General features: G+C 39.2%; 2 protein-coding genes across 3 annotated transcripts; one reads left to right on the top strand and one right to left on the bottom strand.

Moving 5' to 3' along the window:
• The first annotated feature begins 19,119 nt into the window (after positions 1-19,119).
• Positions 19,120-44,655, top strand: LOC126241467 (uncharacterized). Of its 2 annotated transcripts, none has more exons than XM_049948009.1 (8): positions 19,120-19,649; positions 19,902-20,111; positions 21,110-22,348; positions 29,063-29,286; positions 32,231-32,417; positions 33,318-33,503; positions 41,171-41,356; positions 44,265-44,655. In XM_049948009.1, the coding sequence occupies exons 1-8, from the start codon at positions 19,514-19,516 to the stop codon at positions 44,483-44,485; spliced, it is 2,589 nt and encodes an 862-aa protein (XP_049803966.1). In that variant the 5' UTR covers positions 19,120-19,513; the 3' UTR covers positions 44,486-44,655. The 2 variants fall into 2 exon arrangements, with proteins under 2 accessions (XP_049803966.1, XP_049803964.1); XM_049948007.1 differs by having other exon boundaries at positions 21,107-22,348.
• Positions 44,656-56,854: 12,199 nt separating this feature from the next.
• Positions 56,855-69,932, bottom strand: LOC126243796 (salivary glue protein Sgs-3-like). The gene is made up of 2 exons (XM_049948226.1): positions 69,926-69,932; positions 56,855-57,414 (listed from the first exon to the last, which is right to left on the bottom strand). Exons 1-2 carry the CDS (start codon positions 69,930-69,932, stop codon positions 56,855-56,857), a joined length of 567 nt encoding a protein of 188 aa, XP_049804183.1.
• Between the last annotated feature and the right edge of the window lie 2,157 nt (positions 69,933-72,089).

Below are 72,089 nucleotides of genomic sequence, written 5' to 3'. Positions count from 1 at the left end.
GGATCTGGTCTCTGACGTTAGGAGTTTTGGCTTGAAATTGTAATGATTGTAATTGATACTGAAGAAATTCACATTTGAATTTTGGGGCTGTTGAGGCCTCCTATGCTACTATTCCCAAGCAATTTTGTACACGTGCTTCAGGTATGCTTCAGTGATGAATCTATATTCACTGTGATGGAAGAAAGCAGCCAGTGGTGGTGGTGGTGGTTAGTGTTTAACGTCCCGTCGACAACGAGGTCATTAGAGACGGAGCGCGGGCTCGGGTTAGGGAAGGATTGGGAAGGAAATCGGCCGTGCCCTTTCAAAGGAACCATCCCGGCATTTGCCTGAAACGATTTAGGGAAATCACGGAAAACCTAAATCAGGATGGCCGGAGACGGGATTGAACCGTCGTCCTCCCGAATGCGAGTCCAGTGTGCTAACCACTGCGCCACCTCGCTCGGTAAGAAAGCAGCCAGTGTGTTCGTTGCAGACCTCGAGAATAGTTCAAAGCTGATTATGTGCAGCAATGTGTAAAACATCAGACTTCCATTACGGTCTGCAGTGGGATGTAATTGAAAGGGCCTGGCAAATTGCACGTTTTTGAAGAGACAATCAACCAACAACAACATAAAGAAATCCTTGAAAATGATTTTTTCCCCCAAATAAATGAGTGGTTTCCTAATAAAGATGCCATTTTTATGCATGATGGGGCACCTTGCCACTAAACCAAAAGCGTTTCCAAGTACTTGGAAGAAAAGCAACTGAAAGTTTGAAATGAACCCATTTGAAAATTTATTGGCTACTGTGAAACAGAGGATAAGGGAATTTACAATAACTACCAAACAAGATCTCGTGGAGAAACTAGAGGATATCTGGTGCCATGTCGTATGAAAAGTAAATAAAGACTATGCCAAACAGAATAAAAATGTCGATTAAGAACAAATGCTTGCATACAAACTATTGAATATACAAATATAACAAATATAATCTGTATGTGGATGTAAATGTGTAATAAATGTAAAGTTTTGGAAAAAATGTCTTTAGTCTAATAATTTGAACACGCCTATATTGCCAACAACTGAGACGTCTTGCAAGCACAGTCCAAGAACAACGGCCAGGAAGACTGCGTAAAGTGATGCTAGCCCACGATCACGACCGCCGGCATTCCGCTAGACTGAAAAAAAAAGAAAAAAAAGAAAAGAAAACTATACAGGAGTTGGGCTGGGCTGTCATTCCGCACCCACCTCATTCACATGGTTTTGCACCCTCTGATTTCAGTTCTTCCTTTCTCTGTCGAACAACCTTCAAGGGACTTCCTTTCCGGATGAAAATGCGCTCCAAACTTGGGTCGACGACTTCTTCGCCTCAAAACCGTGTGATTTCTACAGTCGCGGAATAGAAAAGATTACCCAGCGTTGGCAGACTGTTGTACGTAGTGAAGGAGAATACAGGGTGAGTCACCTAACATTATCGCTGGATATATTTCGTAAACCACATCAAATACTGACGAATCGACTCAACAGACCGAACATGAGGAGAGGGGCTAGTGTAATTGTTTAATACAAACCATAAAAAAAATGCACGGAAGTATGTTTTTTAACACAAACCTACTTTTTTTTAATGGAACCCCGTTAGTTTTGTTAGCACATCTGAACATATAAACAAATACGTAATCAGTGCCGTTTGTTGCATTGTAAAATGTTAATTACATCCGGAGATATTGTAACCTAAAGTTGACGCTTGAGTACCACTCCCCCGCTGTTCGATCGAGTGTATCGGAGAGCACCGAATTACGTAGGGATCCAAAGAGAACGGTGATGGACCTTAGGTGCAAAAAATACTGGAACAGCACATTACGTCCACATGCTAACACCTTTTTATTGGTCTTTTTCACTGACGCACATGTAAATTACCATGAGGGGTGAGGTACACGTTCGACGGGCGTTGCATAGGACATGGAGGACGCATAAATTGGCCAGCCCGTTCTCCGTTCTTTCTGTGGGGTACGTTAAAGGAGAATGTGTACCGCGATGTGCCTACAACCCCAGAGGATATGAAACAACGTATTGTGGCAGCCTGCGGCGACATTACACCAGATGTACTGCGGCGTGTACGACATTCATTACGCCAGAGATTGCAATTTTGTGTAGCAAATGATGGCCACCACATTGAACATCTATTGGCCTGACATATCGGGACACACTCTATTCCACTCCGTAATTGAAAACGGAAACCACGTGTGTACGTGTACCTCACCCCTCATCGTAATGTACATGTGCGTCAGTACCGAGCGAGGTGGCGCAGTGGTTAGAAACTGGACTCGCATTCGGGAGAACGACGGTTCAATCCCGCGTCCGGCCATCCTGATTTAGGTTTTCCGTGATTTCCCCAAATCGCTCCAGGCAAATGCCGGGATGGTTCCTTTGAAAGGGCACGGCCGACTTCCTTCTCCATCCTTCCCTAATCCGATGAGACCGATGACCTCGCTGTCTGGTCTCCTTCCCCAAACAACCCAACCATGTGCGTCAGTGAAAAAGTCCAATAAAAAGGTGTTAGCATGTGGACGTAATGTGTTGTTCCAGTCTCTTCTGTACCTAAGGTCCATCACCGTTCCCTTTGGATCCTTACGTAATTCGGTGCTCTCCGATACACTCGATCGAACAGCGGAGGAGTGGTACTCAAGCGTCAACTTTAGGTTACAATATCTTCGGATATAATTAACATTTTACAATGCAACAAACGGCACTGATTACGTATTTGTTTATATGTTCAGATGAATTAACAAAACTAACGGGGTTCCATTTAAAAAGACGTAGGTTTGTGTTAAAAAACATACTTCCGTGCATTTTTTTATGGTTTGTTTTAACCAATTACACTAGCCCCTCTCCTCACGTTCGGTCTGTGGAATCGATTCGTCAGTATTTGATGTGGTTTATGAAATATATCCAGCGGTAACGTTAGGTGACTCCCCCTGTATATTATTGAGGACTAAAGTCTCTGTTACATGTATCTGACATATTTGTTAAACTTACGGAAAAAGTCTGTGATAATATGCACCAATGCAATATACTGTATTGTGATCATTGGACCTTATTATGTACCCACTTCAGGGAGCTAGTTGTTTTTTTTTTTTTCTCTTCCAATATTGTGATGTGGATTATCAGAAATTATATAAACTATATTATAAACAAAAATGGTGACGATAACATCATCACATTTCAAGTTTAAATAGAAGAAGCCTGTTACTAAATAACACGGTTCCCGAACTAAAAACAGAATTTCGGAAACATGCTCACGATTATGACTGAAAAACATGGAATCCGATGGTAATATGTTATGAAAGAAAACACATATTCTTTTTGTTTTCAAAGGCAGGGTTTTGGTTTTTAGACGTTCATCAGAAGGTATTGTAAGATTGGAAATGGGAAGCCAGAAACCAATAAAAGCTAAATTAATATTTATAGGATGAATGATAACTATAATCTTTACAAGTTACCAGTTAATTGGTAAGGCAAAATTCTCTGCCTGAAGTACACGTGAAGCCCCTTACCTTATATTCTGTAATTTGATTGAGGGAAAGCTATTCCGGTCTGCAGTTTGATTTTGTCGTACATTACCAGAATAGGAATCACCGGAGCAGAAGTTTGTAGTTGTATTAGACTGTTCTTAATGAGATCAGATAGGCCGGCCGGTGTGGCAGTGCGGTTCTAGGCGCTACAGTCTGGAACTACATGACCGCTACGGTCGCAGGTTCGAATCCTGCCTCGGGCATTGATGTGTGTGGTCTCCTTAGGTTAGTTAGATTTAAGTAGTTCTAAGTTCTAGGGGACTGATGACCTTAGACGTTAAGTAAGTCTCATAGTGCTCAGAGCCATTTTGAGATCAGATTTTGCTCCAGAGTTTGTCATGTGATGAATGTAACGCGCCGATGTTGTGTATAATTATAATGTTTGTGAAGCAAGAACTGCAGATCTTCACAGATTGCAATGTCGAAGGTTTTTGTCTCTGAAGTTACTTAAAAAGGGTAGCGCCTTCGACTAGTAATAAGAAAAAGGTGGCTCCGTGTCTGCTTGTTATGCAGTGGACCCGTGTTCGACTCCTGTTACTGAAATGGATTTTTCTCTGTGAGACGACTCGTAGGTAGTGCAGTCAGCCTCTTGAGGCGCCAATTGAGGAGCTAATTGAACGAGAAGTGGCGGCTCCAGGTCAAGAAAGCCACCAACGGCTAGGAAAGCGATGTGTTGATCCCATGCCCCTCCACGCCGCACCCAATGCCGCCGTCGTCAGAGGTCGACCCGGAGGTCGGTCGGTTCCGATTGGTTCAGAACGCGGAGCTGATTTTTTTTTAAATGAGTCAAAGCACTATGAGAATGTATTAAACCTAGATATATAGCTATTTCGTACTCACAGCTACCTCCTATAATTTCGTCACACTTGCAAGTGGTCGCTTTTGCTGTATTTATTATCAGGGCTGGCTTCTTCACCTACCTGATAAACTCACAGTGTCTCTACCTACACAGCTGGTTTGGTGATCATCTTGCACATAATAGACAGGAGACTGGTATGTCGACTGTTTCTTGCAGAGCTTTAGTAAATAATTTTGTAGGCTCCTTCTGTAATATCGTTCCTGCATTGTTAATAATTTCTATTGAAACACCATCATCTTCAGGTGTCTTTCGTATCTTCAAAGCTCGAATGGTTTTGTATGCCTCATTTGTCATTACTTCCACAATACTGTTATTTTCTAACTTATATTCGATTCTGATTCAGCTCTTGATTTTTCCTTCGCTTCTGACTGGATTGGAGCGGCCCTCTGCGGTTTTCTCTCGTGCGCCAATCTCCTCATACCAAATTGAACAACCCAATCACTGAAGGTATTTTAGATCCGTCTGTGCAACTACAAGAAAGTGCCTATTTTGCCACCAAACGACTTTCGGTTTATTGCTACAAAATATCGTGAGTGGTCTCTAATTAAAACATATTTATAATTTTAATTTTCAACTTGAAGAAATACAAGTGTTCAGCCAAGATCGCATTTGTGAAACATTTCTTTACGATGACCGGTTTCGGAAACAAAATTACTATCATCTGATCTCAGTACAGATGCCCACAAACGTGGTCCATTTGAGGTATAAATGTACTCCCTATCTTAAGTAGCTGGTCAATTGACGTAGGATGCATTGGCATGTTAAAGCTAAAACAAGTATACACAATAAGTTCAAAGTTTAAACCAGTATTTACAAAATGTTTCGGCAAGTTCTTCCCCCCATTTTACAGATCACAGAGTACATCAATGATACAAAATTGGGCATAATGTATTTTCACGATCTCTATGATTTTAGTTTACACCTAGGTAGGGCAAACCATATTTTATTGTACTATTTTCATTCTTTCGTATTTTCATTATTTTGGTGCATTATTTTTTAATATTGTGCATTTTAGCTGTTGTATGCAACTGTAAATGGATCTTCATCCATTAATTTGTTACTCAAAAATACATTATGTACTATCCTGTACTTACTGTTATTGAACATGCTATATTTATGGCTCCACACCTGTTCTTTGATTTCTGTGGTTGAAGCATTACTTGTGTTTTATTGTTCAGCACATTTTAAAAAAAATTTAAAATCATATTACTTCACTAATATTTAATTATTCACCGGTGCCTCATCTCTGACGTGACATTTCTTTCTGTTCAACCACGTAAGCAACGGCTTCAGTTCTTGTCAACACTCCTGAACTTCTGCATCAGCCAATATTGTTTACTACGTGACACTTGGGACATATGCCAAATGTTGTTACACAGCATGTAACTGTGTGCGGTGCTTATGTTTGCACTAATGACTCGGTGTTCCTTATATTTTTTTCGTGATTTCCCTGTTTTGTAATTTTTAGCACTGAAGATGACTATGTAATAGTTGAAATCTGTATCTTCTGTAAGAAAACGACGGATTTCACGACCTACTGCTGTTCTTTTCTCCATGTCCATCCATATTTATTTATTTATTTATTTTGTGGTAAACTGCGTGGAGGTAATCGGTCTCTAAGCTTACGCACTACTCAATCTAACTTAAACTAACTTACGCTAAGGACAAAAATCAGAAAAATTAAACGTGTTAAGCATGAATATTGTGAAATTGCATAAAAATGCAATAAGGATGCAGAGAAAACAAAACAGATAAATACTTGAATAAGTGGGACAATAAAAATGTGCCTACAATGCTGAACGCTGAAAAGGAACGATAGAGCAAAACTACGATTTTTCCTACATTATTGCATGGAAGTTAACCATTCGTCATACGTAAAACGAAAGTGAGAGAGACAGATAGAGTAAAATTTAGGCAGGAGAAGTGAGATTTCTCACAGTGGTGAAGTATGTAGTAGACATAACAAATTTAGAAATAACAATATTACGATTAAACTGGAATCCACAGAAGCAGAACAAAACTAACATCTTGGGGCATGAAAATTGACCGACGTCTAGTTTCGATTCTACACAATGTGTTTCATAATTATTAGCGAAAGCTTTGTAGCTGTATGAAACGGAATGATCACATAGGTACAGTCGTCGGTAAATGAGGTGATAGACTTCAGTTTATTGGTAGAATACTGGGCAAGTACGGCTAGTCTACAATGGAGATTGCTTACAAATCATTCGTGCGACCCGTTCAGCAATATTGTTCGAGTGTGTGCGACATGTACAACAGGGTATATTGAACGTGTACAGAGACGGACAGACTGGATGGCGACAGGTTTATCTAACGCGTGGAAAAGATTCACAGAAATGATGAAGAAAGTGAACTGGCTGACTCTTGAAGACTGACGTAAACTATCCCGTGAAAACCAACTCATTAAGTTTCATGAACCGATTTTACATGATGATACCAGGAAGATACCACAACCGCCTACTTATCGCTCACATAATTATCATGCCGTCAAGATTAAATTAATTACAGCACACACAAGGGCACTTACACAATCATTCTTCCCGCGCTCGATACGTGAATGGAACGGGAGTATATCCCAACTGTACAATGGGACGTGCCCTCTGCCATGCACCTCATGGTGATTTGTAGAGTATAGTCTGACAGAGCACTGAAACACCTGAGTCGAAACAACATTCAATTAGAACTACTGACAGCCTTGGGAGAGCAACTCCTGACAAAATTCTACCATCTGTTGAGCAAGGTGTATACTACAGGCGAAATACCCTCATACTTGAAGAAGAATATAATAATTCCAATCCCAAAGAAAGCAGGAGTTGACACATGTGAAAACTACCGGACTATCAGCTTAATAAGTCACAACTGCAAAATACCAACGCGAATTCTTTACAGACGAATGGAAAAACCGGTAAAAGCCGACATCGGGGAAGATCAGTTTGGATTCCGTAGAAATATTGGAACACGCGAGGCAATACTGATCCTACGACTTTTCTTAGAAGATAGATTAAGGAAAGGCAAACCTACATTTCTAGCATTTGTAGACTTAGAGAAAGCTTTTGACAATATTGACTGGAATATTCTCTTTCAAATTCTGAAGGTGGCAGGAGTAAAATACAGGGAGCGAAAGGCTATTTACAATTTGTACAGAGACCAGATGGCATTCATAAGAGTCGAGGGACATGAAAGGGAAGCAGTGGCTGGGAAGGGAGTGAGACAGGGTAGTAGCCTCTCCCCGATGTTATTCAATCTGTGTATTGAGCAAGCAGTAAAGGAAACAAAAGAAAAATTCGGAATGGGTATTAAAATCCATGGAGAAGAAATAAAAACTTTGAGGTTCGCCGATGACATTGTAATTCTGTCAGAGACAGCAAAGGACTTGGAAGAGCAGTTGAACGGAATGGACAGTGTCTTGAAAGGAGGATATAAGATGAACATCAACAAAGTAAAACGAGGATAATGGAATGTCGTCGAATTAAGTCGAGTGATGCTGAGGGAATTAGATTAGGGAATGAGAAACTTATGGACTTATGACCACAGCAGTTGAGTCCCATAGTGCTCAGAGCCATTTGAGAAACTTAAAGTAGTAAAGGAGTTTTGCTATTTGGGGAGCAAAATAACTGATGATGGTCGACGTAGTGAGGATATAAAATGTAGACTGGCAATGGCGAGGAAAGCGTTTCTGAAGAAGAGAAATTTGTTAACATCGAGTATAGATTTAAGTGTCAGGAAGTCGTTTCTGAAAGTATTTGTTTCTAGTGTAGCCTTGTATGGAAGTGAAACGTGGACGATAAATAGTTTAGACAAGAAGAGAATAGAAGCTTTCGAAATGTGATGCTACAGAAGAATGCTGAAGATTAGATGGGTAGATCACATAACTAATGAGGAGGTATTGAACAGAATTGGGGAGAAGAGGAGTTTGTGGCACAACTTGACTAGAAGAAGGGACCAGTTGGTAGGACATGTTCTGAGGCATCAAGGGATCACCAATTTAGTATTAGAGGGTAGTTTGGAGGGTAAAAATTGTAGAGGGAGACCAAGAGGTAAATACCGTAAGCAGATTCAGAAGGATGTAGGTTGCAGTAGGTACTAGGAGATGAAGATGCTTGCACAGGATAGAGTGTCATGGAGAGCTGCATCAAACCAGTCTCAGGACTGAAGACCACAACAACAGCAACAACAGTTGTAGAAGAAAGTGTACGATGACAGGAACAAAAGCATTAATTATGAATACATCCTTTGTAATGATCACCATCAGATCTGATTGAGCACTACTGATGATCGGTCAAAATATTTTGGTAAACACTAAGTTTTGAAGATAAATTATATATAATCCAATTTAGCCATCAATGATTTATGTCATTCCACTGACGCTGTTGCGTACTAACAAGTGTTGTGTTTAACAATAGAAGAAATCTGTTTCATCGCATTAAATTTTCTTTTCTAGACTGGACAGAGACTAAAGTGAATCCACGTTATTTTTGAAAATAGCGGACGTACATTCACTGAGGTGCACCCAGGCACTTCCTAATGGCGTCACAAACGATTACCCTTCTTTTGTTTCCAGCTCTCATGAACGTCCCGTTCCAAGGACTTCCGTCTGTCAGGCGAGTTATCTCGGTGTCGGTCTAACTTATGACCAAGGTGACTAATCAGAGGCGGTCGTATGCTAATGGCCGTTTGCTAATTCGGCAAGGCTGTAGGAATAGCAACAGTACTGACAGCTGACTCCATAAAAGAGCAAGCTTATCAAAAATCCGTTTGTTCTTTTTATTTTTCTCCATTGTTGGTGATGAATTAGATTCTGACTGCGCACATCTACTTACCACTACATTGTATTTTACCTACGTCCTATCCGTTTCACTTAAATACTGCGGGAAAACAGCGAGTTAAGATGATGGAGAGTCTTCGAAGACAAAGAAATAATTCTGCGTATGCTCTCGAAAAGCTGTTACTCTTCATGTTGGATTCAAGTGAACTGACGATAATCGCACGAGCATGCTCGCGTTACTAAGGAATTCTCTGTAGTGGCATAAGTGGACGATTGAGCACGAAAACACAGTTCGCGCATTTCTTTCATGACATCAAAACATACGTATTTGCTGAAACGAACACGGACACAGAACGTGATTTTTCACTTCAAGATAAATTATTTACCGGTAGGAACTCGGACTTTTAAAAGTTAACAAATTGTACAAATGAGTTCCCCACGAGTAACAAACAAAATTTGATATATGGCCTGTAAGTGTACTTTTAATATTCTTTACTGGAACAGAATAGCCAACTGGTAAGGAAAAAAAATACACCGTATGTAGACGGTTCATCCGTCCCGGGAATCGAGAATCTCGACGAGTTTTGCCTGTTTTTGATAACCGATACTAAATTGATGACATACTAAGTTCACCCTTTAGTATTTGTTTACTAACAGCCGTTCACACACTTGCAGATAACATGATGTACGCTGAGAAAAAAACGGCAACCGAAAGAAGCACAGTATATACGCCGCAAACAGCTAGCATAATTTGTAAAAACATGCCATAACATACAATTAATAAGGTAGTATGAAAGTATCCATTTGAAAGACTATATTTCAAAAAACGAACAGTAAAAACGTAATAATGTGTTACTGTGTTTGTATAACTATGTTATTTTCTGCATTTTTAGATAAAAAAAAACCACTGATGATGGTGATATTTGTCACCGAAACTAGTTTGGGAAAATAAATAAGCAAACAAATAGCAAGGTATTTACATGAAGGCGGACTCAGTTTCTGATGTTGTTTTGAGGAACACCAAGACTTTAAACTTTTTTACAATTCATTATTGAATAGTGTTTAAGTGAGATAAATCAAAGTTTGAACATCAGTAAGTGGAATTATTTGCGGTCCTATGCGCTCTATCATTTAAGTTTTTAATCTATAAGGATCAAAGTGAGGTAGAGGCACCTCTTCGAGGGACACCACCTTGACGAAGCACTGACCGTGCTGGTGGAGAGGCTTGCGTATCCGCGGGAAGCTGAGGGATATGCCGAAGGTAGAGGACCTACTTCTGGAAAGGCCTCAGCCGATGGATCAGACTAAGAGTGTCCAACAACACTCCATCTTCCCTATCCACTCCTAGTCCTACCCTAATCCCTGACCCAACCCAAGGTATGATGCGATGCGTGCTGAGGGGTGCATGGCACATGGGAAGATGTGTCGCAATCAGAGCCTCAGGGATACCGGGCGACCTCCCTGAGTAATTAGCCTTACACCACCTGGGGTATTCGTGGTATGGACCTTCTAGATCTCCAAAGCTCGTGGGACCTACATGGACACGACTACAGAAAAAGAAAAAGAAACTGAGGGGCAAATTGATACCTCAGATACCCAAACATCGGGGACTGAACCGATGGAAGGCATTTCCACTGCTGAATCAGGCTCTAGACCTGAGCCAAAAGTGGGAACTGTAACTGAGAAGCTAGACCAGATTGAGATCAAAGGCCTGTCTCGAGCCCAAAGGAGGACGCTACTCAGGGAACAGAGGAAAAAGGGAGGAAAAGAATGGCTTCCTAAACACAGGTGGGGGGAGAAAAAGGGACTAGAACCCAAGACACCCAGGAAAAAATTGTCTCAGTTTGAAGGGGACACGCAGACCCCCACAACGTCAAAGACAGGTAGTAAGCGAATAAGGAAGGACTCAAAGACTCCCTCCTCCCTGGATAAGCGAGTCCAGAAAAAACCGAGGCAAGAAACAGGGAAACAGACCTATAGTACTGCAGTCTCGGTTTTTAGGATGGCAGTTATCCAGGAAGGTTATCCACTGGTGGCCATCAACTCGTAGCAGGAGGAACTAGTACAGATGGCCCTCTTTGAAAAGACTGGGGGGGGGGGGGGGGGTGCTGCCCAGATCCCAACTTCAGGAGGGTCTATCTAGATCGTGGTGCACTCATTTTTGTCTGTGATTGGGTGCACACAATAGAATGGCTCAAGGACAAGGTGCCAATGATATCCCCATGGAAAGATGTGAAGTTGCTGGTCAAGACAGCAGCGGAGCTTCTTAATACTGCAAAGATATCATTATGAGTACCCAAGATCCTTAAGGAAGTCTCTCCCAAAACTCTGTTCGGGAAAATAGGGGCCCAGAACCCAAAAGTCCCTACAGAAGACTGGAGAGTGATTAACCAGAAGGTTGCTCTGGAAGGACGAGCCCTGGTGGTGGAGATTGGTGAGAAGTCCCTGAAGGCGATGCGGGAGCAGGACCTGAAACTGTTTTTAGGGTTCTCGCAGGTCACTGTCAGGGTTCTCAAAGATGGTAGTAAGACGGAGCCTGGAGGTGCTGCAGATTAATATGCAACACAGTAAAGGGCCTCTGCTGCCCTAAACTGCTGCCTGGGGAGACAGGAAGTGGACGTGGCCCTGATACAAGAACCCTATTTATACAAAGGGTGTGTATCGGGCCTCGGAGGCACTGGAGGTAAGCTGATCTATGCTAGGAATCTAAAAAACTCCAGAACATGCATCTATGTTAGAAATGGCATTTCTTTCATGCCAATGATGGATTTCTGCTCTAAGGACTTAGTGACCATCAAAACGCAGCAATGTGAGGAAGGTATCACGAGGGAAATTGTTTTGGTCTCAGCATACCTTTCTTATGAAGACAGTTCTGCCTCTCCCTTGGAGGTTAAGATACTCGTAGAGTCTTGCCATCAGCAAGGTGATCAACTGCTGGAGGGGTGCGACGCCAATGCCCACAACTTAGTGTGGGGCAGCAAGGACACCAGCAGTAGAGGTGAGTACTTTCTTGAATTTCTCTTAGCTAACAACTTAGAGGTCCTTAATAGGGGCAATGAACCTACATTCAGGAGCAGCAGAAGGGAAGAAGTAATTGACATAACATTTGGTTTCGTGACGATGGGTAGCTATGTCAAACAATGGCATGTGGTGTTGGATCCATACTCATCGGACCACATGTACATTAAATTCAAGGTTGAAATGGGAATCAGACAGAACATGACTTATAGAAATCCCAGAAAAACAGACTGGGAGACATATAGGAGGGACCTTGACGTAGGGTTATCGGAAATTAAAACCACAATAAGGAAGCCAGTAGAATTTGAGGAAGTAGCAGAGGCTGTTACCTCTGCAATAGTGACCTCATACCAGGACAACTGCACAATCACCAGGAAGAGCACAAATAGGAGTGTTCCTTGGTGGGATAATAAATTTGGAAACGCAAAGGAGACAGGTACGGAGACAGTTTCATATTGTGAGATGTAAAGGACAATGGGCTAAATATCGTGAGGCCCTTGTCAGTTACAATCTTGCAGTAAGACAAGCAAAGGGGGCATCCTGGAATGCATTCTGTGAGGAAGTGGAAGGCACGGCTGCACAAGCCAGACTTCACAAGATTCTCAGTAGAGTACCAACTAATCCAGGAGGTACGTTGAGGAAGGAGGATGGGGAATATACAAAGACAACACATGAGACACTGCAATTGCTCTTCAAAACTCACTTTCCTCAATGTGCTCTGCCGGATAACAAAGACCAGTATGTGACCCCAGAGAGACAATGGTTCTCAGGCACTCGAAGAGAGGACTGGGAATCGGTCAAGGAGTGTGTGAACGTCAACAAAATCCAGTGGGCGGTGGGAACATTCCAACCGTTCAAGTCACCTGACCCAGATTGAATTTTTCCAGCTCTCCTGCAACAGGCAGGGTTAGCTTAGCAGTAGGAATCATTCCCAATGTTTGGAGGGCAGTGAAGGTTATCTTCATTCCAAAGCCAGGGAGAATTGATCATGCCAAGGATATGAGACCAATCAGTCTGTCCTCCTTCATTCTCAAAACAATGGAAAAACTGGTTAATGTATATGTTGGGGAGAGGAGGCTAAGTAGGGTCCCTCTACACCTGAACCAACATGCATACCAACCAAGTAAATCACGTGAGACAGCTCTCCACCAACTCGTTGGGAAGGTGGAAAAAGCACTTCACTCCCAAGAAAAAGCCTTCTGCATATTCCTGGATATCGAGGGGGCCTTTAGTAACACGACCTTCGATTCTATGGTAAGGGCAGCAGAGGTGCATGACCTGGGGACCACTATATGTAAGTGGACCAGAGCCATGCTTAGTCGAAGGAAGGTAGAGGCTACCATGATGAATGAAAAGATGGTAATTAAGACCACTAGAGGCTGCCCACAAGGAGGAGTTTTGTCTCCTCTATTGTGGAATCTAGTGTTGAACGAACTCATTGAAAAAAAATCACCTCCTATAAGGACAATGCACCTGGCCACATAAGTGGCTGGGCAATGGAAAAATTGGGGGATTTTCACTAAGAGGTGCTGGAACAGCCACCCAATTCCCCAGATTTGAGGATTCTCTCAACTTAAGAAACTCATCACTGGTCAACACTTCTTGCCCAATGAAGAAGCCACTGTAGCTGTAAATAGGTTCTTTGCAGCACTTCCGGAGGAACACTACAGAGAGGGTTTAATGGCACTGGAACACTACTGGATGAAATATACTGATATTAGAGGAGATTATGTCGAAAAATAAAACTTCTTCGAATGTATAAAGTGTCGTTTTCACTGACAGGTCGAGATCTTTTCCGGCTGCCCTCGTACAAATACAAGAACTTGCTTCCCTCTTGGCTGCTTGTAGTATGCTGTGTAATCTGCATTGCACGCACATTATCTGATCAAAAGTATCTGGACACCTAAAGGTGGGCATTAATATGAAGTATATCTACCGGTCGAAACACACACTATATTTAAAAAGAAAATCGTGACTGGGAATAGAAAATAGTAGTTTATAAACAAATCCATTGCTTACATTTAGTTCTGTAATCGACTTGCTGGTTAACTAATTGCAGATTAGAGCCTCTAGGATTCAAGCAAAATGTGATTATACCACCACTGGTATACATAACACAGATTTCTTCCATTCCATACTCCATAAAGCTTTCCCCAGACAGTTCTATTGTCTATACAAAGATCGCATTGAAAATCAGATGCTTAACACCCACATGTCACCTTACAGCGTGTGGTTGACAGTACAGCCATCATTTAACCCAAATTACTGTTCCATTTGTGAATGGCACTTGGAGCACAGGCTCAGAATGTTTCAAGGATGGGAAAGGAAATTTGCCATGTGCTTTCAAAGAAACCGTCCCAACATTTGCCTGGAGCGATGTAAGAAAATCACGGAAAACCTGAACCTGGATGGCAAGACGTGTATTTAAAGTGTCATCCTCCTGAATGCGAGTTCAGTGTATTAACCACTGTACCCCTTCAATCAGTTTTCTCGTTGTGGTCATTTCACGAGACTTATTTGGGAGCAAGTAATGTGCTGACCAGCTCTTCCGCAAATGCATTACCTCAGATTATGTTTTTAAACAGTAAACCTCTCCATGATGCACAATGTCTCTCTTGTACCATCTGCCACTGTGCGTTGGATCTGACTTGTGATTAGATTATATTAGATTGGATTAGTTTTTCGTTCCATAGATCCGTGCTGTGGAGATCCTCGTGGATGTGGAACATGTCAATTTTTATTTTTATTTTTTAAGGCTGAAATAACAATACTAATAGTGTCAATATATACAATACATCATTTGTTTCTATTTAAAAAATTCGTCAATGGAGTACTGTATGAATGCTGATGATACCGCTGCTTCTTTATTCAAGCAGCTCCTCGTTTGGTCCCACAAAGGCTGAGTGGACACTGTGCAAGACCTCCCTAACTCAGAAAAAACTTATGAGGAGATACCAGGAATCGAATCCAAAGACAGCAATGCCAACCATTTTGGCTCCAGAGGCAGTCCAGTTTTAACAGTAGTAGTGCGAGTATGTGATCCACATGACTTTTTTTGCTACTGTAGAACAAGTTATGACAGCAGTGCGATACATGTTTAGTACTTGAATTATTATATATTTTGATAAAAAATAAAACAAAACATTTTATTTTCACAGAAGACGGATTTTTTTCATTTGCGATCAGAGATCTGCAATCATACTTCATATTACAATAAGCAACCAACATGTGTTTTGTACACATACTGTTACTCTCACCCCTAATTAGGGGAGAAATTTAGCGGTGTATATGTTTTAAAGTGACACTTTTACTGTAGCTTTACAGCCGTATTGCTTTCTTAAGCAGTAAAGTGATATACTGCAGAACCCTAATCTATTTGCAACATTTTCGACCATAGTGATCCCTAAAAGACTTACTGATTGATTGGCGAAGTACCGTCATTACAAAACACATGCTCTGTGGAGTTCTAGTCACAGATTTGTGTTCTGGAGTCTGTAGCACATTTAAAAAAAAACGTGTACTGTAGAATGCCTTTGCCTTAGAACTGAAGTAAGCAATTCTCCACTTTATTATTATCAGAGCAATACCACCCTGTCACTGATTTCTTTGCCTATAAAAGCAGTGACGAACCAATGAACCTTTTTTTAAAGGGAGTGACATTTCCTTTTCTTAATTCTTGTATTTACTATTGCTGTGTAGTTTCAATACTACATTCAGTGACACAGGTGTAGTTTACAGTGGCTGTAGTATTTTGCCGGAAAACCTAAGGAGTTTTAATCATGATTTTACTGCCAGTAGAGCAGTTTGTTACAAATTTGCTCTAACATAGCGATATATGTAGCGCATTGACACAATTATGTTTGTTTGTATGTAACTGAGAATACTATCATAATTCTAAAATAATCTGTTATACAAATCGATTCTGACACTAAATTTGTTGCTTTTAGTACACAGTCACTGATTTCGAGTCCAACTCAATGAGAAAGATTTTTTAAAGTATATTTCTGACATCTTAATAGTTTACTGCTGTCAAGTATTATTCTATAGTTTTGTAGAATATGGAGGAAATTTTTAGTGTCATATATGTATTAAAGTGGATATGTGATGTCATCTCCCTCTTATATCTAGTGTTTACATTAAAGCTCCACAGCTCCTGCTGCATATTATCTCCTCTATATATTGCTTTTTTTAGTGTACCTACAAATCAGTGTAATATTACTAAGGTGGGGACTGTAAAGGTTTCTGACATAGGAGCATAAACAACGAATTATAATTTTTATTGTAATTGTTTTGTGATGTTTGTGTAATAAAGATACAGATATTTTCAATGCTATACATGCCACTGCAGCCTCAAATCCTTACCAGGTTAACAGAGTGTGTAAGTTGCCTCTTGCGTACTGTTCCCACTTTGCAAAGCACTTGTTAATGGATGATATGGAACTCTGTAAAAAAAAGTTTAAATGTCTTAATAATAGACTCTGCAGGAAACAAAATGAATTTTTTTAAGCCTGTGGAAGACCGTCTACAACAACAAAAGGTGGTACTGTGCAGTATCTTGTCTGGCAGCTCTACATTTTTACAGTAATATCATGTTTCTTTAATGTTGGTCAGTTTTTTAAGTGGCTCTAACAAAAACTTTCCAAATTATATTTCATGAAAATGCCTTGCGAAGAAGCTCGTCATACCTTGTATGGAAATCTGAGTTACTAACAAACACTCACTATTGAAACTCGAGATGCATTAGGAGAGTTTTTGGAATTCAAGAGGAGCTTCTGTGCTCTGAAGAGAAATTTCAGAAGCGGAAAGTGTCCTATACATGTCTTCCCAGAAAAGAAGAAAAACTGTATGTATGTCCCACTCTTGCAGGAAGCCTGTATGCCTGGAATGTTCTACAAAAACTTGTCACAGTTGTCACCATACATGAAGATATGTCTCTGTTTGTGTATTTGTAACAAACAATGTGAAGAAGATTTGTTATTATGTGTAACGCAAGTATGTAATAAATAGAACTTATTGAATTTACATCCTGAATACGTTGTTTGCAGTTTTATTGAATAAATCTATTTTTTTCTCAAACTATTGTTTGAATCTTTCAAATATTTGTCTGAACTAACGGTCTACGATTAAAGAATAAAAAGGGTTAAAACGATATTGCATTGCGTTTTTCCGTATGTATGAAACAATTCTTATTTTTCTCACTTATGATTACTAATTTTTCAGTTATTTATTTTTGAAGTTTCAATGTTATGATTCATGTTGTATTATGTATTTGAAGGTATTAATGAGAAATGTTATATGTTCCATGGCAATTATTTAATTTAGATGCAATAAATATTTTTTGAGGTCTCTCAAGACCACACCTGGATAGTCAACGTTATTAATATTATACTTGAATGATTAAAGGTTAAGGTTATAGTAACACTGTTAGATCACTAAGGTTGGGAGCGTCTGGCTACAGGACTGAGTTTACCGACACTTAACGATCTACATAATGTAAGCTGACACCAAAGCGTTGTTAGCAGACTTAAATAATCGCTTATTGCATTATTTACTTTTTCCAACGTCGGACGCCGTGCTGAATTTGTCGCTTAATTTATCTCTGATTGAGACATCAAAATTCCGGACATTGTAACTAATTTTAAAATTCCTTCCGGAAGTAAATTTCAGGACCCAAAAACCTCTAAATGAGGCATCATTTCTTATAGTCACTGCCTAATGGCTTGTCTTGTTCCCTTATGCAAAACAAAAATTTCATGGACAACAATTTTCATCACCTCTGAAGCTGATGAATCCCTCCAAAACCTTTTCTTTTGGTTTGGGGGGGGGGGGGGGGGAGGGGGTGTACTAATAGAGAAATGAAAAAATGTCCCCAGAATTGCTTCCAATGCATGCGTAAGTATTTAAATATGGAAGACGATTGTTTTTGAGAAGCAATAAAACGGTTTATATAAAAAATTGTTTTTATAAAAACTTAATTTCATGAATATTAGAGACATTTTCTAACGTAGCCTGCCTATCAAAATGGGGCTCTGCGACCAGCGTCAGAATCCAAAGAAGCTGCTCTGCAACAAACCTTGTATATCTGTCAGAAAAGTCGTTCTTTATATTACATCATGGCACAGCACACATTTTAATAATTCCACTACTTGTCTAACACTTGAAATCAATTAATCTGTCAGAGTTGGTGGTTCAATATACAGTATTTTTTCTAAACAAAATAATTGACAAAGACCGGGTAGTGCATCAATATTTACGATCTCTTTGCCTTCGATTGAAGCTATTGCGATGCGACGTGAAATCTGTTACTGTATCTCATTTAGTCACCGCCGAGAACGCTGTAAAGTAACACGATTAATGTTTTTAATGAAGTTACCACATAAATAATAAAATTGTCCTACCGCATCTCTTTGTTCCACACTCGTAACCTTCCCCTACTGCTGTACAATAACAGGGCCAGAGACGCTGGCAAGGCGAATGCGTCACTCTTTAAGCTGATTTTCTGACGCAGCGCTACAAGAGGGGCAAGAGGGGAGCAGCCGTCCGGCTTGGCTAGATATATAAACTTCAAAGAATCGACCAGTCACGCAGTAAAAGCGGCTGCTCTACTTCGGAACATCAGCACACGCATCACAAAACTGCAGAAATATGTAGTATTCTGTGAGTGAGTGAATTGCATTTCCGCTTTATTCTTTTGCCAATTAGATTTTCATTTCTGAAGAAATTCATGCCTGCGAGTGTTAGTCACGCTGTTGGAGTGGACTCGTTTCTGTTTAAAAGGAAACTCGCGTGGCTTCTCCCACTACTGCAAAGGAGTGGGGAGTAAACGTGTGACGTCACTCGTGACGCTTCTGTTCCGCCGGCGTCAGGAGGTGGTAGGAGAAGGCTGAAATTAAGCCGCGAAAACGAAGTCACCTCAGCAGTCAGTTGCAGACCAGCGACGGAGTAGTAAGGTGGTTTCCGATTTGGGTGCACATAGTTCGTCCGTATTTGTTTTTGTTGCACATCAAGTTTTCGAGTGTTGTAATTTGAAATTACTCTGTGGGAGTTAAAATTTACCGAGAGAGTTGTTTCTGAGAAGCCTTGAGTTGAAAATGCAGTGCCAGAGGAACTGGCAGAGTGCAGCGGCTCATAGCGGTACAAGGGCGAAACAGAACAGTCATCGGAGCAACTCCCGCTAGGCAGCATCACAGCAGTGTCCCGTTCCCGCCATTCGCCGTAGCAGCAGTAGCGCATACTACTTAGTCAGGTGCAGTCTGCCGCAGTGTTTGGTTGAGTGAAGATCTCGTGTTCTAATTTTTACATGATGTCGGGCACCGGTAGTGGAATTCCAGATTTTCCAATCGTAGTGTTAACTTTCTTCGTTGGGCTTACAGTATTTGCTGTAGTTTATATATCGAAGTTGCTTAAAGCACCTGCAGCTGAAGATTCAACAAAACGTAAGAATTGCATAGTCACATGTCTGTAAAATAATTTCGGATTGGGATCTGTGTTATGTTTAGTGCTGTAGAACCCACGTTAAAAGTCGCGTTTAATCATTATTTTGTTAAATTAACGCGGTAACGATTTTAAGCACATGTCGCCCGAGCACGTGTTCATGTTTGTAATCGCGCAGTACTATGTTTTGCTTCGAATTTTTGTAAGATAGGTATTGTTGTGAAATTTTATTATAATTTATTTTCTCTTTACAGGTAAAGAAACTGAGGTAACGAAGAAAGAAAAACCAGCAGCAAATGTAACACAAAAGCCCAGCAAGAAGAAACACCAGGAAAAGTGGACCAGAGATTCCAAGCAAACTTTTTCTCATCCGTGGCTGTTAACATCATTAAAAGGACATAGTGGAACTGTCTTAGATATGGATTTCAGTAGCAACGGGAAATATCTTGCAACTTGTGCTGAAGGTAAGCTAAACTTTCTGAAAGCAATAAGTTATTCTTAAGAAACTAGGGACATATTTTGAATTATATTATATGGAATAGGCATAGTTACGTGGGATATGCTGATGCTGCATTCAAATGCATAAGTCTGTCTTCGGAAGGAGGTATAGGTGATTCGAAAAGGGTTTCATGATATTAAAGATTTTACTACATTTCGATATATCACGGTACGTTCCACGAACGAAATGGACATGATAATAAATTTATTATCTTCTAACTTTCATGCCGTGTATGTTATGCTTCTGCCGGTTGAAGCCCATGCTGCTACCCACAAAATTCGTATATGGAAAACTGATTTGTAGTAATAAATAAAGGTTGTAATAAGACTTATTAAACGATATATTTATTTGTTGTAATCTATTCCAAGCTGTCACCAATTATAAATGGGCTATTTGAAGTTCAGGGAATGCAGCACTTATGTATTTAACTAAACTGTGATGGCAAAGTTTCATATTTTCTATAGTATAGTGATACAGTTGTAGGTGGGATGTAATGCTTCTTCAGGAAAATTGTTGGAAATTACAACTGTAAGCTGTAGAATAGAACATACGAACCTTTTAATTGAAATCTATAGAGTGCATATAATTGTAATGCACAAAATTACGATTGTGGTCTTCATAGATTTCAGATTGAAAGCAAATATGTGATGCACTACAGCCGTTAGTTTGAAATAGTTTGCAAATTTGTATTGGGGGGGGGGGGTGCGCATAAAACAACGTAGGCCTACTTCGTTTTTGGGGGGGCGAACATGAACATTTTGTTGGTGTTGCAAGTCATACAGAGATAGATGTTCACATAATTTTATAACTTTGTTTACTGTTATGAATTTGCTAGAAGCCAATATAATTCATAGTGTAGTTTTGAAGGTATATTTGCATGAGCGATGTAGATTGTAGATATAAAGGTCACAGTCAGTTGAACTGATTGGTGATTGATACCCTCTTTCTATTGCACTAAAGAAGACTCTGAAGAGCTTGATCCTGGTGGAGAGGGCAGTGAGCAAGGCAGTGGCAACAGCAGTGGAAGTGAAGCCAACAAAGAGAACAGCCCTCAGGGCCAAACAGATGGCAACCAGAAAGGTGCTTTGCTAACCCGTCGGCAGAAGAAGAATCGCACACGTCGAAATGATGGGTCTCCTCTGCCTCGAAACAACATTGCAGCTAAGAAGAGCAAAGCAAAAGCCCGGCGCTCTGGTGGTGCCGATAGCAGTGGGAAGCGGAATGGAGCTCCAACACTTCGCCAACATGCGAAGCTGAATTTGTCGGACAGTGACCTTTCAGTGCTTCTTAGACATTACCTCCTCAGCCCTGACCAACTACTTGGGTTGGGTTATCCTGTTGAGAGTGCCTTGTACCCAGGGAGAGCAATAATTTACAAAAATCCGCCATCCAGTTCAAATCCCAATAGCAGCAATGTGTCTTCCTGTATGCAAAGTCCAGACCCCCTCAGGAGTTCATCTCATTTGTTTGATGTGAATGCACGTGAGTTTGTGCCTATGAGTGCAAGATTAGGAAAAGAGCCTTGTTGTCTAAAAGAGGACAATGTGCATGTGAAGAATGAGAATCTTAAAAATACTGTTTTAATCACGGATTTTGTGAAAAAAGATCAGCCTGGGATGGACTACAGTGAAATAGGTGCTGAATGGGATGCCAGCCACAGTACAAAAAGTGAAAAAAATTCCCTTAGTACAGGCAGTGATGGTGACAGTGCTGACAGTGGTATCAATAGAAGTGGTGGTGAAGAAGGGAGCAGTAGTGCCTCACAGGAAGCTTCAGATGTTGACGGTGTCATTGAAGAGGATCAGGGAATTGTTCCTGAAATAAAGCAGTCCACTGTGAACAGCAGTGAAAGAAAACACTTATCAAAAGTAGCAAAAGCAGAAAAACTGTGTGTGAGTGAGGAGAAGAAATGTGTTCGTTGTGGTCGTGGTTTTTTTGTAACAGAAGATGGTGAATACTTAACACAAGAGCATTGTCTCTACCACTGGGGCAAGCTGCAAAGAGTTGTAAGTGCACCATCAAAGGCATCATCAATGTCTTTGCGTATGGAATACAGCTGTTGCCACGGAAAGCCTAGCAGCAAGGGATGCACAACAGCAAAACTACATGTGTGGAATGGTGTGGGGGTAGGCATTAATGGACCATTTGATAGTTATGTTCGGACTCGCCCACGGAGAACACATCCTCTGGATGGAAATTATGGTGTGTATGCTTTGGACTGTGAGATGTGTTACACAACACGTGGCCTTGAATTAACAAAAGTTACTGTTGTTGCACCTGATGGACGTCTTGTGTACGATTGTTTGGTGAGACCAGAGAATTACATAATAGACTACAATACTCGGTTCTCTGGTATCACAGCTCGTGATCTCAATAGGCGTGGAGCAACCAAGTCCCTGAAAGATGTGCAGAATGATCTGATGGGCTTCATAAATGCCGATACCATACTCGTAGGTCATGGGCTTGAAAATGATCTTCGTGCCTTACGCATTATACACAGCACTGTGATAGACACTTCAGTGGTTTTTCCACATTATTATGGATTGCCTTACAGACGTTCACTAAAGTCTTTAGTAGGTTGTTTACTTAAGAGGGATATACAGCAAGACTCGTCAGGACATGATAGTTTTGAAGATGCAAGGGCTTCCATTGAATTGATGCTGTGGAAGGTCAGAAAAGATTTTAGAGCTGTTTTAGAAAAATAGTGAGAGTTAATCAGTGCCTCTTTTGTAATGGTTTCTCACAAGGTGACAAATGCCCAGAGTGCATAGAACACTTTGCAACTGCTCAATTTTCATGTTAATGGAAACCTTCTAAGAACTGTACTTAACTTCATGTTACACCAATATTTTGGAGGCTTTCTTTGAGCAATTAGTGAGAATATAATGTACACTGAAATAGATCTGAAAGTGCATTATCTAGTTGACTGTTCGTGAATGCTTGCATTTGAATTTGTTGCTGTGAGATATGCATGCATTCCTTGATTCTAGTCAGATTTTTGTTCCTTTTAATGCAGTTGTGCCATTTTACTTTGGTCAACTGATTTCTATGAATATAGATAAATTCATTCTTTTATTATACTGCCATTCATTTTTGTAGCAGCTGTGAAGTGTAATATAAATTGCATAGCTAATTGGCAAATATTTTATGTACTGTGAAAAGTCTTTGTCACACTTGTTCTGAAATACTTTTTAAATAGGCTGTGGGTGGGAAACAGTAGTTTCAATTTTTCAGAAAAGTATTTGCAAAATTTGTATAATGTTTTCTTTTATATCAGATTTTCTTGAGAACAGACTGTTGGAAGATGTCACCCCCCACATTTTTTGTCGAGGCAGTGTTCATTCCTTGTCTGTGATTGATATAGATTTTTGAGCTGTGTTGTGTATGCACTTAAAAAGACTGTTGTGAGTGAGAAGCACACTGGAGTGTGTAATGTTTTTCAGTTCCATTGTTACGAAGTGACCATTATTTATATTGTGTGATTTGTTGGATTTTGTAGTGAGTGGAACTTTAATTTGTGTGATTCTGTTTTGTAGAATGTTTGTGTTTTTCGTGGCAGCATTTGAGAATCAGTTGTTACAAGAAGCTGCTAGCTCTGAATTGCCACCTCGTTCATCAATCATTTATTGACAGATGTGTTCGTCTGTCTGTAGCAAGTAAGAGGCAGCAACTGTAGCTTGTTAGTACAAAAACTGTTATGCAGAAATTTGAATGGAAAAAAGCAGTCATCTTTTTATTATAAAGTTGTTTTATAGTATGTTGGAAGATCATTCTTTTGAGCTGTGTTTATTCTGTATCAATCAAATTTAGGTATCACACAGCTGGCAGAAATGACTGTTTAGCTCGTAATAGACTGTATGTGTGAAATAATTTGTGTAGTTTTGTGAGTGATGTGTTAAATTATTTATTTGTAAGTTGTTTTGAAGATCTGCATTTTTTATGTTTTCACCTTATGTTGAACCAAAACAGTATTCTTGAGGTCTTGATGACTGCACATGATACTTTGCTGGTCTTTTGTTTGGAAGGGCCTGCCATTTGAGTTACTTTGTATAGGACGAGAGTATCTTTGATACTCAACAGTTGCTAGGGTTTCCAGTTATGTAATGGGAGAAAGGTTGTTAATTCTTAGATATTGTAAATTTTCATATAAAACTTTTGTAGTTTTATTGGCAGATGTGTATTTTTTCCATTTATTATTCTGTTCTGGTTGGAAAAAAACTTGTATGTAAAGTCTTTTCACCAATTTTTGTACGATTAATAAACATTTGCATTTAAAATTAGTGCCAGATTCTTACTGACTTTTGATTCCAGTTATTCCTATAGCTTGTTAAAGATTTCAGTTTATGGAATTTGCTGACACATCAAAGCTGTCGAATGAACTTGTCAACATTATAAAGTAACTATATACTTTCAGATGTGCCTCCTTATTTCCTGTTGATCTCACAAACAGCCACCAATGTTGCACATTCATTATTTGCACGTGACGACAGTGGTCATGTCAAAATACAACATATGATCTGCTACACTGAAAATACAATGTTTGTCTTTGGCCTAAAATTATTTTTATTGGTTGCATAAAAAACATTGCACATGTTTAGCTAGACATCCTGACTGATGACACCTCATTTTGAGTGTTATTGAGCATTTCTTATAGGGATCAGTGCAGGCGTTATTGGCACAGGATTCTCATTAGACACACTGTTAAAATGTGCTGTATGATGTAAAAAATATTTTGAGAGGATTTTATCAAAATGAGAACTATTCATGTGTAGGTTATAGAGGGAAGAAAGTTATATTTATTGGACTATTCCAATTTACCAATGATTGTTTATTTGGAGGAATGACAAGACAAGTTTTGTTCTTTAATCACTGCCCATTCAAAAGACATTGGTGTCCAGTTATACCCCAGTAATCATCTGTGTTGGGAGTTTCACACATTTTTTTTAGGCACTGTTTGGTTGCAGTTACAGGCTACAGCACTATTCGGCTCTCCAGAGGTAGGTACTACAAGAAGTAACTTGGATGTGAAACTACATAGAAAAGGCTACACCTTACGAACACATAGGTATAAAAAGAACAGAAATGTAGAGGGCACTTTTGCAAAGTAGTGTTTCTTCATGAGATTGGTTTTGCAGCACAACTGATTCTTTGAGTGGTGGTTGTTGTACTGAAGGCTTGTAATGCCAGAGAAGGAAAGTGTGATTTATATTGTCATTTGGTCGTTATGTAGTAAATGCAGGGAAGTTCTAATGCACCACCAACAGTAAAATTGTTGCCCAAATGTTGTAACTTTGGTTTTATTAAAAAATTGGTTTCTTCAGACTGGCTGCATCAAATTTCAGGTAGACTTCTATTGAAAATGGTGACAGCAACCAGCTAGCATTAATTATTCCTCTTATTGGAAAATTGTTCTTTTACTCAGTCTGAAGATTCTGTTAACACATTGCTGGGAAGATGTTGGCTGTTTCCCCATGTGAAATTGGTTTCCCATAGTGGTGGAATAATGCAGCATAAACCAATCTTAAGCCAAGTAATTTGCTTCATACCTCCTCCCCTTCCAGCAGCTTTGTTTATTGATCCACCTGTTTTTTTCCATTGTTTGAAATTATTAACACCGGAGAACTCAATTTCTCATGAATTAAGTCACACTTGATAGTGCCACATTCTCTACAGGGATGAATTGGATCGAATTCCTAACTGTTCCTGCCACATCTTTTTTGTTGGGCACGTGCTCATATCTTGCTTTTTCATACAGCATATGTTGTGTGCTTAATAAATTTCCATATAAAAGTGCACTAATACAGTGTATCATCAGATTTGGTAGATGTACTTCTAAAGCTTGTTGATGGTGTTGGTGTCTCAGTACTCAGTATTCCACTACTCACTATGAAAATTTGTATCTCTTATGCAGAAGTTAAAAAAAAATGCATTTTAGCTGCTGTCAGTATAAAATCTTCACTGTCAGCAAGCAATGACCCTTTAATAATAAATCTAGGCAGATAGCATTTCTCCAGTGGCAAAGTAAACCATATCTATTTCAGGATTAATGTTGCTGACACGTATCATTGCCCTAGTAAGTGCAGCCGTTTCCTCATTCTTGCTGTTGTACATGATCAATTAATTTAGTTAAGTGTTCAATGATGATAGCTGCCTGAGCTGGAAAAAACAGAGGAACATAGAATGCACAGATTTGGAAAAAGAAAAGCACAACTGAAATCTTATTAAATTCACTGTTGTCAGCAGTAATTTGTGAGCTGAGAATCTTAGGCTGATAGGAGGTGCTATAGGTAGAAATATACATATTGATAGGAGGTTGTTAAAAATCCAATTTTAGTGGTGGAAAAGATAGTGTTGTACATAAAATATGTGATACTATGTGGCTGAACACACATTAAATAATTGTTTTGGTTACATAGGATTAATGCAAATTATCACAAATGTGAGATGAAACTATAAAATAACTGACAAAACGAAGATTTTTGTGAGAAACACAGTTCCCATCGGTACTCTCATTCCATAGCAATACTTGCTTAAATGTTGTGCTTTCTGGCACCAATTTGCCATCCTCAGATGTATGTCTATTATTAATTTTGCATGACTACACTAAGAAGTAACTTGCAACTGAAGATGGCAGCATGCTTTTAAAATGTTCCGTGCTAATTAAAATGTGATTGAGGCAGTATTGTATTGTTTATAAGATTGTGAAGAGTGTCACAGATCTCACCCACATCCATATAACATGGATATATTTAATAGAAAGTACTGGTTACAAATGATAAAATTTACTGTGACAATCAGATGTAATAGCAACAGTGATTTTAACACGAGTTGTGCATGTGCCAGAGAATGCTGATGGACTGGCCTCCTTAAACCATTTACGCTTGTTGTGGATTATTACAAAACTTATAATAGGAAGAGCTTGATAATACATTGATTATTGCAATTACGTTTCAAATTCAGGTTTGCTGTTAATAACTGTTGGGGAGATAAGATCTTATGACAAAACTGTTATGTGCTTTAGGACAAGTAAGGGGTCGACAGAAACGTCCGATCCCACGCGTCTGATTTGACCCGTGACGTAAGGGTGTTGTCGTGTGTGACGTCATGACGGCACGGAGTTTGGTTTGAGTGTGGCAGTCTACAGTTCTGTTTTACCTTATTTTATTTACTTTTCTGATCTGTTCGTTCTATCTCGTGAGATTTTTTTTTTTTTAATTTAAAAACACTTATTACTTATTTTCATTATCTGTTTCCTCCAATTTCTGTTTTAGTTTATTATATTTATCTTTCTGATCTGTTCGTTCTATCCCGTGAGATTTTTTTTTTTTTTTTTTTAAGATAAAAAACACTAATCAGCTACTGAAGCATCTTTATCTTCTATGGGTTGCAGGGTTACGACCCCTGGGGAGGTGGGTGGGTATTCATGCATGGCTGTCTTCACTTACACGTTGTAGCTACGTAAGGCGTCTAAATTTGTTTATATTTAGTTTGCCCCCCACCCAAAACACCCCATTTGCCGCACTTGTCCCGTTAGTGTCATTAGGCTTCTTGTGGAAAGAGAGAGAGAGAGAGAGAGAGAGAGAGAGAGTGAGTGTGTGTGTGTGTGTGTGTGTGTGTGTGTGTGTGTGTTTTTTTTTTTTCCCGCCATATTTGTGACGTCATGGGTCAGAGCAGACGGGCGGGATCGGACGCTTCCATATTTCCCAAGTAAGATAAGCAGGTAACTTAAGACCAAGCAGAACATTATATTGTGTGCTTAGGAATGCTGCAGAATAGTTGTAGATGTGGATGGAAGTAACACAACCTTGGAGAAATAAGAATTGGATGGAACAAAGCAATACCTAAAGACTATTGATTTTTGTGGTGTGGAAGCTATTGACACGACACTAGAATGGTGAAAGAACATATATTAGGAACCATATCTCAAATATCCCCTGGAATCACTTTTAACAATTATAGCAAGTATAGTGATATTCTTGTAATGAGGAGCATCTCATAGTTGCTTGTATAGCCAGCTCTCAAGATTCTACAACTTAGTGTAAACCGTAGTGTATTCGGTGATAGACGCCAGTTGTAAGCCATTAATCTAAGAACTCAACAACAATTTTTCTCAGTTTCTCAAATGACTTTGCCTTTTTATATTTATCAGAGTGTACACCTTTGTTACATACTTGAAATTTCTATTATGTATTGTAGCCAGTCTTACCCTTGTCATATAGGAACATCCGTCCATTTGATAATGGTCTTCCGTGAAGTAGAAACTAGTTGCAGTTTGCCAACAAGTAGAATCAGTTGTAACTTGGACTGTTACCTTCATCATATGTTACAGTTCATATATTTTCAAGATGTGAAGTAGACAGTGAGAACCCCACCATATTTGCTGAAAGATTATGTATTTGTCTCATGACTTTTTCTCTACATGTTTCAAATCGTAAAAAAGGAATAAGTCTGCACCTGAATGATTTCTATAATCTTCTTCTTGTGTATAATTCTTTATACGTACTTATATTAACCATTGGCGCTTATGTATTTTCCTGTTCAGATAAGTAAAATAAGGGAAAAAGAACCATTGACATATAGTGTATCAATGCACATCATCTTTTTTTACTTATCTGCAACTCATTTGTCCATTCTGTGTACCATAATATGTCTAGATTTCCTTCTCCTCTACCTTTTTCTGTATGCTTTGCATCAGTCTGCTATAGAGATGTAGTTACCTTTCCCATATTTTATGTATTTTTGTATCTATCAATATCCATTATTGTTGTTATTCAGATACTAGTTTTCCCCACATGTGACCTGGCTGATCTGAAATTTTATTAAAGAGTTGTACAATTCAGGTATCCATATTGTTTTGATGTTTAGGTGGTTTTAGATGGTGTTTTTAATGTTAAGCTGCTTTTTTCTGTGTTACAGATAGATCAATATTTTTGTGGAGTACTAAAGATTGGAATCAAAGAGAACATAAGTTTGTCCGAATAAATGTTGAATATGACCATGCTACCTTCATAAAATGGAGTCCAGATTCAAAAGCTTTTATCATCCAAAAAGATATGGAAAATGTAATTGAAGTTTACAAAATTGCAAAGAAGGCTGATGGCTGGATAAGTGGTGCTTCTAAAGCAATAGAATTTCCGAAGGTAAGATGGATACTTTTGGCTGTTGTATATAAATCCATTATCATTAAACGAGTATTTTAATATGTTAATTGAAAACCAAGCAAAAAATAAATTTATAGTAGTGCGCTCCAGAATAACTACATCACTGCAGTAATGGTACATAAATATGAAAGTAAGTTGAGATAGTGTAAGAGCAGACCATTTAACTTCATTCATTGGTGGTTTGTTTAATTACAATATGAATTAGGACTGCTTACTAACAAGGGAACCTCCCCATCACACCCCCCTCAGATTTAGTTATAAGTTGGCACAGTGGATAGGCCTTGAAAAACTGAACACAGGTCAGTCGAGAAAACAGGAAGAAGTTGTGTGGAACTATGAAAAAAAATAAGCAAAATATACAAACTGAGTAGTCCATGCGCAAGATAGGCAACATCAAGGATATTCTGAGCTCAGGAGCACCGTGGTCCCGTGGTTAGCGTGAGCAGCTGCGGAGAAAGAGGTCCATGGTTCAAGTATTCCCTTGAGTGAAAAGTTTACATTCTTTATTTTCGCAAAGTTATGATCTGTCTGTTCGTTCACTGACGTCTCTGTTCATTGTAATAAGTTTAGTGTGTGTGTTTTGCAACCGCACCGCAAAACCGTGCGATTAGTAGACGAAACGACATGCCTCTCCAATGGGAACCGAAAACATTTGATCGCAAGGTCATAGGTTAACCGATTCCTCAACAGGAAAACACGTCTGATATATTCTATACGACACTGGTGACAGCATGTGCGTCACATGACAGGAATATGTTGTCGACCCACCTAACTTGTACACTTGGCGAATAGGTAAAATGATTCTTCTACCTTGCCCGATTTAGGTTTTCTTGTGGATGTGATAATCACTCCCAAAAAAGTGATGGAAACATAAGAGTTTGTCACATAAACTGCAACAAATGAATGAAACAGTTTCACAGTCGCACAGTTTTCCCTGTGCTCTGTCAAAACATATGTTTTTAAAGTTTTCAATTTTTTCCGTGTGAAGACCGTCAAATCCTGCATATGTCCAAGCAAATCTGAACATATCCTGGAATTTTGGAGAGCGAAGTTGATTATGTGTGAGTGCCTGAACTTTGATAATTGTCTGAAAATAAAAATTTTTTCACTCGAGGATGACTTGAACCATGGACCTCTCATTCCGCAGCTGCTCACGCTGACCACGGAGCTCCTTAGTTCATTTTGTCCTTGATGTTGCCTATCATGCACATGGACTACTCAGTTTGTGTATTTTGCTTTTTTTTCATAGTTCCATACAACTTCTTCCCCTTTTCTCGATTGATCTGTGTTCAGTTTTTCAAGGCCTATCCACTGTGCCAACTTATAACTAAATCTGAGGGGGGTGCGATGGGGAGGTTCCCTTGTAAGATGTAGTCCAACATATCAGCTATTGACTGGAAGACTCATTTGGTTAGAATATGCATTAAGGACTGTGATTCATATGATACCGAACTAAGTTCTCATCTGAAAATTATGTTGACCAGTTACAAGGACGAAATCTCATGGCGACAAGCAGAGGCAAACTTTTAGACTCTTTGAACACAGACAAGGGAATCAATAACATTAAGTTGTCATAGCATCATTGAGCATCAAATGATAATGGCATAAAATTGAAAAATTTGTGATGATGAACTGAAGGAATTCTAGTAGCTTGCATGACAGATGATGCAAGGTGGATGTAAGCAACAGACTGTTTTATGAAATTGTCTCACTGTGGAAGGTTAATCCTTTCAATCACCAAACAAATGCCAAAATTTGATAATTAATCCTAAAACAGAAAATAAACTGAAATAGGTGGTGATGAGGTAGGAAGACAGATGCCGGGCATCTAATTTACCCTCATTCTAATCAGTCTGGTAACCTTAAGAGTCATAAAGACAAACCATGGAAGAGTTTCATATTCCCCAAGGTTTTGTTTAATACCAATGAGAACATCACACAGATCATCATCTAACTCCTACTGCATACAGTACAACGTAAGTGTTGCATATCACGTGCAGTAAACTGTAACTGGAAGAGGGGACATTTCTGTAAAGTGATTTGATGAGACTTCCAATTTCACAACCACTCACTCAATTATGTATCTGTTACTTCAGTAGGTGTGTGACATGTGAAAGTAGGAACTGAATTGCCAAACAGTTGCAGAGGGCAGAATTTAATATTTCAGCTGTTGCATTATTTTCTGCAACTCCACTGTCATTATAAAAACTGGCGGATAAGAATTTACTTTTGAATTCATGGAAATGTTTTCACATTGTTTTCCTTATGCTCATATCAGCCCTGTTCACCTTTTGTTTGTCAACAAGGATTCACTTTTATTAGAGAGTACTTTCTGATTTTGTAGTAACTTTGATAACTTATTAATATTGTTGAATCCTGGTGGGATCGTCCCATTCCTCACTTTGTACCACAGCTCAAACTTATCACATGGTCAATAAAGAAACTAAGTTTATGCCAGAGAACTTCTACGTTTCGCATCCCAGGACTGAATGTTTTCTTCTGACCGCTCAAGTAGTTTTTAATCGTTATTTTGTTGCACTTTTTAATCACAAATATTTTTCTACCATTTGTAACTTATCATCAACAGTGATCAATAGCCGTTATAGTGCATATGTGTGGGTGCATACCAATTTGTAGTATGAAGTGATTTCTTGGACATGCAAGAAGTGCTGTTGGTTCATGAAATCGTCTTCACTTCTTGGCTCATATACAGACACATTGCATATTGTGTATTATCCTGATTTGTTTTATGTGATTCCTGTAAATAACAAACCAAGTCCTCAAGTCACTCGATGAAATCCAATAAGAGTGTTGCTTTCATTTTGAACTATGTTATTCATTGACAGAAGGCAATTCCTGCTATGTGGAAAAATAACTTCTATACATGTTGGAATATTTTCTGAAAAAATATTTATTGTTCCAGCTACATGAAGAAGCTGTTATTGGCCTGGGAATTGCTTGCAGTGGAAAGTACATTATGTCATGTTCTAACAAAACTGATCTGTTGATTTGGGACCTTAAGGGACAACAACTAGCCAAGGTTGATACATACCTTATGAATACCCATTGTGCAAGAATTTCACCTTGCGGAAGATTTGTGGTTGCTTCAGGTATGTACAATATTGTAGAAATCTCTGCAAGTTTGTTTATTCATGCTTCACTAGAAAGTCTTGCAAGATTCACTACACAGTGCATGGCAATAACAATTTAAGAAGTAGCTGTCCCTGTAGAGTGTAACTATGGTTCATTCATTGTAGTGATCTTGTGAAATATAAGTAGAGTGGCAGTTAAATTTAAATCAAATATATTCTAGGCAAACCTTAATGTAGGTTTTGTTGCTATATTGTTATGTTTATTTAGATTATTTTGCCAGTAGCTTGTCAATGTTGAAGGCTTATGAATGTGAGGTCTTCACCTCCCAATATCTCCTGTCCTATAACCTTGTGTACTGTATATTCATTTCCATTATAAATAAATTCCTGTTATCATTTGCCAGTACTACATTGTCTCTTGCCTCATCATTTCCAAGTGAATATGCAGCACAAAATTAAGAAAAAAGAGGACTATACTCCAAACTAAAAAGTGAATCCAACAGCAGCTTCATCCCATGCATAAGGGAAATACTAATCCTATACTACACAGTTGATTTCTGTTGGTTGACTGTGCAGACCTACTGCCACTCCCTAATATATTCCATTTTATAGCATGATATAGAAGTGAACGGTGAATATAAAGCTCAGAATATTGTTGCATAGATACTTTTATTTGTACAATAATTTCTTGTATTTCCACGGAAAATTTAAAGTCTTTGTAATATGCATTTGTCTGTTTTTGTGTACCACTTGAGCTACAAAAGTAATTTATTCTGTCAAAATATTTGTATGTCTTTCTTTGGTTACACCTTACCCCAGTTAAAATGCATGTTTGTTTATCTGGACACAGTAAATTCTTGTTGCAAAATTATTAGCTTATAATAACACATTGTTTTCTTCTGTATCCTCCATTTGTAGGATTTGCACCAGATGTGAAAGTATGGGAAGTTCGCTTTACCAAGACAGGAGAATTCAGCCAGGTCAGTCGAGCATTTGAACTTCAAGGACACTCTTCTGGAGTGTATGACTTTGGATTTAGTGCAGATTCATCTCGTATGGCAACTGTTTCAAAAGATGGCACTTGGAAGCTCTACGACACTAACAGTGAGTATTAAGAGCTGGTATTTGCAAAAAGGTTTGTCACTTGCTAAATAATGTTCCTTACAGAAGAACTTTCATTTTCAGTTGGAACTTAAATGTTTCAGATTTGCTCCATAACTGATACTTCTTCACTACTATCCTGAACAATTTACATTTCATACTATAAATGACATATAAACAAAGTTAAAGTTGCACATCATAAATGAAAGGACAGGTGGAGTTGACATAAATTAAAAATTTAGTTTACATATTTTATGTAACTTTATGTATACACAATATATAAATGGAAGTGCTAAGTTTTGTCTGATAAATGCATTTTACAGATGTTCTAGTAATGGAATTTTTTTAAGGCACGAACTTCTATGTGAACAGCATGACAACTGAATACTGATTTAGTTATATTTATGTTAGGAATTTTGAGGAGTACTCATAAAGCTATGAACAAAGAACTGTAGAAGTGGAGGAAGAAGAGAAAGGTCTCAAAAAACTGCAATAGCAAATAATATTTTAATTCCGTAACAGTTGTCAGACAGGAGAATTATAGGGTGCTAGTCTGAAAGTTGTAGGAGGGCATAGACTAATAACTGGATGCTTTAGTCAGTTTACGGATTCACACACATTAACTTTTTAGTCATTCAGAGATAGCGTAAATTCAGTAGTACATAAATACCCTGATTGCGAGACTAAGATAAGAGAGATTAGTAATTAGTTGTATCAAAGGAAGGTTAAATCAAGAAAAACAATATTGGCTGGTTATAATTAAAGTGCAGCTACTCAAGAAGGTCCAGTGGGGCCTATAGTTATCGTATGGCAACAAAACTTGGTAGATATGTTAATGTGGAACCAGTGTAAGCTGGAGAACAACGTTCCAGTTTCAGTCATCAGGTGCAAATGTGGCACTGTACACTGCTTATATGACAGGACTGACAAGCAATAACGTGAGTGAACAGTATGCATATGGAGAAGAGAGAGCATGCACTGTTAGTAAAACTGTTTTATGTGAATGGCAGCAGTAACAGTGCTGCATGGAGAGTATATTGCTGACTGATGGGTCAGAGTAGGGGCCCAATGTCTTTAAATGGTGTAAAGAAGATGAGAATGAAATTGGACAACACGGGTGAGCTTGGTGTTGTACCTGGAAGCGGAAGGGCTTCCTTCCCAGTGGAAGTTATTGTTGATGCTTCTGTTGCTGTAACTGACCATGGATAAATGCGCTGGGTGGTGCTAGTGCTCATGCTGTGTTCAAGAATCGTCCATCCCATGGTCAACAGGAAAGGTTTGCTGTCCATTTCTACACTGGTAGCCTTACACGATGCAAACAGTGCAGCAACTGAAACCTCATGATCCATAGCAGTATTCTGAATTTGCCCTTCGGCTTCTGGCATGGGAAGAAGTTGATGACATGTAGCTGTGCAATATTCTGTGAAGTGACAAGGCACGTTTTACACTACAGGGTGCAGTGAACACACTAAACTGCCAAATTTCGGGTACTGTTAAATGACATGTTATGCACAAAGAGCCATTACACTCACCATATGTGACTCTGTGGTGTGGATTCACAAGTGCCTTAATTCTTGGTACATTCCTTGAAGGGTATAAACCCAGAAGACCTGCCAGGTGACATCTGAACATTACTGAGACCACCTTGTACAGCATGTTATTCCTGCTTTGAAAGAGCAGAACTTTTTGGAAACCACTGTTTTCATGCAAGATGTGACAACACCTCATATCACTCACACAGTAAAAGATCTGCTTAATGCACCTTTACACGAACATGTTATCCTCAGAGGTTTTTCAGATGCATGGCCTGCGAGATCAGCTGGTCTTAATCCATGTGACATTTGGCTCTGCTGATACCTAAATGAACTCTTTTACCAGGGGCATACTCAGTCTCTACCTGATCTAAAGGCCAGTATACAGGAGCATGTTGCTTAGATTCCTACGGAACAGCTGTGAGCAACTGTTGATCATGTCGTTGGATGCTGCATGTCTACGGTGTCAACATTATGCCTTTCTTACTTGTTTGATCTTTTCTGCTCACATCCCACACCTAGTCCATTACATATCGAAATGTGTTTGTGTGTTATTCTTGCATTCACAGCACCGGATTGACACTTGCTGGCTAAAATTGGAGCTAATTTTATCCACTGTAAATCAGTTCCACATTAATGCATTAGCATACCTACCAAGTTTCACTGCTACACAATGAATACAGCCCATGCTAGACCTCCATGAGTAGTTTCACTTTAATTGTAACCATCCGGTACATTTTGAGACAGAATTTCTATCCAATTTTTACCTTCAGGAGGGACAATGTGTAGCACTACCAACAGACACATAAGAAAGTAAAGATGGCACATATCCTAGTTTTCAGGATTAATAGCTTCTTCCTTGGAGAGAAGAAAAGAGTGTGCTGAAGGTTAAACAGGAAGGCATGTAACTCAGATCACAGGATGAGAGGAATCCACCTGTAATAAAGATGAAGGAAGATAAAAATGAAAGGGGAGGTGTCAAAGAGAGTGAGTCAGAGCTGGTACATTGGTGAAAGAGTTTAGAGTGGATATAGATGCACGGCTGCAAGCAAGGGGAAACTACAGCCATAATTTTTCCCGATGGCATGCAGGTTTACTGTATGGTTAAATGATGATGGCATGCTCATGCGTTAAATATTCCGGAGGTAAAATAGTCCCCCATTCGGATCTCCGGGTGGGGACTACTCAGGACGACATCGTTGTCAGGAGAAAGAAGACTGGCATTCTATGGATCGGAGCATGGAATGTCAGATCCCTTAATCGGGCAGGTAGGTTAGAAAAATTAAAAAGGGAAATGGATAGGTTAAAGTTAGATATAGTGGGAATTAGTGAAGTTCGGTGTCAGGAGGAACAATACTTCTGGTCAGGTGAATACAAGGTTGTAAATACAAAATCAAATAGGGGTAATGCAGGAGTAGGTATAATAATGATTAAAAAAATAGTAGTGTGGGTAAGCTACTACAAACAGCATAGTGAACGCATTATTGTGGCCAAGATAGATACAAAGTCCACACCTACCACAGTAGTACAAGTTTATATGCCAACTAGCTCCGCAGATGACGAAGAGATTGATGAAATGTATGATGAGATAACTAACCTAAGGACATCACACACATCCATGCCCGAGGCAGGATTCGAACCTGCAACCGTAGCGGTGACGCGATTCCAGACTGTAGCGCCTCGAACCGCATGGCCACTTGGGCCGGTGTAGGAAAAGGAAGAGAAGGAAATGTATTAGGTGAATATGGAATGGGGCTAAGAAATGAAAGAGGAAGCCTCCTGGTATAATTTTGCACAAAGCATAACTTAATCATACCTAACACTTGGTTTAAGAATCCTGAAAGAAGGTTTTCTATGTGGAAGAGGCCTGGAGATACTGGAAGGTTTCAGATAGATTGTATAATGGTAAAACAGAGCATTAGGAACCAGGTTTTAAATTGTAAGACATTTCCTGGGGCAGATGTGGACTCTGACCACAATCTATTGGTTATGAACTGTAAATTAAAACTGAAGAAACTGCAAAAAGGTGGAAATTTAAGGTGATGGGATCTGGATAAACTGACAGAACCAGATGTTGCAGAGAGTTTCAGGGAGAGCATAAGGGAACAATTGACAGGAATGGGGGAAAGAAATACAGTAGAAGAAGAATGGGTAGCTTTGAGGGATGAAATAGTGAAGGCAGCAGAGGATCAAGTAGGTAAAAAGACGAGGGCTAGTAGAAATCCTTGGGTAACAGAAGAAATATTGAATTTAATTGATGAAAGGAGAAAGTATAAAAATGGAGTAAATGAAGCAAAAAGGAATACAAACGTCTCAAAAATGAGATCGACAGGAAGTGCAAAATGGCTAAGCAGCGATGGCTAGAGGACAAATGTAAGGATGTAGAGGCTTATCTCACTAGGGGTAAGATAGATACTGCCTACAGGAAAATTAAAGAGACCTTTGGAGAACGGAGAACCACTTGCATGAATATCAGGAGCTTTGATGGAAACACAGTTCTAAGCAAAGAAGGGAAAGCAGAAAGGTGGAAGGAGTATATAGAGGGTCTATACAGGGGCGATGTTCTTGAGGACAATATTATGGAAATGGAAGAGGATGTAGATGAAGATGAAATGGGAGATATGATACTGCGTGAAGAGTTTGACAGAGCACTGAAAGACCTGAGTTGAAACAAGGCCCCCGGAGTAGAACACATTTCATTAGAACTACTTACAGACTTGGGAGAGCCAGTCCTGACAAAACCCTACCGTCTGGTGAGCAAGATGTATGAGACAGGCAAAATACCCTCAGACTTCAAGAAGAATATAATAATTCCAATCCCAAAGAAAGCAGGTGTTGACAGATGTGAAAATTACCAAACTATCAGTTTAATAAGTCACGGCTGCAAAATACTAACACGAATTCTTTACAGAAGATTGGAAAAACTGATAGAAGCCGACCTCAGCGAAGATCAGTTTGGTTTCAGTAGTGTTGGAACACATGAGGCAATACTGACCCTACAACTTATCTTAGAAGATAGATTGAGGAATGCAAACCTACATTTCTAGCATTTGTAGACTTATAGAAAGCTTTTGAATATGTTGACTAGAATACTCTCTTTCAAATTCTGAAGGTGGTAGGGGTAAAATACAGGGGGCAAAAGGCTATTTACAATTTGTACAGAAACCAGATGGCAGTTATAAGAGTTGAGGGGCATGAAAGGGAAGCAGTGGTTGGGAAGGGAATGAGACAGGGTTGTAGCCTATCCCCGATGTTATTCAATCTGTATATTGAGCAACCAGTAAAGGAAACAAAAGATAAATTTGGAGCAGGAATTAAAATCCGTGGAGAAGAAATAAAAACTTTGAAGTTCACTGATGACATTGTAATTCTGTCAGAGACAGCAAAGGACCTGCAAGAGCAATGGAATGGAATGGACAGTGTCTTGAAAGGAGCATATAAGATGAACATCAACAAAAGCAAAATGAGGATAATGGAATGTAGTCGAATTAAATTGGGTGATGCTGAGGTTATTAGATTAGGAAATGAGATGCTTAGAGTAGTAAATGAGTTTTGCTGTTTGGGGAGCAAAATAACGATGATGGTCGAAGTAGAGAGGATATAAAATGTAGACTGGCAAAGGCAAGGAAAGCTTTTCTGAAGAAGAGAAATTTGTTAACATCGAGTATAGATTTAAGTGTCAGGAACTCATTCCTGAAAGTATTTTTATGGAGTGTGGACATGCATGAAAGTGAAACGTGGACGATAAATAGTTTGGACAAGAAGAGAATAGAAGCTTTTGAAATGTTGTGCTATGGAGGAATGCTGAAGATTAGATGGGTAGATCTTATAAGTAATGAGCAGGTATTGAATAGTACTAGAGATAAGAGAAATTTGTGGCACACTTTGACTAGAAGAAGGGATCGAATGATAGGACATGTTTTGAGGCATCAAGGGATCGCCAATTTGGTATTGGAGGGCAGCGTGGAGGGTAAAAATCGTAGAGGGAGACCAAGAGATGAATACACTAAACAGATTCAGAAGGATGTAGGTTGCAGTAGGAACTGGGAGATAAAGGAACTTGCACAGGATTGAGTAGCCTGGAGAGCTGCATCAAACCAGTCTATGGTCTGAAGACCACCACCACCACCACCACCACCACCACCACAACAACAACAACAACATAGACGCACAAAGACAGCCACTTTACTTTGCTCCATTCGCAAACAGAAAACTGCAGGAAATGGCTAAAGCTGGCACAAAGTAACCTCTACCAAGCATTGTGCAGATTTTATATATTGATTGTGGGAGTTAAAAGTGTGGTGAGTATCTCGAATATCAGAAGGTGGATCATTGTAATCTGTCTAGTCCAAACATAAAATATAACACCCTAACATCCATTTTCAGGATCTCATCTTTCTTTGTAAAAGGCTATGAATTATGAGGAAAAAAATGGAAAAAAATGAAAATGTGACAAAAGTATATAGAGAATGAATAGATGTACAGGTACAAGGGGAAGGTAAATTAAATCTTTTGATAAGAGGGATGAATGGAAATAAATTTGTAATTGTAAAGACATGGAAGTCGTAAAGAAATACAGTGAATAAATTTTAAGCAAATTAAAAAAAATTTAAAAATCGACAAGAAAGAGGAGAAAACATGAAAAATAGCAGCTTGTGATAGGTGAAGAAAAGACTAGCAAATGTTAAAGTTTGAAAATTGTTTAAAACAAAAGGAGAAAAATATAGCAACAGAGAGAACAACACGCTAAGGTAGCAAGAAAAGAAGGGAGGCATGATAAGTAATAAAGGTTCGTTTGGGCTATATTCAAGTTGTGAGCATTGGGTACAACTCAGGAATTACTGTACGGGGCAAGATTTTTTCATTGAAGCTTTTTCTTAATCATTTTTATGTAGTATTTTAATCAGGCAAGAAGAACTAAATTGATACTCGAAGCAGTGCTAGTTGCAACCCAAGTTCTTTTTTAACTATGAGGCAGTTTTCATATAAGAATAGTGTGAAAATTAGATGACTGAGATAGTTCTGACAGTGAAATGAGAAATGTGAAAATTATAGTGAAAGCAGAACAGTACTACAAATCTGCAGCAAGTGATGATCTGTCAAAAAAAAGGACAGCTAGACTGTGATGAGTCATACTTCATAAAACCATAATCAGTATTGATAATTTACATTATTTTGTATGTTGGTTGTATAACTCCTATTTGTGGCTCGTAAAAGATTTGCACAAAACTCTGTTGTTGTTTGTAAGCACATTCATTCTGTAACACACAACGGATAAGTAGCCTAACACAATCCCAATTTCATATGGCCCGATATGGAGGCTTGCAAACAGTCATTCTTTCTGCACAATATTCACTAGTCAAGTAGGAAAGGGGGAAACAGTAGTGATACGAGAAGTTCCTTCTGTGACGCACAATGAGGTGACTTGCAAAATGGAGGTAGGCCTATATGGAATAATCTTACATTCACTCAGAACATAAAACTTGAGGAATAGGCATGGATGGTAAGGAAGTTAATGGAGACTCACTCGTGAACAGTTAATGTGTTGATCATAATTTTTCTGGCCTGTAACCCAGACTTTAAATATGTTTAATAATTTCAGAAAAATCCATAAAATGTGTGCGAATGATTGTAATGGTCCAATAAAATCTGCAACTTAACATAATATAAGGAAGTCTGGCTAAGTAAGGTTGAGCTATGTTACGTTAAAATGCCATGTAAACTGTAAGATATTCATTGAGTCAGACCTTGTAGGATGAAACTTTGAAGGCCACTCTGGTTTGATAAGTAAATTATAGTGTTTATACTTTTATTAAATATGTGTAGATACATATAAGTCTGAGTGTTAATATTTTGCACTTCTATTACCTTACACTATTTCTGGATGTTATTCATCCATAACTTTGCATTGGAGATCCACTTCATAGAGCAACATATTCTAAACAGTAAATTAGGCATATAGATGTAATTTCAGGGGTGCATGTATCTGTTTGAGGCTACATAAAAATTGTCTACTCTATTGGAAGAAAATAAGATTAGTAAATGATGAAAGGTGATACATCTCAACATTTTAGGATTTTGTCTGCAATTGTATTACTTTGGTTTTGTTTTTCAATAATTTTTTATTTTATTTTTCAGTTGAGTACATGAAAGGAGAAGACCCTCACTTGTTAATGACAGGCAATTATAAACATGAAAATGTCCCTGCTCGTTTGGCCTTGTCACCAAATGGCGATGTAATTGCTATTGCCAGCAACAACAAGCTAATGTTCTATTCTGCTCTATCAGGAAAATGCGACAAAATAATAGAGAACATTTATACAGGTACAGAAGTTTATAATTTAACTGGGAATACCATTAATTTATTTTTTATATTGTACTTTTCGATAACTCTTAGTTTCTGTGTAGGCCTACTTCATTATAATCATAATTAATTTCAAGCAAGCTGTTGGACTAATAAAAGCTGCAGGAGAATTGCAACAGCAGGCGCAAATTCCAGAATGCTAATAAAGAGTTCCAGGGAAGCAGTATGTTAGAGAGGGAATAAGTAGTAGTAAAGCATCATAAATTACTGTACTCTTTGGTGATAAAGTGGCAAGGGCTAGGAAGAGAAAGCCTGAAGATTACCAGAAAAAGAAAATTGTGAGAATTTATCATCAGTTAATTAGTTTCATGTCCATGGATCATTTATATGATAAATCATAATGATGTGGAATTAGTCATTTTACATCACATCACATCTTAATTTTTAAATATGGCTGCATGTTGAACATTTATAATTTTTTTTAATCTACAGGCGTGAGTTAGTAATTTGTATCCACCAACTCTTACACATTATAGTAACAGAAATTTTTCTACAGAATAGAATGAATTGTCAAGGAGAAACCTTTTTAGTTTGTTTTCAAATTTTACTTTGCTATCTGTCAGACATTTTATGTCACTGAGTAACTTATCAAAAATTTTTGTTGCAATGTTATGCACCCCTTTTTGCACTAAGGAGAACCTAAATGTGGAGGAATGGACATTATTTTTCCTTCTGGTATCGTAATTATGTACATCATTGTTCCTTTTGAACTGCAGTGAGTTATTTCCAACAAACTTCATGAAGGAATAAATATATTGTGAAGCAGTAGTCAGAATGCCCAACCCCTTAAACAGATGTCTACAAGATGATTGTGGTGTGCACCACATATTACTCTTACAGCGTGTTTTTCAGCAATGAAAACTTTCTTTCTTAAAGTTGTGTTACCACTGATCATAATACCATATGACTTTATTGAATGAAAATATGCAAAATATGTCAACTTACTGGTTTGTCTTACCACAAGATTTTCAATGATTCGTAGTACAAATGTGGCTGAATTGAGATTTTTTAGGAGTCCCAAAATGTGCATTTTCCATTTTACATTCTCATCAGTATGAACATCTAAGAATTTTGAAGTTTCCACCCTATTTTTATTCTCTCACAGCATGTTATTCTCATCATTGGTTTAGTACCTATAGATGTGCAGAACTGAATATGTTTTTTTTTTTTTTTAAATTGAGGGTGAGACCATTCATGGAAAACAACTCAATGATACTTTTGAGAACATTGTACTATTTCTTCTGTTACTCTATGATGCTTATATTATTAAAATACTAGTGCCATCTAAGACAGAATATCATTTATGTATATGCTGAATAATAGTGGACCTAAGAGTGAGTCTTGGGGAAACCCATATGTGATTTCTCCCCAGTCATAAAAATTTACGTGGACTGCATTGGTTGAATTACTAAGTACAAATTTCTGTAATTTTTTGGCTAGATATGACATTATCCACTTTTTGACTATATCATCAGTCCCATAAAAATGCAATTCTTCATGATGAATATTGTGATTCACAAAAACAAATGCTTTAGATAGGTCATAGAAAACACCAACTGTTGATGTTTTATTATTTAATGCTTGTAAAATTTGGTGAGTGAACATGTAAATGGCACAACTCCTCAGAATTCCAAACTGTGATTTGCTGAGGATATTATTGTTGTTTAGGTTAGATGCTGCTCTAGAATACATCATTTTTCAAAAATGTTGGAAAATAAAGTCAGCAGTGAAACAGGCTGGTAGTTATTGACATCTATATGTGTATGTTTCTTTTGGAGAGGTTTGACGACGACATATTTCAGTCTCTTTGGAAAAATGTCTTGAGTTGGTGATCTTCATTATCATCATTTAAGACTGATTATGCCTTTCAGCGTTCAGTCTGGAGCATGTCCCCCTTATAAAATTCCTCCATGATCCCCTATTCAGTGCTAACATTGAGTTGGTGATGCATTATATATTTCAGATAAGACAGGGCTCATTATATGGGAAAAACTCTTTAGTACTCTATTGTACACACTATTAAAACCAGACAAGCTTTTATATTTTGAGATCTGTTTGCAGTTGTTTATTATTTTTATTCACTTTCACTCCCCTACCTTCTTTGTTTTCCCCTTCTTCTTTTATATTTTGTCAGCATCAGCACCTTGAGACTCTTGCATTTTTTTTTTTTTTTTTTTTTTTTTTTACTCATTGGTTACCTGTAGCTCATTGTTAATGTTCTGGAGTTTACATCTTGCCCATTAAAACTCATTGCTACCTCAAGTTCCTGTCTTCGCACCATGTGTTTTCCTATTACTTGGGATTTAGAGTGCATTTTCATTTCATTGATAACTGAAACATCTTTACTGGCCTTCTCCCAGTTTTCGGTTTCCAAGCACCACTTACTAAAAAGAATTCCAAAACATATAAATCCAATTTCGGTTTGTTAATTTGTGCAATTGTCAGCCCAATTCTAGTTGTTCATGTTTGCAGAGCTAAGAAATAGATTACCATCTTCTGTTTGTTATACTGTTTATAATAATTTTTACTGTGATATTTTGAATTTATAACTTTACTTAAACAACAGTTATGGAAAGTATAGATTGTTACTCGCTGTAAAGATGACACATTAAGTTGCAGACAGGATCAACGAAAGGACTGTTAAACATTAAGTGTGTGTGAGGTGAGCTTGCTTGTTTGACTGCATGCGTGTTTTTCTTTTATGGTGAAGGCTTTGACCAAAAGATTAATTTGAAGTCTTTTTGTTGTGCCTATCTGCAACTCAGTGTGTCACATTTACGGTGAGTAGCAAAGTATTCATTCCATAGTTGTTGACAGTCCAACCTGGATTTTCCATTGTTTGATTTTAACTTTACTTAATGTTTTCAGGCCCAATAACTGCAGTACTATTTGACTCACTTGGAAAGTATGTACTGACAGCTGGGGAGAGACATGTTAGAGTGTTCCATAACGTGACAGGCTATCGAACATTTATTGCAGCCACTAAAGAAAAGTTCCGTCAGTCAGTTTCATCAGCCCAGAAGGAAAGAATGACTAAACAGATTGAGGAAGCAGAAGTCTTCTTGAAGAGTATAGGCGAGAAAGCCTGAATTTGCCTACAGTTGTTAGCAGAAGATGCTATAATCTGATAAAAAAATCCAGATGAAAGCAATATTTTTTGCATTATAATTTTTTACAATATTTTCTAATGCAGACTGTCATTAAAATGGCAGTAATTTTGTACTGAACAACATGACATTAAAAAATTCTGGAGCAATAATTCATTTTGCATTTTGAATCACCTGTAAGTTACATTATTTCTTCTTTCAGTATCTTTTTGTTACATGATACAAAATACTTCCTTTTTTCATTTTTATGTAATAACAACACTGAAAAACTGCAAGGACTGGATGAAAATATGGAAACATCAAAAACACAACACACTGCCAAACTTAATACAGTGTAGGAAACCCACTGGCATTCAAAACAGCTTCCTATCATCTCAGAATGGATAAATACAGGTTCTGTATGGTTTTAAAGGCAACCTTATACCATTATTCCTGCTTTGAGAACTGGTAACTGTGGTGGCCTGGGGAGGTACAACTCATTCTAGTTCTTGCAAAACCTGTCCTGGATGATGTAAGCTGTTTGAACAGGGACTCTGTTGTCTTGGAACAGAGCATTAGCATTGTGTGCACATTGTATCATGGAATGGACCTGATATGCTAAAATGGTCATATAATCCGTGGCAGTAATGTTACCTTGCAAAGTACACATATAATCTGTGACATGGTTGCCCAGATCATCATCAAAGCCTCACCATGTTTCACTCTTGGCCTGTATACTCGGCAACAGTTGGAAACAGTGTGAAACAAGACTCATCAGACCACATGACTGTACTTTCTTCCATTGTGTCATAGTCCAGGTTTTATGGAGTTAGCACAGCATTTTCCTGCTATGAGCGTTTGCCTCACTGATGTCACTTTGTGTTGTTTTGGTGTTGACAGGGTTTGCAAGTGCGGCATTCAATTCTGCAGGGATTTTTACAGCATTCATCCTCTTCATTTTTTGTCACAAGCCTTGTCAATGACCATCTGTCACTATCATTGAACACACACTTTTGTCCAAGTTGCGACTTAGCGGATGATGTTTTTCAGCTTTCCCGCATGCATAATAAATATTTTACATGGTACCTTTTGAAACACCAAACACTTCAGCTCCCTTGGTTAAAGCACCCACCATATGAACACAAACAATTTGCCCACATTTGAATTCTCTCAGCTCCAACATACTGCACTCACTTTGGGGAATGGTGGCGAGGCAAGGTTTGAGTTTAAGAAATTCCGGAAAGTTAACCTACGCAATATCCTCATCCATTCCTATGCAACCCATGCTCCAAATCCTTTGCCTCATGGCTCATATCCTTCTAATAGACCTAGATGCAAGACCTGTCCCCTACATCCTCCTACAACCACCTACTCCAAACTAGTCACAAGTGTCACCTATGCCATCAAAGGCCAGGCTGCTTGTGAAATCAGTCATGTGATCTACAAGCTAAGCTACAACCACAGTGTTTCCTTCTACGTGGTTTCAGTTGCCTGAGACTGCAGTCGTGTGATTGAGTTGCATTTGTGTGTGTGTGTGTGTGTGTGTGTGTGTGTGTGTGTGTGTGTGTAATGGCCAAAAGCTATAACTCTGAGAGTCTTTTTGTTGTGACTATCTGCGACTCAGGATCTCTGCTATATGGTGAGAAGCAACTTTCCTTCTCGTAATATTGATGACGTATTTTTATGCATTTTTTATCCATCACCATGGATCCTTAGGAGACAAAAAGTTATTAGCTATCATTACTGAACTCAAGTGTGATTCATTTCAAACAGGACACAGGTAACACACTAATGCATGTGGAAGTTGGAAGCATTTAAGTATTTCCTGGCTGTAAACAAAGGGTCACTATATGTGTATTTCTGGAAAAACACTTCCAATCATTTAGAAAACTTCATGTGAGGAAGCTTAACAGCTGCCTGCACAGAAGAAGTTGCAGAAGAGTTGAAGTCATTGTATGAAGAAAAGACATGGTTCAGAAGCAAAGCTAACCAAGAAGATGCAGTGCATTATGTACAAGTAATGGAAATAATAAATTTTGTTCAAACCTACACATATTTCAGAGAACACTTCATTCTGGTGTTCTCAGTGACAGGACCCAGAAAACTTCTGAGCTGGAAAGTTAACAAAATTTGAATAAGAAGAACGCATTATATACAAAGCAAGAAAAAATTAACACTTTTTGATAAAAAGGTTTCATCAATAAATAGAGCTATTGTCTTTAGCAACAGAGTCAACAGTTGAGATAACTCACAGTCCACTAGCTGTTACCAGCAATGCATTTAAAAAAGGAGTTAAAAATAATTGAGTTGTTAATGAGCAGTTATTAAATCCATTGTCAACAAATGCAATGAAGAAGAATTTAAAAAGTCCACTAGTCAGAATATTGTCAACTGCAACTTCTAAGGGCTACAATTGGTCATCAAACCCACAACAATGCCACAGCAGCTGACAATAATCATTTCCACAGCTTATCAACGTACAGCAACAGCAGCTACATCTGCGCACCCACTTAACAGCAATGCAGTTCACCCATCACATCGAGCCAGCTTCCTCGGTAGGCATCGTGACACAGAAGTGTGTGTGTGTGTGTGTGTGTGTGTGTGTGTGTGTGTGTGTGTGTGTGTGTAATGGTCGAACGCTTTAATTGTGTGAATCTTTTTGTTGTGCCTATCGCGACTCAGCGTCTCCGCTATATTGTGAGTAGCAACTTTCCTTCTCTAGCAGCATTGTTATAAATCTAGTGGTATGTTTGACAATCAGAGTTTATTGGTTTTGTTTGACAAAGTTGTCAAAGTACTGTAATAATTGAGAGAAGACTAATATTAATTATGAACTTATTCTCACTATGACTGTATGCTTGTAAAAACTTTAAAAATGGAGGAAATATTTAAAGACGTAGCTGAGGTAAATGCTACATTTAAACAGTTAGAATGTTATAATATACAAGGGTTAACTGAAAAGTAATGCCTCCACTTTCGTAACTCTTCAACAGTTGGCAGAATTGGTATGCGGCAGGTACTGGCTTGTTGCATAGCCTCTTCTCTAGAATTCCAGCTGGCGGGAAGTCTTAACATTGAATGGTTGTGTTGTTACAATGTAAAGTATGGAACCCTGTGCAGACAGTCGGTCAATGTGACTTAAGCAACATGCAGTCATTGAATTCTTGACAGCAGAAGGTGTCACCCCCAAGGAGATTCATCAGAGAATGAAAGCAGTTTTTTATGTGAGTACTGTGTTGTTGGGCGAGTAAGATTAGAAATGTTGAGGCGGGAACATATGACCTGCATGACAAACAAAAAGTTGGACGTCCTGTGACAGCAGCCACTGAGTTTAACCAGCAAAATGCTGACATTTTGATGCAGGATGATTGTAGTATCACTCAGGGAGAAATTTCGAGCACAATCGGCATTTCCCATTTCTTGGCTATCGGAAGATCTGTGCATGATGGGTACCCCAGATGCTGAATCCTGAAATGAAAGTGCACAAACTTGAAATTTGCCAGGAACTCCTCTCACGGTACGAGAATGAAGGTGATGCCTTTCTCCATTCAATTGTGACAGGACATGAAATGTGGGTACACCATTACGACCCAGAGATGAAACGTGTCTATGGAATCTCAACACAAAGACTCGCCCCAGTTAAAGAAATTCAAGACGCAGCCTTCAGCTGGAAAAATCATGGCCACAGTATTCTGGGATGCAGATGGTGTCATCTGTTTTGATTTCCCTGATTGTGGAACAACAATAAATTCAGAGCGTTACATCGCAATGCTGCAAACTCTGAAATGATGGCTAACAAGGGTCCAAAAGGAAAAGGGAAACGTTTTCCTGCAGCATGACAATGCCAAACCATACAGTTCACATGCCACTACAGCATAACTTCAGAGACTGAATCTCATCACCATACGCCATCCTCCATACAGTCCAGATTTAGCACCGTTTGACTTCCATTCCCAATGATGAAAGACGATCTGCAGGGTCATCATTATGCTTCTGATGAAGGCATTGAGAGAACTGTGAGACTGTGGTTGTGGAAACAGTGTGTCAACTTCTTCCATGACAGTTCATTATTAGCAGAAATGTATCCAATTGGCTGGTATGTGGATATTGGTGATTAAAGATCACATTCTAAGGATTATTTCTGCATGTGATTTATTAAAATTTTCCTATCCAAACCCAATTAACGAAGGTGGCAGCATTACTTTTCATTCAACCCTTGTAGATTTGAAAACACGTCAAGCAGATCAATAAGAGTATCAAAGCTCAACGCATTAATTTTGAAAAGGTATTGGCTGAGACAAAGGAAAACAATTGCATAATTTAACAGTAGACTAGAGATTACTGCCAGTCTTTCGTCACCGTAAGCTCTTGGCATGCTTCAGCGAACACCATGCGGTATGGTGGTAGAATGTTGCGCGTCACAGGGAGTGGGGATCTTGGCTTGACTTCCTGGATCTCAAGGATGGTAAAAACCTCCGTAAAACAGCCTTCAGCCTCAGGCTGTGCTGCGAACTGAGGAGATGCATGGCTGTTTAGGAGGAACAGTCATTATCTGGATAATTTGGTGCCCCTCAGTTGTATAAGGCTTATCTGGTATGTGGGGCTCTGCCTAGGCAGACTGTTGTTTCGCCAGCTTTTCATGGGTCTGATACAGAACCCTAAAAATTTTCTCTTACTCCTCCCAGTAGAATGGGTGGGTGGCTGGTAGGTACCAAGTGACAGAATGCATTCTGGTTGTCAGAATGTGGTTCTAATAGTTAAATGAAAAGAGGGCAGCTTCAATAAGTTTCACCATTCTACATCAAAAAAGGTTTAGAGGCCATTGCTGGAATCTTAAAATCTATCAGGCACTTGCAAAATGTGACCCTGTTGGTAGAAACGTCTAGTTTCTAACAAGTAAAGAACCTCCGGAAAACTCAATGACTTGGTGAGTATGCACTCAAAACTGAATTGCACAACACTTTATGATTTGCAGAGATCTGGCCAATATTTCCAAAGAGGAACTGGAAACTGAGAGGTCAAAAGAAGGCACTGCTGATGTGCAAAACGCATAACAATGGTGGATGGCAATCTTAACAAATCAGACTCTTTTGTTCTTAAATTTTAACGACACCAAACTTCCAGAGCGTGTCAAAGAAGGCTTCATTCAGCTAAGCATGTGGCCTTATTTCTCCAACCCAATACCCTTTTTTAAATGCCAGAATTTTGGGCACTCCACTCTTGTTTGTAAGGGAGAAGCCACTTGTGACAAATGCAGTAGAGCTGCCCATTACAGAGTTGGTTGTTCATCCCCTCCAAAATGTGACAACTGCTCGGGGATCACCCTGTCTGGAATAGGGGCTGAATTGTTTTCCTTGAAGAATGGAAGATCCAAGAGATAAAAATGACATAGCATCCCATATGATCGAGTCAATAAGTTATACAAGGCCATGCAGCTGCCTGCGTTCACTGCCTCTTTTGCCTCCATTCTCAAACAGCCAGTCCAGAAAATTGATGCTGCTACACAAATGGAAGTTGATAGTGCCAGCACTAGTACCTATGTTTGTCAATGCACTTGTGCAACTGCGTTTAATTTGAAGCCTGTCCCTCCACCCAGAACTACAGAAAAGGTAATTGGCTGCTGGTGCTTGGTTCCTCTCCAAAGATTCAGTCTGGTCCACAGTCTGGTGCTGCTTAAATGTTGATGCACACAAAACAATCATATTTGCAGATGACACCACGATTCTACTAAAAGGAGACGATGACGAACAGTTACAGCAGACAGTAAACACAGTCACGAAACAACTTAGCAGCTGGGCACAGAGTAATCAGCTTATAATAAACATTAAGAAAACCATTGCTCTAAAATTCCACAATGTTCCTAACAAGGACATGTTTATCCCATCAGTCTCTATCAATGACGGACCAGTTGGTAACAATACTGAAACCAAATTCTTAGGACTTTGGCTGCATAGTAACATCAGATGGAATAAGCTTATTGAATATCTCAATGCAGAACTGAGCAAAACATGTTACCTTCTTTGTTCATTAAAATCATGCTGTAGTGAGAAAACAGTACTGAATGCATATCATGCATACTTTCATTCTCATCTTAGATATGGGGTCACCTTCTGGAGAAACTCTAAAATAGCTAATAGCACTTTTAAACTACAAAAAAGGGCCATTAGAATCTTGTTTGGGTGCAAGCCCAGAGACTCTTGTAAACCCCTGTTCAAGAAATCTGGTATTCCTCCATTACCATGTGTATACATTATGGAAACCCTTTTGTTCTTTAAATTAAATGTAGTAGGCAAGGACTGGAGACTGCAAAAAAACTGTGATATACATGATCACTTTACCAGACAAAACAGAAACTTACATATGACTCAAATCAGCACAGCACTGTGCCAAAAAGGTACTTTTCACATGGGAGTTAAGCTTTATAACAAACTTCCTGAAAACATAAAAGCTATCACTGATGTCAATACATTTGGAAAATCTCTAAAGTCATATTTGCAGCATCACTGCTTTTACTCCATTGAAGAATATTTAAATTTATGAAATGTGTTATATAAATACTTACGTGTAAAGTGTATTATTGTAACCTTAAATATGTATGCCTTGAAATGACTTTCAGCCTGTATATTTATAACTTGACTTGTCCAATGTATTATGCATAAGCTGCTATGTAGACAACAGGACCAATAAAAATACAATACAATACAATACAATACAATACACTAACACTTCCATAGTTGTGGCTCCAAAGCCTCCACATACCAAAAAATCAAAATCAAAGATGTAGACTGGCCCAGTGATGGAGACAGGAAGTACACAATTCAATGAGCATAGATATCATCCTCTCTCACCTCTCTCTTGAATCTTCTTCAGAGGGAATGGACTTTGATGTTGGACTGGGGCAGCCATCTCTCCCCAAGCCTGAGCCTCCACCCATTGCATGCTCCCCTCCCCTGCAGATAGTCAGGATGAAAGTGCTACCCTCATGGTAGATGGCTCCCATTCCACAGAGGAAAATTAATGTGTCAGGACATGTGGAGGAACTGAAACTCCTAGTACAGGAATGCCCACTGTGCTTGTGTTTGCAGAAAATGCATTTTAAAGAGTCTGATGCCCCTGTACTATGGGCTGTATGCTCTATTGCAGGGATGACCTGACCGTGAAAAGGGCCAAGGGAGGATTTTCTGTGTTTGTCAATAATGTGCACCACTTCTCTGCTCTCCCCCTAGCTACTGACCTGCAAGTGGTTGCAGCTGAAATTCATGTGTGTCAGAGGATCACTGTTTGCTCGCTGTATTTACCTCTGCAAGAGACAACTAACTCAGGCTCCAAGAGATTTCATTTGCCAGAATTGAAAGATGTGGCTTGAACTTCAGGTCTACTACTTTGTAGACCTACAACTGCCCATTCTCCATGTGGGAGCTGGATTTGGCACTGTCTGATGCTCATGATCCTGTGCCTGCTCGTGATCAAAACCAATACAGCATACTGCAGAACTTGAAACCAGCACCAAACAATTTTTTAATTTGATGTGGCAGACAGGCCACTTTTCTAGCTCATGGGGGGAAGCCATTTTGATACCTCTCCTCAAACCAGGGAAGGACCAAACATTTACCAGTAGGTACCATAGTGTCACCTTAATGAGCTGTGTAGGAAAGACCTTGGAGTGAACAGTTAAATGTCAGTTGGTGTGGATGTCAGGGATCAGACAGCTCCTAACTCACTCTCTCAATCTATTGTCGACAACCTGACCCTGATATGCAGCAGGCTTTCCTATGTAAACATCATTGTACAGATATCTTCTTTGATATCAGTAAGTTGTATGACACTACCTGGTGGCACAGTATTCTAGTGCAGCTCCACCAATAGGGCTTCCATAGTCTTCTTGCCGTTTTCATTCAATCCTTCTTATCGAAGCACATTTTTTGGTGCCAAATTGATGACCTGTTGTTTAATAGTTTTTAGCAGGAGAATGGTGTTCTTCAGGTCAGCGTTAAAGTGTTACTCTCTGTGCCATAGCCATAAACAGTATTATGTCTGTGGTAAAGAATCCTATATAATGCTCCTTATTTGTGGACAATTTTGCCATTTCCTTTTCCTCCTCCAGTACTGATGCAGCTACTCATCAGTTTCAACTTACAGTGAAGAGACTGGAGCAGTGGGCTACAATGACTGGTTTTGTTTTCTGCAGAGAAATGTGAGTGTGTTCATTTTAATCATTCTCATCATATGTTTAATTTACCTGAATTGCATAGATGGAACACTATTCTCCCTGCTCTGTGAAGTTTTTGGGCCTCATTTTTGACTCCACACCTGAAGGCAAGGGCCCTGGAGACACTGAACACCTTGAAGTGTCTTAGCCATAAGTCTTGGGGAGTGGGCAGGGTGCATTTCTCCAGGTCTTCGTTCAATCATGGCTGGACTACAGGTAAACAGTGTGCAGGTCAGCGAGGCCTTTGTACTTGAAGATCATTGATGTCACATGTGCTGGACTGCTGTTGAAATTGCCCATCAATGTTTTATAAAGTTTTAATCTTCAGTTACTTATTTTAAAGTTTATTTGTGTTGATATTTGCTGTAAAAGTAACTTATTAGTGGATTTTCATTGATCCCAGTCTTTGTTGGTATGTTATTGACTCAAGTGGTGTGTTATTCATAAGTGTGCTTACGTCATTCATCCAAGCATCACGCCTCAGTAGTGTGTTTACATTTTGCGGCATGCAGTTGCAGCTGTAGCAGTTATAAAACTAAGTACTGACAAAGTTATTTATGCACTGTTATACAGTTACTAAATTTTATAGTTTTCAGTGGTGATTCATGCTGTTTTTGGTGAAATAACAATTTAATAAACTTTTGGAAACCATTGCTAGCCGTGTTTTTCAGATTTTTCTGTGCATTGATGTTATTTACTAAATTTTGTGCTTTAGTTTTCAGCTGATATTTCTTATTGTTTCTAGTGAAATATTTCAGTAAAATTTTCATTCAGTGTTTTAACTTCATTGACTCTACCAGTGGTTGCTTGAATTTTTGGTTTTAGCTAATAATTTTGTGAAGTTTTGTTGGTATTGGCATTAGCTGTGGTGTAGTAGTAGTAGTAGTAGTAGTAGTAGTAGTAGTAGTTTATTCGTCCAGAGACAATGTATATTGCATGGATTTTGTCAAAAAATACATAGTATATATATATACACACATATAGGGTGAACAATACTATACAAAATACAGATGTGCATAGTAGACTACATAACATCAGACCACATTGAAATAGCATGTACAACTTTGATTATTTGCATTGATGTATGAGAAAGACTTTTTACATGGAATACACAGTTGATATTTAGATATAGCACATACAATTCTAGCACTTTTGTACATATTATTTATTTAGATCATAGCAACAGTCAGATAAAAATTACTGTTGGCACAGAGTACATAAATATAATTGTTTAGTATGAAGCTATTCCAGGTATTCTTGTACACTATAATAGCAGTTGGTCATTAAGAATTTGAATACTGCTTCTTTAAATGAAGACAATTTTTTTATTTCTTTTATCTTTACTGATAGTTTGTTATACAATCTGCCTCCTTGTATGTTTGTTTGTTTCTGCGCCAAAGCCTTGTTAACTCTTTTTATGTGAATGTCATTGCACTTTCTTGTGTTGTAAGTATGTAGATCCGAGTTGGATTGGAAATTGTTAATATTTCTTTTTACATTAATTACGCTTTTCTGTATATAGAGGCACGGTAGGGGTAGAATATTCAGCTGTTTAAATAATTGCTTTGAAGGACTTAGCCTTGAACTGTTGGTAATTATTTTAACAGCTCGTTTTTGTAGAGTGGAGATGGTTTTGAGATTTTTCTTACTATGACCCCAGAAGCTCTGCTACATTCCCTACTACATACAAAGCTAATAACACGTAAAGCAAAGCAAGCAGAGCTTAACTTATGCGAGAGGTACAGGATATGGGATTTCCAGTCTAAATTTTTGTCTATATGTACACCTAAGAATTTTGTGGTAGCAACTCTCACAATTTCTTTATTTTGTATTCTGAGATCTAGATCAGAGTGTGACTTTGCTTTCCTGTAATGGATATAATTAGTTTTAGAGATATTTATGGTTAATTTGTTCACTTCAAACCAATCTTGCAAGTATTCTATAACTCTGGTTACAGATGTTGGCAATACCCGGTTTATGTCAGTTACTACAATGTTTGTGTCATCCGCAAACAGGGTTATATGAGTACCATTTACTGGAATCTTGATATCATTTATGTAAAGAAGAAATAGGAGAGGTCCTAGAACACTCCCCTGCGGTAACCCAATTGGCACAGTCTGAATATCCGATCTGTAAACAATGCTTTGGTTTTTACTGTTTGTTGTTGCAATTTCTACTACCTGTTTCCTATTATGGAGATATGACTGAAACCACTTTTTAGCTACTCCTCGTATACCGACATATTATAATTTGTCTAGCAGGATATCATGTTGGACAGTATCAAATGCCTTTGAGAGGTCCAAATTTATTCCTATTGTACTGTTGTTCTTATCTAGCCCCGTTACAATATTTTCAATGAATTGGGTGATGGCTGACTCTGTACTCATTCCTTTGCGAAAGCCATGCTGGTTTACAGACAATAGATTGAATTTCTCGAGGTAATTTGTAATTCTGTTTTTCATGACTGTCTCTATTACTTTTGAAAATACCGATAATGAAGCTATTGGTCTATAGTTTCCCACTTCGTGTATATTGCCCTTTTTATACAATGGCTTTACTTTTGCAATTTTTAATCGTTGTGGAAAGACACCTTCTGAAAATGATATGTTTATGATGTGTGAGAGTGGGTCTGATATGACACTAGCACATCTCATCATGACTGAGCAAGGTATCTCGTCAATCCCTGAGGACATTTTATTCTTCATTGTTTTTATTATTCGATTAACTTCCAATTTGTTCGTGGAAGGTAGCAATAATGAATTAACACTTTTTTCTTCTGGGATTGATGTTCTACTAATCTTAGAACAATTTTTACTCAGATTGATTGGACTATTTATGAAGTAGTCATTAATGTAATTTGCTAAAGTAAGATTTCTGACTAGCACACCTTGATCATCTTTTAAAACAAAGTCATCTGGATTTCTAACATTTTTGCTTGGGCCTATTTCTTTTTTTACTACATTCCATATAGCTTTCGATTTGTTTGCTGACCCAGCAATTACACTGTCATTGTGCATTGTCTTGGCTTTTTTGATCACCTTCCTGTAAATTTTCTTGTATGTCTTAACATAATCTGTGAAGTGTTCATCTTTGTTATCTTTTTTGAGTTGACTAATATGTTTTAGTGTTTGACTAGATACTCTAATAGCAGGTGTTATCCACTGGCTTGTGTTCCTAGGCATGACATTGATCTTCGTGAGCTTTTTTGGGAAACATCTCAAATAGGGACATGAATGTACTAGAAAAAGCATTGAAAGATTCCTCGGTTGTTGTTTGTGCAAAGACATCTTCCCAGGTTTCTTTAGCTAACAACTGGATGAAAGTATTCACTTTTTCTGCATAGAAGTGCCTTTTGTACCCCCACTTATATTTTACTGCCTTGGGGGTAGAGTAATTTATGTATGTTAATAGTGTATTGTGATCCGAAAGACCTAAGTTTAGACCTAAGTTTACGTTTAGTGGCTCAGTGATACCATTCTCCATATTTGTGAAAATATTGTCTAAAAGAGAAGATGACAGTTCTGTTATTCTGGTGGCATCTGTAAAGAGTGGTTTCATGTGGAAGCTGCTGAGTATACTCAAAAGCTGTCTTTTTTCATTACTTTCAATTAACAGGTTAATATTAAAATCTCCACATAAAAATAATTTCACTTCATTACTATAAAAAGTGTTTAATGCTGCTTCTATTTTTTTGAAGAATATATTTTTGTCACCCAGTGGAGATCTATATATTGTAATGACAACTAGTTTTTCACTCTTCTCCTCAGTTTTTAACTCTATGGCACATGATTCAAAATGTTTTTCTATATTTAGATGGTCCAATTCTGTTTTCACCTTGAACTGCAGTCCTACTCTAGAGTAAATGCATACTCCACCATTTTTAAAAACACTTTGGCAATAATGTGATGCTAAATTAAACTTGCTTATATTTATGAGACTTAATTCACTAGCCTTGCACCAGTGTTCAGATAAACAAATACAAGAGACATCAGCAAGATTATTTAAAGCTACTTCTAGATCTAGTACTTTGTTTCTGAGGCATTGAATATTCTGACACATTATCCTGACTGTTTTGCAAGTATTTTTTCTTTTGTCATTACCTGGTAATGTGCTGCTTTTTCCATAGTAGTTGTGACTTATCTGCAAATTTTCTTGCTGATTTGTCACAATCTTTTCCTTTTCTTTGTCTGAAGCCATAAAAAAATCTTATTTAATGATGTAGATGTCCTCCTTAGGCAGTGTTGGGTTTCTGCAACTGTTGTTGATGGTTTTGTTGCTGCTGCTACTGTTGTTGTTGGTTCAGTTGCTGCTGCTGTTGTTGCTGCTGCTGCTGTTTCTGCGGTCGGAGGAGGTGGTGGTGGTAGTGGTAGTGGTTGTGGTGGTGGTGCTGACAGGATTCTTCGTGCTGTTGCTGCCTTTGATTCTTTTATTGGCACTATTTCTGTTGATGGTGGATCTGTTGTAGTATCTGTTGGTTTTGCTGTTGTTTCCGCCGAAGGTTTAGTTGCAGTTACTGATTGTAGTTTGACCATTTGTGGTAATTTTACTGCTGCTAATGGTGATGATTTTGTTGTTGCTGTTGCTTCTGTTGTTTTTGCTACTTGTGATGAACCTGCTGTTATTGATTTTCGTGGTGTTACTGTTACTGTCGTTGATGGTGCTGCAGGTGTTTGCTGGTGCCTTTTTATTTCATCCAATACTTTTTGTGCTACAATTTTCTTCCCTAGGCCATTCAAGTGAAGGCCATGAGAAGTGTGGAATCTCCGACCAATGCCACTAATATCAACAACACAAACATTTTCGAATTGGCTGCATATACTGGAAAAACTCTCATTAGCAGCACTAATCTCTTTGTTCACACAAGACCAGCGTGGCAGATCATAGCGATGTGGAATGTTGACAAAGAGAATGTTTGTATGAGACAAAAGAGCCAGATGCTTTTTCAATTCTGAGCAGGCTTTAGAGGTTTCATTTTTATACACATCGTTAGAGCCGCCAAACAAAGCTACAAAGTCTTTTGAAGTCAACTTGATAATTTCATCAGTGTAAACATTCTTTATTACCTCTGAAAGGGAAGCCCCAGGCTTAACATAACTCGTAGATTTCACAACTGATGCCTCATTAACAAGAGAGGCTATTCCGCGCCCGTGGCTATCAGCTAGAATGTGCAGTTTTCCCATGTGATTATGTACTTTTTGCTGTGACCTAGGCATATGTTGACATGAATTGCGCGTAGGCCTATTCAGGGGAGCAGCAACGGCTGAAACATGTACCTGCGTATTTTCAAAAATATTTTCTGAAGCACTATCATCACTTATTTCGCTTAGCACTTCGTATCTGTTTCGTAATTGAATAGGTGGGTTTAGTCTGGCCCTGTAGACATTGGTATCATATTTCCTTTCTGACGATGAATTTTCGTGTGTTTTCGGCGACGGATCAACTTTTGCACACCAAGAACGGAACTTTGTTTTGCATACGCCATTACTGCCTACTCTCCCATACTTTTTACACAAGTTATGACTTATATTTTTGCTACTATAGTTAATGGTTCCTGAGTGGAGTTCACTGTGCAATTTATTTACGCCCGTTGTGTTCAGCTGCGGGGATTTGTTGCACTCGTGTTGTAAAACGCGTATCTCTTCCACTAACACTGCAGTGATATTGTTTGTGTAATCCACCTTATTAAGTTTTTGCACAGGATCTTCTCTGCTACATTTTGCGCAGAACCAAATCTTACGTTTAGGATTTACGTTAACACATGAATAATGAAACACAGTTTTACATATCGTGCACATTACACCTTTAACCGCACATTTCTTGCAGTGGCAGGGATCCGAACTTAATATTACACTTGTTTCCCCGAAAGACGTTGTAGATGCTCCACATGTGTAATTCTCCTTATTACTTCTTGTGGTTCCACAGTTTTTTTCTGCAACTTTCTTTATTATGTAGCATGGCATGCACAAGTTTTCACAATACACACTGACTATACTGCACGATAAACACTTTTCCTCGTTATTTTTACACTTTTTTCCGGACTGTACACACTCGCGATCCTCACTCGGCATCATATTCTTAATACAAGTAGTTGCATTCTTAGTAGACAGAGAATTTCGAGACCACTACTGTTAGTTCTTGAAATCACTCTACTGGTATAACTGAACTTAGGTAATGTAGACATATAGTTTTTTTTTTTTTTTTCAGTAACTGTAAAATTTTACCATGAGTGAGAAGTGTGGGCTCTGTCATAGGTTTGTGACTAGTGGGTTATGGTGTGGGATTTGTACAAAGTATTTTCATTGGGGGGAATGCAGTGGGGAAGTCAGTGTGTGAAGGGTGGTGGCGAATGGGAACTGACTGTTGGCAAGAAGGCAGCTAGGAGGAGGAGGTGTTCAGACAGTTATACTTTGCGTATATCCAATAGATTTGACCAACTGTCAGAGTTGAGTGGAGAGGAGCCTCTCATAGCTGGAGCAGTCCTCAGTAGGCCTAGGTCAGTTGCAAAGTCTAACAGAAAGAGGAAGGTACTGCTGCTAGGTATTTTGCACGGTAGAGGTGTGGGCCAGCAGTTGCAGGAAGTGTTAGGGAGTGAGTACCAGGTCACCAGCTCTGTAAAGCCTAGATCAGGGTTGGCCGAGGTGACTGACAGCATAGAGGAGTTATTTAGGAATTTTGTGAAAGAGGATCAGGTAGAGATAGTGGGTGGAGCAAGGAACAGTCTTGATAGGGACGGGGAATATGATGTAGGTGGTGACCTGGTAAAGATAGTTACTCAAACTGGTGGCACTAATGTGCATTTTGTGCAACTGTTTCAGCGTCATGATCGGCCTCATCTTAATGAGGCTGTTAGGTGTGTTAACATGGGGCTGGGGAGGGCACTGATGACAGAGGGCATGGGTCACTTTTCAGTGGTGCCATTAGGTCTATCAGTAGATCAGGTTTCACTAGGCATGGCCTGCACCTCAATAGGTATGGGAAGGGGAGGCTGGCAAAGCTTATAGGAAGTGGGTGGTGATTGGACCACTCATGCAAAAATTCCTGTAGTAGTTGGTGTTAGAGCTACACCTTTTTTTAGATTGAAGTCAGCTGATAGGTATGCCTGCTTAAAGGAAGTCCCTCTAACTAAGGGCTCATCTTCAGAGGATGTCATGTTTCCAAGTAGAGAAAGAATTAGCATATTTCATCAAAATATGAAGTATTAGAGAACTGCTTATATATGTTGACTCTGGAATTATCGGTATACCAAAGCACCACTTAAATAATTGGACAATTCAAAGGCTTCCTTTACCAGGATACAGATTAGCTGGCTGTTTTTCAAGGAGTTCCTTGCGGGGTGGGGGAGTGGCTATGTATGTAAAAAACAGTATTCCATTTGAGTCCATAGACATATCACGGCACTGCCCTGAACAAATAGCTGAATGTTGTGCAGGGGCAGTTGAATTTAGTGAAACTAAACTTCTAATTGTTGTTGTTTATAGATCCCCTAACTCTGACTTCAGAGCATTTCTGCTCAAGCTAGGGAGGGTTTTTGATTCACTTTGTAGGAAGTACCAGAAATTAGTTACACGTGATGACTTCAATATAAATTTTGTATATGATGGTGCAAGAAAAAGGATGTTGATAGATCTCCTAAATACATATGATCTGCTGCAGACTGTTTTTTCCAACTAGGGTGCAGGGGAACAGCAGCACAGCCATAGGCAATATTTTTATTCATTCTTCATCTCTAGATGGGCATTGCGTTAGTAAAAGGGTGAATGGCCTTTCAGACCATGATACACAAATTTTAACACTAAAAGGCTTTTGTACTCAAACAAATGTCACATGTAACTACAAATTATGTAGGAAAGTTAATCCAACAGCAATAGAGAGTTTTTTAAAACTTGTCAAGGAACAAGAGTGGAAGGATGTTTATAGTACCAATAACATAGATGATAACACATTTCTGATCCTCTTTGAGAGTTGCTTTCCATTAGAACTTTCTAAATGCGGTACTAGGAGTAATAGGCAGCCCAGGTGGCTGACTAGTGGGATAAGGATATTATATAGAATAAAGCGGGAATTATATCAAAATGTTAGAAATAGTTACAATCAAACTACAGTAGCCCATTACAAACAGTATTGTAGCGTGCTTAAAAATGTTATTAGGAAGGCAAAGAGTATGTGTTATGCAAATAGAATAGCTAATTCACAGGATAAAGTTAAAACCATATGGTCAGTTGTGAAGGAAGTGTGTGGTCAGTAGTGCAAGGTCGACGATATAAAGTCAGTTCATAGTAAAAATATTTCTGTCACTGATAAATCAGATATATGTACAGTATTTAACAATCATTTTCTGAGCATTGCTGGTGAATTAAATAAAAATTTAGTTTCTACAGGGAATCATATAACTTTCTTGACAAATGCCTTTCCGAAACTGATGTCTGAAATACTCCTCTGTGATACAGACAAGGGGAAGATTGGGTCAATAATTAAATCACTGAAGACTAAGGACTCTCATGGATATGATGGAGTGCCTAGCAGAATATTAAAGAGCTGTGCTGCACATGTTAGCCCTGTATTTAGCCATATTTGTAATTTGTCCTTCAGGAATGATCAGTTTCCTGAAGGATTAAAGTTCTCAGTAGTAAAGCCGCTTTATATAAAGGGAGAAATGGATGATGTAGATGATTTTAGACCTATTTCTATGCCATCAGTGTTTGCTAAAGTTATTGAAAAGGCTGTGTATGTAAGGATAAGTGAACATTTTATATCACACAATTTACTATCAAATATACAGTTCAGCTTTAGAAGTCATTTAATAACCAAAAATGCTATATTCTCTTTTCTCTGTGAGGTACTGGATGGGTTAAACAAAAGGTTTCAAATGCTAGGCATATTTTTTGATTTAACAAAGGCAGTTGATTGTGTTGATCACAAAATATTGCTCCAGAAGTTGGACCATTACGGAATACAGGGAGTAGCTCACAATTGGTTCACCTCTTAATTTAGCAACATAAAGCAAAAGGTCATTATTCACAGTGTTGACAACAGCTGTAATGGAGGGTCTGAGTGGGGTATGGTCAAGTGGGGGGCGGGGGGGGGGGGGGGGCATGAATCAGTGTTGGAGCCACTCCTGTTCCTTATTTATATAAATGATATGCCCTCTAGTATTACAGGTAAATCTAAAATATTTCTGTTTGCTGATGACACTAGCTTGGTAGTAAATGATGTGTGCAACATTGATTTGGTTTGAAATAGTTCATGGCTGGTAGAAAATAAACTATTGTTAAATCACAGTAAGCCTCAGTTTGTACACTTTCTAACACACAATTAAATGAAACCTGACATTTTAATTTCACAGAATGGGCATATGATTAGTGAAACTGAACAGCTCGTATTTCTAGGTGTTCAGATAGACAGTAAACTGTTGTGGAAAGCCCACATTCAGGATCTTGTTCAAAGACTTAAGGCTGCCATTTTTACTATCCAAACAGTATCTGCAGTGAGTGATCGTTCGACATGAAAATTAGTCTGCTTTGCTTATTTTCATTTGCTTATGTTGTGTGGTATTATATTTTGGGGTAACTCTTCCCATTCTACAAGAATATTTTTGGCTCAGAAATGGGCGGTTCAGGCAATAAGTGGTGTAAGTTCACGAACCTCTTGTTGACTCCTGTTCACGAGTCTGAATATTTTGACATTGGCCTCTCAATATATATAAATCCTTTACTGTCATTTCTTGTTAACAATATTAGCTTATTCCCAATAATAAGCAGCTTTCAATCAGTTAATACTTGGCAGAAATCGAACCTGTATTTGGATCGGACTTCCTTAACTCTTGTGCAGAAAGGTGTGCAGTATACTGCTGCATCCATTTTCAGTAAGCTACCACTCGAATTCAAAAATCTTAGCAGTAATCCATGCACTTTCAAATTGAAACTGAAGAGTTTCCTCATGGCTCACTCTTTCTATTCTGTTGAGGAGTTCCTTGAAAAATTAAGCTGTTTCTTGTTGTATTGTTGAATGTGTTTACTTAAACTTATGTATCAACTTTTTTCAAGTTCATAAGCATTTTATTTTTATCTGTTATTACTTCTATGTTGTAATTTCATGTACTGACACGTTCCAAGACCTTGTAGATTTGCTCCTCAATTTGGTCCTACAGAACTTGACTTGTAAATAAATAAAAAAATAACCATGAGAGGATCAGGCTGGCCGAGGATGCTTACAGGACCAGCCCCGTACCCATTGTTTCTGCGGAGGTTGGTGAACCACCACTTACTATCTGGCAGCATATTCTCATGGCGCTTCAGGCATGTCAACTCCTTGCTAATGCCACTTCCCAGCATACCATACCACTGCTCACACAGTTACGGAATGCCTGTTTACCAATTGTCCATGGGCAATATGGCCATTTAGGATCAGTGCACAGTTGTGCTGGAGTCCCTTGATGTGGATGATGATGTACACACTGAAATCTGTGGTTTTAATCAACTGCCACCCAGGTTACTGCAGAGTCCCAGAATAATTTTAGATTTAGTGCAGTGCAGGAGAGATTACACTCCTGCTTCTGTTTTTAATACTGTTTCCTAACATTTTAAATGAGCACCATAGCCACAACTATGTAGCACTGTTCACCGATGGGTCTAAACAGGGGGACTCCAAAGGTTGCTCTGTTGTTTTCCCAAATCGTATCCTGAAGGTTCAGTTGCCTCTGGAGTTCACTGTATTCAACTTAGAACTATTACATTCTTAAGGGCACTGAAGGAGATGCAATGTGACATGCCTGCTAAATTCCTCCTCTGTTCCAGCTTCGTGAGTGCATTCAGTCTCTGCAATGCTTGTATCCATCTTATGAAGTAGTCCAGGATATGCAGGATATCCTACCTTGATTACAAATGCTCCATCTAATAAAGCACACAATGCAGCCATGGAGTACCTCCTTCCAGCCTCATAGATAGGACAAGACTTTTCTTACTCATCTGCACGTAGGCCACAACCCTATGACGCATGGCTTTTTGCTCCAGTGAGAAGAGCCTCCAATTTTGTGGTGTACAGATCACTGTGCATTTTATGTAACATTCAAACAAACGTGGTGAGAGTTTTAAGATTCTTTGTTTCGTTCAACTTGTTTCCTAAAATTTTAGGGAGATGTTTTTAATGTATAAACAGGGTGACTGGCTTACCCATGTTCTTTGTAAGTGGCCAGCCAGTCACATTTCCCTGTGCATTTCTTTTAGGTCTTCTGTAATCTTACTTCTGTTTTAATCCTATGTACAGCACCTTACACCTTCTCCGTTGTCTTAAGGCAGATGAGATAGAGTCATTGTGTGGGCCAGTGTGAATGATGCGGAAGAGTGTGAATGAATGTCACACAGCAATATCAGGTTCTAGCCTTGCAACTTTGGAGGAATGTTTGTGATTTAATTGAGCAGGAGGTACAGGAAAAGACTGAGTCATTCATCAGGACATCTCATTCTACAGCTAAGATAGAGATGACTGAAAGGGATTTGCATAATTTGTGGGATGAACAGGGGCATGTGTTGATGTATAATGCTGGGCATGCTGAGAAATATATTTTGAGGTTTGTGACAATGTACTGAAGGGATGACAATAAAGATCTATTAGTCATGGATAACAGATTTTTTGAAACATATACTTGATGAACTTGAAGTAATGTGCTAGATTTTAAAAACAGTGCTTGTAACTAAGTTAATATTAGTAATTATTTGTAAAATAAAGGTCCCGAGTTCGAGTCTCGGTCGGGCACACAGTTTTAATCTGCCAGGAAGTTTCAATTATTTGTATGTTAACTCCATTCTTGTTTCTTGCCTGGCGAACTCAATGATTGCATTATGGAAACTATGGCTACTTCTTAGATTACGAAGAACATGTGCTTCTATGGACAGAAGGGCAAACCCACAAGATGCCATTAACTATTTACATCTTTGGTACAATTTAATTCTTCTTAGTGCAGAGAAAGAGCCTTCTACTGATGCAGTTGTGCTTGGGACAGCAACAATAAGTAAATCGAGCTTATATACTTCAGGCAGAGCTGTATCTAGTTGTCTGCTCTTCAGTCAACTCACAAGTTTATACGAGTGTTCGTTAATGAAGTCTTCATAGGCATACAACATGGATATTCATTGTTAAGTTGAATGAAATCAAACACATCCTTATGGGTTTGTTTCAGTTTTCAGATGTAGATGTACGAAAAAATTTTCGGCACTTTTCAAATGTTTTTGGGTCCAGTAAAGTGTAGCTGTCACAGCCAAATGTAGATGTTGGCATGCAGTGGAAGAATGTTGGACGTGGATGGAAACTGTCAGGATGTGCCGTAATAAAACTCGACCGTGATCTTCTAGTGTTTTATTATTCCCAGCTACAGTGCCATGTTCCTCTCTGTCTGTGTCACAGGGTCCCACGATGCTGAGGATGCCACTTTGCTGTATGCAAAACAGCTTGGTGTGGAAGGGCTACCTCAGCAACGTGTGCAACGTACTGTGGCATGCCAGCCGTGTACAGCGGTGGTGTTTTGACAGCATTAGGATGTGCTGGCAGCCAACTCAGCAGCCTTCATCCCCGTTGCCTCAGTGCTGCTTGCTGGGGCCCGCAGGGCTGCCCGCCGCGTGCTTCTTTACCATTGTGGTTAAGATTACGGTGACAACAAGCGCCTGTGATCTGACAGCATTAGGATGTGCTGACAGCCAACTCAGCAGCCTTCATCCCCGTTGCCTCAGTGCTGCTTGCTGGGGGCCGCAGGGCTGCCCGCCACGTGCTTCTTTACCATTGTGGTTAAGATTACGGTGACAACAAGCGCCTGTGATCTGACAGCCAAATCTGCAGCCGTCACCTCGGGATGCCCCTGGCGTGTGTTGGGAGCCAACGAGACTGCCCGGGTAGTAAGGCAAGTGGCCCACCGCTGGCTGGCTATGGACCCTGCGTTGGCCTCAGAGGGTAAAACCAGTGACCTGCCATGGACTGGAATGCTGGCGTCCCATCTGCTGATGCGTGTAGCCGGTGGTGTGACACGCTGTCCAGGAGAGCTGCCACACTTTAATCCCCCTCATTAGAAAACCGGCACCTATTTATAGGTGGCTGTGTGCCTCTATTTTGCTAACGCGCATCTCTGAGTCATGTATTCATAACACCTAGTTTGGGCCAGTGGGACCCTTCTGCTTGTAACTTGTGCCATACAAACCGCTGCATTTACTCTTTTCGGCAGTTCTACAGCCCTGTGGCCTCCATTCTACTTCGCAACCGCTGGTAAGTGTAACTTACTGTTAATGGGCTCCACTGTTAAATATAACCCTGACGGTAGTTCCTTCTGTGCCTTGCATAACCCACGTAAATATTGGTCTGGCAGTAACAGATCGGTACTTATCTGGCCTCGCAGTGCGTGATGCAGTGCTTCTCGCAGATTCGTTATCACTCCCTGTACATCCCACACACTGTCAGCTACCACCTGCAGAAGTCTAGTTACTACCACCCAGCTATCTAGGACTTCCAGATGCCCCTGTAATGTTCCCAGGTTACAATTTATTACGTCTTCCAATGCCTTAGCATATTCCACTACCTGCCCTGCTAATGAGCGGAGTAAACATGTGTTATTCAGGAGTTCCCCTCCCAATGTCCCTACCTGGGTTGCGTGCCAAGCTTCTGCCACTCTACTCTCCTGTGCAAGTTGTCTCACTCACTTCGTCTACAGTTCCAAAGACTGTTTTCTAAATTTTTCCCCCCTGCGTTCAGCCACCCTTGTTTCCATCTTTCCTATGGCACTGCTTTGTTCATCCATCCTACCTACTTCTGTAGCATCTCATAAGCCTCATGCAATTTCTTTTACTCCCTGGCTACTTCCTTCAGCATTCCCTTTCCCTCTGCACATTACCTAAGCTCTTCAAACATTTCCTCAAGCCTCCTTGCTTCATTCCGCATTTCCCATACATTCCATACCAATCTTAATGCCCACTGGTGACTTGACACTACGTCTTCCTGCATCGAGTACAGCACACCTCCATCCAGATGCTGCATCCACAAGGCATCCACCCCAATGATGAAGAGATGAATTAACGCCAACACTCCCCTTTTCAGTGATCTGAGGACAGGGATCACCATCACCCTTCCTCCCTCTTCAAAAAGACTGCTGTCACCACCAGGCTCACAATACTCGAAAACACATACAACATATGAAGATACACTGCCTAATTAATCTATGCAAACCCAATGATAAATAGCAAGAAAACTAAAATTACAAATACTCTACTACTTTCTGGATCGCAAGGCATACGGTACATCATGCTGTATTCTATCATCTTGGTTTTCCCTGCACTAAACACCTGTATCCACTCTCTCTTTCTACCTCTTCCCTTCCTGTGAGATGCCTGAAATCACATCCGGACAACCCTTAAATGGCCGCAACCACCCAATGTGTACTATTGTTGTTATAGTTGGCAGCTGAAGCTTAACATTAACGAGGGATGTGGTTTCAACTACTTGGTATGGCCCTTGATACCTTCTGATTAATTCTTCATTTTCTCTTTTGGTGTATAGGGGCTGCATAACATTACCCACTGCCCTACTCTATACTGCGGTAAACTTCCTTTCTGCTTCACTGCATTTTCCTGCCTTTCCAAAGCCTTCATATTCGCCTTTTGTACCCATTTCCAGACATCCCGAATTGTCCTCGTGAATTGATGTACAGATTCACCACTCCTTCCTTTCTGTAGCCTCACTATGTCAAATGGTGACAGCATTTTTCATGCATACACTACCTCAAATGGAGACAAACTGGTATTAGTATGGATTTTTTCATTGTATGCGCATACAATATGCTTCAAATATTCATCCCACTGATGGTGATCAGAATCCACATAAAAACTCAGCACCTTCCTGATTGTTCTGTGTACCCATTCTGTCCTTCTGTTCACCTGTGAATGCAGCACGCTTGTCCTCAACTTCTTTACGTTCTACAATTTACACAGTTCCTTCATTAAATCCGATATGAAGTTGATCCCTTGATCAGTAATTATTGTCTCTGGTACATCAAACTTCAAAGTCCAGTTGTTTATTAACACTTGCATGACAATTGCTGCATGTTGATTTGGCATAGCCACCATCTGCACATACCTCAAAAAATGGTCTATTATTTTCAGAATGAATCTGTTCCCTGATGGTGTTTGCGCAAAGGTCCTAAGACATCAATTCCCAACATAGAAAATGGATATGTTTCTTCCAGCAATCGTTGTAGTTGTACCCATTTCTGAGTCAAATCTGCTCTCTGTGCACATGCAATACAATTCTTGACATAATGGTCCACATCTACTTTCCTACCTCTCCACCAATACCTCTCCGCCACTCTCCTATTCATCGCTCTACCCCCACCATGACCAGATAACATGTGATCATGTGCTTCTTTTAAAACCTCATCCCTCAGCTTCGCTGGCACCACTACCATTGGCCCTAACTTCGTTTCCCTGCATGGAAGGCCGTCGTACATATTAAATTGTGGCTGTGTCTGATGCAATTTACAATCCTTGTCAGCATCCTGTAATTCTTGCCATGCTGCTAGGTCATAACCTATGACTTCTACTTCTGTCACCTTTCTACTCAGTGCATCTACATTACCGTGCTTCTTCCCAGGCTTGTGCACCACCTCGTAGTCGAATTCACTAAGCCTCACAACCCACCTAGTGAGTCTAGTGGACGGGTCCTTCAACCCCCAACAACCACTTCAATGTAGCATGATATGTCACTACCCGAAATCTTCTCCCATATAAATAACATTTAAAATATGTGATTCCATAGATTACACTAAGCATCTCCCTCTCTGTTGTTGAGTAATTCCTCTCTGCTGCATTCAACTGCCTAGATACATAGGCTACAGGATGTTCTTTCCCATCAATTTCCTGACTAAGAACACACATAGATTACGCTAAGCATCTCCCTCTCTGTTGTTGAGCAATTCCTCCCTGCTGCATTCAACTGCCTAGACGCATAGGCTACAGGATGTTCTTTCCCATCAATTTCCTGACTAAGAACACACCCTAATGCTTGACTCAATGCATCACAAGCTAGAATAAATTCCTTTTCAGAATCTGGAAAGACAAGAACTGGACTTGATGCTAACACTTCTTTCAGTCTGTCAAACACTTTCTGACACTCTTCTGTCCACTCAAATTTCACACCCTTTTGTAACAATCATGTCAATGGCTGAGCTAAATCTGCAAAACCCTTCACGAACTTTTGATAGAAATTGCAAATTCCAACAGATGATTGCACGTCCTTAACTGTTTTCTGCTCCCAACATCCCTTACAGCCTGTACAAACCTCGGATCTGACACACTCCGTCGTTACTGATGATATGACCTAAATATTTCACTTCTTCCAATGCAAAATGATACTTTTCCAGGCTCAATGTCAAACAAGCTGCTGTTAACCTCATAAAGACATCCCTTAACTGCTGTCTATGCTGCTCCATACTACTTGAAAACACTATAATGTCATCCATATAGACCAGACACTGCCGTGGTTTCAAACCCTTCAAGACACTGTCTAGCAACCTCTGAACTGTTGTCGGAGCGTTTTTCAAACCGAATGGCATTCTGATGTACTGGTAATGGTCTCCAGGTGCAGAGAAATCAGCTTTTGGATGATCCTCTGGAGCCACCTCTAACTGATGATAACCACTTGTCAAATCCATCGTAGAAAAGTATTGGCACTGACCCAAGTGATCCAAGGTCTCCGATACGTGTCTTATTATTGAGGTATCAGTAGTCACAACAGAACCTGTATTTCTTAGTTCCATTCATAGATTTTTTAGGCACAATGACAATGCCCGATCCCCAGCAACTATTACTATGCTCTGTAATACCATCCCCAAGCTGTTAATCATGAAATCATCCACAATTGGCTGCAAATACCTTGGTATTCTGTATGGTTTATGGTAAACAGGTGTTTCATTCCCTGTTGGTATCCTATGTTGAACTAATGGAGTTGCTGGTAATGGCCTTTGTGGAAAAAACAAATCCTTAAATTCCCACAACAATTATTCCATATGCTCTTTTTCTCCTCCTTTCGAATGCTTAATTTTGTCATGCAATGCAGTTCTATCGGCAGTTAGTGGTTGATTGCTTCACCTACCTCTCGAACACCAGTCTTCGTCACATGGTACATCCAAATTTGCAACTAAAACTCCTTTCCTCAAATTTGCATCTACAACGCTAAAATTGTCCATGTTCATGGGAACTACTCACCCGTCATTCCTCTCCTGTATGCAACTCTACATTTCACAAAACAACCTAATGGATCCAAAACTTCACTATCCTCCAATGGTTCAATAACACATACTGTACCCACAGGTAGATTTGACTCCACACTTACCCAAAGAGACTTCCCAGTGCCACTAGACACACACTCATGCAAATTAAGCCTTAATGCTAATGTACACAGCTCAATTGGTTTGTTCATTACATTGAACGCCCCTTGTGACACCTCTGCATTGACAACAGTTTCCCCTAGCTGAAATAACATTCCACCAAGTTCCACAGTTCGTTGTCCAAGGTCAATTTTGGCTTGATGTTGATGCAAGAAATCTACTCCTAGGCTCATGTCAGCCCTCGCTTACCCATAGTACTACCTCCATGCATGCATCAAATCGGACTTTCCCTATGTGAAAGTCAACTTTCACCAGAAGTGTGACCTCCTTAACCCCACTCCACACAATCTATAATGTGGTGGGTCTAACTTCCTTTGTCCCATGAAACTCTTAGTAACCACTGACACTTGCGCCCATGTATCCAACAAAATCTTAAACTTTTTAGTTCCTATGGACCCTACCACTGAACATTCCACCTCTACATATGTATTTGTAGCATTGAAATTAAACAGGAGCTCCCCTACGTGGGTCTTGGGTCACCTCTGCCGTTTAACGACTGCTCACCTCTACTAACTCCACTTCTCAATCCTCCACACTGCTGATTTCCACCCCTTTCTCTATTCCTCAGTGACTGGGTACATTGCTTCTGCACATGTCCCATACAACCACACTCATAACTTTTTATACCCACTGTAAACACTGTTTGTCTATCATGTACCCCTTTTGCCATGTCTATTTACTCACATTGGATTGCCAGCTGAATGGCTGAATACAAATCTTTCGGAGTCCCGTCACGCACTTTCTGCGAAATGTGCACTGGTAACCCCCTCAAAAATACATCTAGTGCCCTTTGCTCGGCCTCCTGCAACAGAACACCATTTGTTTCATCGCTCTGACCCAGTTTGTAATTATACTCATTAATTTCTCTTATTCTGCCTGCAAATTTCTCTACCATCTCCCCCTATTTCTTCATCATTTTACTCAGCCTCACCCTAAAGTACCGAGTGCTATTCTGTTTCTTGTACCTCTGTAAAAGCCCCTCCTTCACCTGCTTAAACTGTCCTGCCTTCCTTAAGGCCTGAGAACACCTTACATATGTCTTCACTTCACCCGTTAATCTAATCTTGACTACATGTAACAACTGTTCATCAGACCAACCATTCATCACACAAGTTTCCAAGTCCTCCACAAACAAACACATCCTCAGATGCCTTGCCAGAAAACGGAATAATCAAACTCGTGGCAGCTGGATCAATCTCTTGCTGCGGCACCCTAGGCATCAACGACTGATCAGTCGTCTTAAGGCATGTGAGATAGAGTCATTGTGAGAGCCAGTGCGAATGATGCAGAAGAGAGTGAATGAATGTCGCACAGCAATATCAGGTTCTAGCCTTGCAACTTTAGAGGAATGTTTGTGATTTAACTGAGCAGGAGATATAGGAAAAGACTGAGTCATCCATCAGGACATCTCATTCTACAGCTAAGATAGAGATGACTGAAAGGGATTTGCATAATTTGTGGGATGAATAGGGGCATGTGTTGATGTATAATGCTGGGCATGCTGAGAAATATATTTTGAGGTTTGTGACAATATACTGAAGGGATGACAATAAAGATCTATTAGTCATGGATAACAGATTTTTTGAAACATATACTTGATGAACTTGAAGTAATGTGCTAAATTTTAAAAACAATGCTTGTATCCAACTTAATATTAGTAATTATTTGTATGTTGACTCCATTCTTCTTTCTTGCCTGGTGAACTCAATGATTGCATTATGGAAACTATGGCTACTTCTTAGATTACGAAGAACATGTGCTTCTATGGACAGAAGGGCAAACACAAAAGATGCCATTATCTATTTACATCTTTGGTACAATTTAATTCTTCTTAGTGCAGAGAAAGAGCCTTCTACTGATGCAGTTGTGCTTGGGACAGCAACAATAAGTAAATCGAGCTTATATACTTCAGGCAAAGCTGTATCTAGTTGTCTGCTCTTCAGTCAACTCACAAGTTTATACGAGTGTTCGCTAATAAAGTC

Source organism: Schistocerca nitens, chromosome 1, assembly GCF_023898315.1.
Source record: "Schistocerca nitens isolate TAMUIC-IGC-003100 chromosome 1, iqSchNite1.1, whole genome shotgun sequence".
In the NCBI taxonomy this organism is placed as follows: Eukaryota; Metazoa; Arthropoda; class Insecta; order Orthoptera; family Acrididae; genus Schistocerca; species Schistocerca nitens.
Note: the sequence above shows the minus strand (reverse complement) of the source record. Positions and strands in the feature narration are given on the sequence as shown.

Coding starts and splice junctions, on each gene's coding strand:
- LOC126241467 (XM_049948007.1), top strand. CDS start 19,514: ATGATGTCGGGCACCGGTAGTGGAATTCCAGATTTTCCAATCGTAGTG. Junction 20,112..21,106: donor TCTTGCAACTTGTGCTGAAG/GTAAGCTAAACT, acceptor ATTGCACTAAAG/AAGACTCTGAAGAGCTTGAT. Junction 32,418..33,317: donor AAGATTTGTGGTTGCTTCAG/GTATGTACAATA, acceptor CTCCATTTGTAG/GATTTGCACCAGATGTGAAA.